The sequence below is a fragment of the Corapipo altera genome, unplaced genomic scaffold (genome assembly GCF_003945725.1).
Source record: "Corapipo altera isolate COAL_440 unplaced genomic scaffold, ASM394572v1 133, whole genome shotgun sequence".
Taxonomy (NCBI): domain Eukaryota; kingdom Metazoa; phylum Chordata; class Aves; order Passeriformes; family Pipridae; genus Corapipo; species Corapipo altera.
Window position 1 is genome coordinate 1,849,881 of NW_020884939.1, and position 66,876 is coordinate 1,916,756.

At 51.4% G+C, this 66,876-nt stretch overlaps 4 protein-coding genes across 16 annotated transcripts in view; 3 read left to right on the plus strand and 1 right to left on the minus strand.

The window, feature by feature from the left end:
- The first annotated feature begins 7,208 nt into the window (after positions 1-7,208).
- On the plus strand, positions 7,209-32,633 carry PSAP (prosaposin). Of its 11 annotated transcripts, none has more exons than XM_027660907.1 (16): positions 7,209-7,303; positions 19,203-19,336; positions 20,309-20,383; positions 21,057-21,182; positions 21,442-21,636; positions 22,210-22,353; positions 22,909-22,965; positions 24,103-24,111; positions 25,742-25,855; positions 26,667-26,780; positions 26,967-27,153; positions 27,306-27,457; positions 27,623-27,664; positions 29,098-29,178; positions 29,687-29,794; positions 30,354-32,633. In XM_027660907.1, exons 1-16 carry the CDS (start codon positions 7,258-7,260, stop codon positions 30,387-30,389), a joined length of 1,620 nt encoding a protein of 539 aa, XP_027516708.1. In that variant the 5' UTR covers positions 7,209-7,257; the 3' UTR covers positions 30,390-32,633. The 11 variants fall into 11 exon arrangements, with proteins under 11 accessions (XP_027516708.1, XP_027516712.1, XP_027516709.1 ...); XM_027660911.1 differs by having other exon boundaries at positions 26,685-26,780; XM_027660908.1 differs by having other exon boundaries at positions 24,106-24,111.
- Positions 32,634-33,311: 678 nt separating this feature from the next.
- On the plus strand, positions 33,312-41,530 carry LOC113955466 (prosaposin-like). Its single transcript, XM_027661023.1, has 15 exons — positions 33,312-33,410; positions 37,059-37,183; positions 37,481-37,555; positions 37,642-37,767; positions 37,972-38,166; positions 38,652-38,795; positions 39,059-39,115; positions 39,324-39,332; positions 39,449-39,556; positions 39,755-39,841; positions 39,942-40,125; positions 40,209-40,378; positions 40,457-40,537; positions 40,685-40,792; positions 40,873-41,530. Exons 1-15 carry the CDS (start codon positions 33,350-33,352, stop codon positions 40,906-40,908), a joined length of 1,566 nt encoding a protein of 521 aa, XP_027516824.1. The 5' UTR covers positions 33,312-33,349; the 3' UTR covers positions 40,909-41,530.
- Positions 41,531-42,309: 779 nt separating this feature from the next.
- The window catches only part of CDH23 (cadherin related 23), a 194,154-nt gene continuing 169,587 nt past the window's right edge, over positions 42,310-66,876 (minus strand). The window contains exons 38-69 of one of the 2 annotated variants that reach the window (XM_027661026.1): positions 59,473-59,694; positions 59,271-59,390; positions 57,219-57,399; positions 56,234-56,367; positions 55,780-55,989; positions 55,520-55,627; positions 54,906-55,008; positions 53,958-54,083; positions 53,668-53,871; positions 52,992-53,450; positions 52,031-52,147; positions 51,314-51,538; positions 51,061-51,230; positions 50,665-50,802; positions 50,390-50,509; positions 49,784-49,961; positions 48,851-49,062; positions 48,112-48,306; positions 47,748-47,858; positions 47,463-47,592; positions 47,031-47,294; positions 46,772-46,933; positions 46,400-46,656; positions 46,062-46,159; positions 45,854-45,974; positions 45,602-45,681; positions 45,284-45,324; positions 44,923-44,983; positions 44,395-44,524; positions 44,191-44,313; positions 43,898-44,011; positions 42,310-42,956 (exon numbers count right to left, since the gene is read on the minus strand). In XM_027661026.1, the coding sequence (XP_027516827.1) occupies positions 42,630-42,956; positions 43,898-44,011; positions 44,191-44,313; positions 44,395-44,524; positions 44,923-44,983; positions 45,284-45,324; positions 45,602-45,681; positions 45,854-45,974; positions 46,062-46,159; positions 46,400-46,656; positions 46,772-46,933; positions 47,031-47,294; positions 47,463-47,592; positions 47,748-47,858; positions 48,112-48,306; positions 48,851-49,062; positions 49,784-49,961; positions 50,390-50,509; positions 50,665-50,802; positions 51,061-51,230; positions 51,314-51,538; positions 52,031-52,147; positions 52,992-53,450; positions 53,668-53,871; positions 53,958-54,083; positions 54,906-55,008; positions 55,520-55,627; positions 55,780-55,989; positions 56,234-56,367; positions 57,219-57,399; positions 59,271-59,390; positions 59,473-59,694 (5,241 nt within the window). In that variant the 3' untranslated portion in view covers positions 42,310-42,629. Of the gene's footprint in view, positions 42,957-43,897; positions 44,012-44,190; positions 44,314-44,394; positions 44,525-44,922; positions 44,984-45,283; positions 45,325-45,601; positions 45,682-45,853; positions 45,975-46,061; positions 46,160-46,399; positions 46,657-46,771; positions 46,934-47,030; positions 47,295-47,462; positions 47,593-47,747; positions 47,859-48,111; positions 48,307-48,850; positions 49,063-49,783; positions 49,962-50,389; positions 50,510-50,664; positions 50,803-51,060; positions 51,231-51,313; positions 51,539-52,030; positions 52,148-52,991; positions 53,451-53,667; positions 53,872-53,957; positions 54,084-54,905; positions 55,009-55,519; positions 55,628-55,779; positions 55,990-56,233; positions 56,368-57,218; positions 57,400-59,270; positions 59,391-59,472; positions 59,695-66,876 lie in introns of those variants that run through there. The other variant, XM_027661025.1, reaches the window with a different exon arrangement.
- Positions 61,221-66,876, plus strand: part of VSIR (V-set immunoregulatory receptor) — a 10,533-nt gene continuing 4,877 nt past the window's right edge. Inside the window, exons 1-2 of one of the 2 annotated variants that reach the window (XM_027661028.1) lie at positions 61,221-61,400; positions 66,048-66,494. In XM_027661028.1, the coding sequence (XP_027516829.1) occupies positions 61,337-61,400; positions 66,048-66,494 (511 nt within the window). In that variant the 5' untranslated portion in view covers positions 61,221-61,336. The remainder of the gene's footprint in view (positions 61,401-66,047; positions 66,495-66,876) is intronic. The other variant, XM_027661027.1, reaches the window with a different exon arrangement.

Below are 66,876 nucleotides of genomic sequence, written 5' to 3' on the forward strand. Positions count from 1 at the left end.
CCACCAATGGGTTAGTAGTGAGTGCCCAAGATGTCCTAGGTCAGTTTTTCTCCCTGTCCTGCCACAAGTGGTGGATGTGACCCTGGGTATTAAGCCAGGAGTGACATTTGCCACTCTTTACAGAGTGGTTTCTTGATTTTTCTTTTTATCTCTTTTCCATGGGCTCAGCCAGGCTTTTGTTCTGCAGCTGGCTGGGCTGCAGTGCCCAAGGTTGGGAGCTACTCCTACGCCTCTCAGCCCTCCCCTGGGGAAGGATAAGAGAGGTTTTGTTTCTCCTCTGATGTCCACCATGGCAAACAAAGCTCAGCAGAATGGTGAGTTTTGCTGCAGCTCTTTCTGGCTGTAGCTGAGCTGGTGTGGGTACATGATGCTGCCTTTCTTGGGCTGAGATTTACAAATAGAGGGTTAAAATAACCTTTTATTGAACTAGTTTGTTTCTGGGAAAAGGTGAAGAGCAAGTGTCAAAGACACATGTTAGGTGGTAATCATGGAAACTGTGACTGCCACAGAAAACCAGGCTGTGAGCTGCCAATACTTCATTAGTCCCAGCACCTCTTTTGGCCTGTGTTTGCTGTTTTGAGGAGATGGTCCAATGTCTCCTCAGCTGCTGTTGGGTGAACTGCGGGAAGGACACAGAAGGGGGAGTTGCCAGCAGGGAAAGGTGCTGCTGAATCCTCTTGTGAAATCCAACGGTGTTGAGCTGCAGCTGTTTGCCCTCCTCCTGCTGTACTCCAGGTGTGGGGTTTTTGGTTATTTTTCCTGATATGAAACCTGCTGCTTCTCTATGAAACTGGAAGGTGAAGAAACACTAGAAGAGGCTCAGGAAGTTTGAGAAGGGATGCCTGTCAGATGTGGAATAAGCAAGGGATCGATACTATACTGGACAACTTGCTCTCAACCATTTAAATCCCAGACTTAGTTGGGACAATGGGAGAGGGAGACTGAGTCTCTGACTGTATTTTTAGCCTTTTGTAGAAGGGCACAGGGCAGCTATTCAGATGCCCATGACTCTGGGTGTGGGTTGTGTGCTACTGGTAAAATGATGAAAGACCTTGTGGTGGAAGTCACAATAGCTGAACTCGCCACTTCCCCCCTCTGTGTGGCCTTGTGACTTTGATAAATCCTGACCCGTGCCAATTTTGGCCACGGTTAGCTGCTATTGGAAGCTTCATTGAAATCCACAGCCTGACTTAAATGTCCTAGGCTGTGAGTGCACAGCTGAGGCGAGATCACATGTGAGGAGGTGCTGCCTGATGCCTCCAGAGTTTGTGACCTGAAAAAAGGATTGTAAAACTTTCAACAGTGCAGAATCCAGTGAGCAGGAAAGCAGTGATCCCTGCCTGACCTCTGGGCCTGTTTATTACAGTATTGGGCTGTATGAGCTCCCTGATCTATTCCCTCCCTCTTCCCTATGCACCAGCTATTTGCTCATCCAAATTTCTGAGGATAGCTTACTTGGGCTTTTATTTCCAGTCCAAACTCTTTTGTACCTTCTTCCCCAAATAATATTCCCTTCAATGCCTTCACTTTGGATAATGAAGGAAGAGAAAGAACATATTTCAACAGTCGAGGAAATTGTGTGAAGAAATTCTAGGAGATGGGTGTTTTCTCAGCCTGGCTCCTTACAGGAACCCTTGTAGCTGTTCCCTGCCAACTCTTATTTTTCTTGCTATGTCTGTAATGCTTTGTGCTTTTCCTTAAAGCTGTAGCTCCCAGAGTCCCGTAATTATCTAATCGCTTCTGTGTGAGCTGAAATGAGTCACAGCAGATGGAAAAGACTGGATGGCAATACCCTCCACTGCTGAAAAAGCCCTCAGAAGTTCTGAGTGTAATCCCTGAAAACCTGCAAAGTAGAGAGCAAATAAAAGGAACTGAGCTCTGTATTTTGTAAAGGCATTTTGGTTTTGGCAGGAAAGTTTTGCCGGTTTCTGGCTGGCAGTGATGAAAGGTGGTGTTTGGAGCTACCAGTCCTGTGCTGAGAGCTGAGATCAGAGGCAGTGGGCAGGCACAGGAGAAGGAAGGAGGCTATTTTCCACTCCACACCAAAAGCTACAGTGAAAGAGACCCTACACATATAGGGTCCCCCCCCATGCACTTGCCACCCCCATCGGGGTCCAGGGCAGGGTCTGGCTGTGCTGTTTGGTATTGGCTTTGGAAAATACCTGCACTGCTTGGCACCTTAGGTAGAGGTGAAGCCCTAAACACATCTTCTGGAAAGTGTCTCTTCTGGGGGATAGATGAGCTGCAAAGACCTGGCTGCTCTAGGAAATGGTGGTGAGCTTCAATGCAATGGCACAATGTGACTGAGAGAGGGAGAGCAGGAATAGCTCAGGGCACTCTTCTGTCTGCTCCATTATTTACTGCAGAAATTCCAAGAAGCATCAAGCCTGCTCCTCCTATTGGAGAGAATCTCAGCTCCCAGTAAGGAGCCCAAATCATCTGCTTTGGATGTTTATGTACAAGTCAGGAACCAAAAGAGGTACTGGCTCCTAGGGGCAGCTGGGGAGATGCTTCTCTGCTGCAGCATGAATGGGAACCAAAAGTGTCCTAAAATCCTCTTTTCTTGGTCCGAGTCTATTTTAATTTTTTTTTTTCTGAAGTATATTTTAAAATCTGTTATTAAATTTCCTTTATTTTCTTCCTGGATAACCTAGATGTATATTTCTAAATTATTTTTTTTGGGGGGTGGGGTTAGGATAAAGTAAGATTTACAGGAAAACATTACTCTCTATTGATAAATACAAAGCAGCTTCTTCTCCAAAGAGTGTTGCAGAGGTTTGTCTGACTGCTTTCTTATTGCTTACAACCCTGAAAAGATGACACAATGGGAGCAGGAATGGGATTGTGCATCTTTGTGCATATCCATTAAAGCACGGATGAGGTGGTGCTGCACTGTTGATTCCCCTCTACTTAGAGAAATCATCTGCTTTTCTGTTGTTTAAGTCTTGCAAGCACTGGTCAGAAATCTTGGTTCACAAGGGCAAAGCATTTATGGCTGCTGACTCTCCTTATGTTGATCTACTTGGTTTGAAGTAACAGTTGCCTTGGAATATGGTTTGCCTTGGCATAGGACTCTAATCCCAGTAAATGCTGAGGAAACCTTGAAACAAAATGCAGCTTGTAACTAAAATGTAAAACTTGTGACAGCTGACAAAGGAAATACTGAAATGAGAATTAGCTGCAGTGATTGGAGGCTTTATGTTATGCTTTGCTTGGAAAATCCAGTGCACTTGATGTGACCCCTTTGGATAATTGAGTTGTTGCTGAGCCTAACGTGGGAAGGAGGGTGGCCTGTGACCATGCCAGTGTTAATTGAGAGCTTGCTGTAGAGGGGCTGCCAAAAGGGGAAGGTCCTCAGTGCTTTCACCCCATGCTGCCATAAGCATTCAGACAGAGAGCTGGATCCAGGCGGAAAACTGCCCTGGGAGAGGAATGGATCATTCCTAAAGCCAGATCAGTCGCTGGGCTGGGCAGTGTGGGGCTGTTTGTGCTGATGTGAGGGGCTGAGAGGCTGGACAAGTGCAGGATCATAGAACCACAAGATGGTTTGAATTGGAAGGGACCTTTAGGATCATGTTGCTCCAGTCCCTGCTATGGGCTGGGACACCTTCCACTAGCCCAGGTTGCTCCAAGCCCTGTCCAACCTGGCCTTGGACACTTCCAGGGATGGGGCAGCCACAGTTTCTCTGGGCAACTTGTACCAGGGCCTCCCCACCCTCACAGGGAAGAATTTCTTCCCAATATCACATCTAAACCTGCTCTCTGTCAGTTTGAAGCTGCTGTGCTCTCACTCCCACAGCCTGACTGGCTCATCATGTGCTCTTTACACCCTGACCCTAATCCAGTCAAGAATCATCTGCTTCTATGGGTCAGGGTTCTCTTGCTGTGTGCCAGGAGGCGGGGGACATGTCCCACCTGCTCTGTCCACTATCAGTGTTACCAAGCTGCAGCTCTGCCCTTGGATGCAGTTTGTGCAGCATTGCCTTCCTGTCTGGAAAACGCTCTGCTGCTTTCTGCTTTGGGAAGTATGTCAGAGCAGGAGCTTTTTCCCTGCAGCCTGTTATGGTGAGGAAGGGGGTGTGTGGTGGGGTGTCTGTTTCTACTCCAGTGGGACCTGCAAGCAAAATCATTTGCTGAATCACAGGGAGGCTGCTGTTGCTTGGGCTGGAATAAACTTCAAACATGTGGCTCTTCACGAGGCTGCCAGGCTGTAATTTGCGGCTGGCTTTGCTGCAGTCTGAGTGGAAATGCAAAATAGCCTGAAAGCCAAGCTGCTGTGGAAAATGCCTCTTTTTATTTATTTCACTTGTTTTTTTGTTTTTGTTTTTTTTTCTTTTGCAATAAGAGCACTTCTCCTGCAGAGCTGGCTGTGGCTGCAAAACCAGAGCCTGCAGGGGCCTCTGGCTGGCCTCCAGGGATTGCCAAACAGAGATTCCTCACGTGCCCCACTTATGCAAAGCACAGAATTGAGTGCCAGGAGGACGAGGTGACGTGGAAGGAATTTGTGTGCTGTAGGCATGACAAAACTGAGCACCAAACCCGGCTTTCTGGAGCCAGCTGGGCTCTGGGGCCAGCCCGGTCCAACTGGTTGGTAGGGGAGGCAGCGGTCCTGGACGCCAGCCCCTGGAAAATGAGTCATGCATTTTGCTGCAGGAAAGTCCCTCGCTTGGCTGCAGCTTTCCAGGCTCTTCCTACTGAGTTTCTCTATGCAGAGCATGCTTCTCCCAGAAAATAGGGCTAAAAATCAAGTTTAGGCTATGAAGGCCCCCTTCTCTCCCAGCCACGGCCAAGTGATTCAGCTGTACATCACTACTGACAAGCCATGCCTGAGAATCCTCATCTGACACCTTATCTGGGAGGTTTATCTTCAGGAAAAACCCCAAGTCTGAGCAGAAACCCACCAAAAGCAAGAAGTGGTAGGCAGACAGCAGGCCACTGCAGTTCACACCCTCAATGCAAGGTCTCAGCTCATGTCTGTGAGCTGAACCTGATCTCAATAGGCTGAGGATACCCTTTGGAGTTTCGCACTCTTCCAAACAGTCCTGTTGTCCATGGCAGGCAGCCTGTGCTTGAACTCTTAATGCTGTTTTATTTTTTTTAATCCCATTTTTAAGTGGGAAAACTAGGAGGTGGTGTGGCTAAACCAGGGAAGCTATGTCATGGTGACAATTTGTCATTGTCAAATATTACATGCTGTGTACTTGAGAGGAAAAAGAAGGCCTCAAATCAATGGGAATTAGTGAAGGTCCAGGAAAACCTGGGCTAGCCTGAAATGATAACAGATTGGAGGTAGCACCGGCTAGCTCGAAGGTAGTCCTTCCTTACTCCTGTCCTTCAGTTCCCAGATGTAAAACACCCTGCCTGCTGAAAGAGCTGTCCTGTTCCAGACAGTCTTACTTAACCTCTCTTTTATATATTCTTCACAAAGCTCTTTTTTTGTGTGTGTGGCTGACTACTAGTTAGAAAGCCAGGGTGCTTCGTCAACACTTTATGTGCACTCCTGAGATAAGAGCAGCATGCTGAGCCCTGCCCAGGCAAAGTGCATTTACCACCAGAGTAAAGGTTGCTTGTTTAGTCTGGCCAAAGTTGCTGCTGGTGGAGGCTTTCTGCCTCGTTGATTCAGTGTGAGTGCACCTGGCTCCAGTTTGGGAATTACCTAAGAACCTGGCTCCAGATGGTGGTGATAGCCGAGGCTCTGGAGGCTCCAAATGAAGCTGTGCTGATCTGCAAAGGCCCTATGTAAGCATCAAGCTCTCCTGCTGTGGTTTGCGAAGAAGAGCATGATAACAGGGGCTTCTTAGTTTGAATTTTAAAAGTTCTTTATAAGAAAATGAGAAATGTGCATTACCCTATAGCCTGGCAAAGTGAAACAGAACAGATCCATTTCCTCATAACCTTTACACTGCAAATAAACCTTAAATGTTATCAAGAAGTTTAGTCCTTGGAAAATGAACACACAGGTAGGGACCTAACAAGGTAATACCATGTCTGCCCTTAAATGAAGGACAATACCTTGGAGATCCCCACGAAATGGGCAAGATAAGTCTGGCAGATGGCAAGCACTTTAGATGTGATGAGCCTGTGTGTGTTGTGGTGATGCTGCAGGGGATACCCAAGTGGAGCTCTCCAGGCTGTGAGAAGCATTATCAAGGACCCTTCCTCCAGCTACAGCAAGCCTTAAATGTGGGTTTAGAAGAGGAGAGCTGGTCTGGCAGCTCTGCACAGTCCTGGAGAACCCATGAGGGACCAGCTCAGGCCTTTAGCTGAGCTGGTTTGGTTTGTTGATCCAGTCAGGAAAACGCTGCATTATCTTTTTTTTCCTGGGTTAGTTTGTTGTTCCAGTTGCTGAATCAGTGCAAGGGAGATAGCAAGCCATTTCAGGCTGTCGTTCTTAATTGCTGTTCATTTGGACCACAGGGATACCTACCTGCCCTGTGACAATGGGGAGCTGGATTCTTCTCTGCACAGCAAGGAAAAATCAGCACCCCCCCCTTGCCTCCTAACTGCAAGTAGTGAGGTAGGAAGCTTGTGAGTGGAAAGCGCTGCTGGAGCATGTCAAACGATGTCAGGTGTGATGTTTGGTCGTGTAGAGAATTTGACTGGTACCTGAAGAGGGCCACCGGGAAGCCAGAGAGAGAGAGACTGCATTAGGAACTGTAGTGATAGGACACAGAGTAATTGCTACAAATTGAAAGAGGATAAATTTAGGGTGGGTATTGGGAAGAAATTCTTTGCTGTGAGCACAGTTAAGACACTGGCACAGGTTGCCCAGGGGGCTTGTGGATGCTCCAACCCCGACAGTGTTCAAAGCCAGGATGGATAATGCCTTGAGCCACCTGGTCTAGTGGGAGGCATCCCTGCCCATGGCAGGGGGGCTGGAGTGAGATGACCTTTCAGGTCCATTTCAACCCTTTAACACTCTCATTCCATGTTGGTGTGCGCCTCCATCAGACCCCGCGAGCCCCCTCTGGGGGCTCTACTGCCCGTGGAGGCAAAAGGCGTCTTTTTTTCGGCTGTGAGGGCTTTTTTATTTGCAGACAGCGCCGTTTCAGGCGGCGGGGACTCCGGGGAGGCGCGGCTCCAGCGCTCCCCTCAGCCCCTCCCGGCCGCCATTTCGCGCCCCTCACGCCCCCCCCCCCCCTCCGCCATTGCGCGGGGGGCGGGGCGCCGTGCGCGCGTGCGCCCCCCGGCTCTATATAAGGGCGGTGGCGGGCGGTGCCGGCGGCGCCGCATTGCAGACGGGCACGGAACGGGATCATGGCGCGGCTGCTGCTCCTCAGCCTCCTCGGGCTCCTCGCTGCCGGTGAGCCCTGCCTCCACCTCCCCGGCCCCTTCCCCGCCGCGCCCGGGGAGAGCTGCCCTCAGCTCCCGGCGTGCCCGGGATGGGGGAGTGGAGTGGTGGTGGTGGAGGGAGGGAGGCCGGTCCTAACGCTGTTTGTGTTCCCACGGCAGGACCGGATCCCAAAGAGAGGAGGCGGCGGCGGCGATGGGGTGGTTTCGAGGGTGCCTTCGGGGTGGTTGTGGTGGAAGGGCCGTGTTTGGGGCGGCGGCGGGGGAATCGCCCAAAAATAGCGCCAGGGAGAAGGGGGGTCGGGGGTGGTCCCGGTGAGGAACCGGCCTTTCCCGGTGCTGGTGTGGAAATGACTTCCTGATCCTGCGCGTCCACATCCGACACGGATCGGGCGTCTCAGGCACCGTGTCGGTGGGGACTGCTTTTTCTGCCAGCAGCGCTGTTTATCTTCGTCATTTCAGGGAGAGATGGCTGCTAATCCTCTTGCAGATGGCGAGAGGTAGCCTTTGCTGTAGTGTGTTTTCATTACTCCAGATGGAAAATTCCACTAATTTTGCTGCTCGCTGTCTCGTTACCTGTTGTTGCAGCAGTGGAAGTGCTGGGGGGTGATAGCTGATATTCTCCTTTTAGCACTAGGACTGGAGGTTAGAACAAGCAGTCCTTGTGTTTCGTGCATCGCAGAGGCTTGACAGAAGCGATGTGTAGTCTGACAGGAGTGGTGATACACCTTTGGGTTGTGGCATGGAATAGCTAGAACCCCCCAAATCGAGGGACTTGTACAGTGATGTGCACAATTACTCGGAGAATTTTCTTCTAATTGGGACTACTGTAATCCTAGAGCTTATTTACTTACAAGTTTAACCTGCAGCATTTCACAAGTCAACTAAAAAAAAAAAAAGCCTGACCGGCTGTTTAAAGGCCACAGGAATAACCAACTGGCAGAGGACAGCAGATTATGCCTATGAAATCTTTCATGATTATACATTAGTCTTGTGCTTTATTGTAGTTTTAATGTCATAGAACGGCCTGGGTTGGAAGGAACCTTAAAGGTCATCTATTTCCAACCCCCCTGCCATGTACAGGGACACCTTCCCCTAGATAGACTGATAATATTTAATATGCCGATATGACAGTGTAATGGAGAACCTCAGACTTTTCAGGCTGGAAGCAAGAAAGCAAATATCAGCTTTCACTCTGCATATTTATCTGCGTTAATAGTGTCTTTTGAGTCTGCTTTGCACTGAGTTAGCTGCCATCACTTACCACTCCTGCTGGGACCGTTTCCAAATCGCTAAAATCATTGCAGCTTCTTGTGCTTTAAAAGTGAAAAGGATTCACCTTGAAGTATCCACCAGCTTTCCCACTAGTGTATTTAGGGAAATTGTAATGAGAAACCAGTTCAGCAACAAGACTTCACTTGGCCTACCTGTTAAAGGCATGGTATGCAACTGAGTGTGGCAGGAGACTTGTCGGGCCTGTTTTTCTTTAGGAAGTCCCTGTTTTAACACAAATAAACACCTATCTTTTCTCCACCAAGGTTCTGTGACGAATACTAATTGACTCTCTTATCATGCAGATTTTTCTGAAGATTTTGCTGTGACAACCTGAAACACTGTTTTACCTAAGCTCGTTAATTATCTGTGTAAAAATTTAGCCACCCTTGGCGTATCTTAATGGAGTCACTTGGCTGGCTTACAGGCCATGAGGGTTTTTGGTTGACCTACTTACAGGGCTTCTGTGCATCTTCCCTTTAAGGGATGCACAAAGGAATTAAAGCAGGGTGGACAGGTCCTGGCATCTCTGGACCACTGATGCACACTCTGATTGTTGCTTGTCTTTGAGGCCAGGAAAGGAGGGAGGCTGGGCGTGCTGTTAAAACAGCAGTCAGTTTCTGATTCCCCCCCCCCTTCTTTCTAAAATGAAAGTTAAGCTGGGAGTGGAAAGTACAAACTTTGAGGATGTGATTATTTTATACCCCTTCCCAAAATAGTAGACTTAAACCTTGGAAGGAGGGAAGATTCAAGTTAGTATATAATTCCTCCAGCAAACGCTGGTCAGAACATCTGGTGACAGGAAATTTGAAGGCTAAGTTAGCCTGGCTTGAATTTTCTGGAGGATGTGGATAAAGCAGATAATGGGACTGTGTTCTGTGGTTTGCAGGCTCGTTCTGGTTATGAGTGTGGTTCCTAACAATAAATGCCAGGCTGGTGCAGCCCATTGCTGTAGGTTAAATTAAAAAAAGAGTGGAAGGTGTCTTGTCTCAGCCATGGTGTGGGTGCAGGCCCAGGGCAGTGCCCGTCCTTGTGCTGTCATCGCTGAGGGACCTCGAGGGCTGTGTCCAGTTCTGCATCCTCACCCCAGTGAGACATGGAGGGGCTGGAGCGTGTCCAGGGAAGGGAACGGAGCTGGGGAAGGGAACGGAGCACCAGGAGCAGCTGAGGGAGCTGGGGGGGCTCAGCCTGGAGAAGAGGAGGCTCAGGGGGGACCTTCTGGCTCTGCAACTCCCTGACAGGAGGGGGGAGCCGGGAGGGGGTTGGGCTCTGCTCCCAGGGAACAAGGGACAGGGCTAGGGGAAACAGCCTCAAGCTGTGCCAGGGAAGGGTCAGGTTGGATATCGGGAAGAATTTCTTGCTGGAAGGGGTGTTCAGGCCTTGGCAGGGGCTGCTCAGGGAGGTGGTGGAGTCCCCATTCCTGGAGGTGTCCCAAGGAATGACTGGATGTGTCACTCAGTGCTCTGGGCTGGGTGACAAGGTGGGGATCAGTCACAGTGGGGACTCAATCTTGGAGGGCTTTTCCAACCTAAACGATTCTGTGATTATATAAAAATGAAGGCCCTGTTTGTTGGAGGAATAACGGGGTCTGAGGCACCTCCCAGCCGTCACAACGCAGCGGCGCTTTGATAGCGCACCAGTCATGTGCCCTGTGTAAACCTGCCCTTGCACAATCCCTCCCGTGTGTGCCGAGGTTTATAAATAGAAAGAGTGGCTCTCGGTTGTGTCTGGAGGAGCTGAGCAGGCCGTTCTTCCTGCTCAGTCACGCCTGGTGAATGCACCATCACATCCCCAGAGCTGCCCGAGCCCAGTGCGGCCTTTTTGCACTCGGGTTGTGCTGTTCCACGCACCACAGAGGAGCTGTTCTGGGAGCCTCCGAGCCCCCAGAGGATGGAGAGGGTGGAGCAAGAGAGGGGGAGCTTGTCAACAAAACTCATTGTGTCACCTGACGCGGCTGAGGCTTTCCAGGAGGTTGGGCTGAGCTATTTCAGGAAAGGTTTTTCTGGTAGAAAATGCAGGAAGGTTTTTATTTTGTACCTGTGGGGGAACCAGGGCCAGTTGCTGCTGCCTGCCCCTGGATTTTTGTTTCAGTATCTCAGGTAGATATGATTCTTCAAAGTAGGTTGGGGCAACGCCTTAGAACTGTATGACATAAAAGAGGGATTGTTTGTTTTTTCTTTACTCTTTCACTTTCTGTTTTACTTTTTTTAATGTAGCAGCTTTTTTTTTCCCCCCAATTAATTTGCTGCTATTAAGATATCAGAGTTCTCGTTGCAATTTAAAAGGGCTGCCTCTGTGGTCTTTGAAGTGTGTGTATTTTAGGGCAGTGCTTCTCTGTATTTGGTCGTGGGGCAGTGTTTGGTTTCAGATGTCAGATAGCAGATATCCCCACTCTTTGTGGTGTGGATATGTTTGCCTGGTGAAAGGGGGATGTTAAGTACAGGAATCCTGCAGAGACTCACGCAAAATCTGTCCCATCCTCCTCCCCCAAAAAACCCTCTCAAAACAAAACCAGAAATAATGGACGTGGACAATAAGTATGTCCAACACGTTGTGGTGTATTTCTACAGGGATCTGCAGGGAAAAGTGCTTCTCGTAACTTTTTGGGAATACTTCACGTATTGTATGGAACCACTGTCTCCTGCTGACTGACTACCAGACGCCCTTGAGCATCCAGTTGTCTCTTGTAGATTCTGTCATAGAAGAATCTCAGGCAGAAGCCAGGGCCTGCTTGACAGTGACCTCTGGCCTGTCTGGAAATTATCCCCTTGCAACCTTTGCAGTAACTGGGACAATTTATTGGGACAGTAGAGGTGATTTTACTGTCTCAGCTCATCCAGTTCTCTGCTGTCTTTATTGTGATTTCTTGTACATACACGAACTGCTCCTCTTGCCCTACTTGTCTGCTATTGAGGGAAGCAAGGGAGCACCTGAGGCAGAGGCATGTGCCAAAATGAGAACCTGCTCCCCACTTTGAGGAAGAGCCTGGTTGTGGTCGTTAACTCATTTCTTCTGAATCACACTGGTTAGAAATGTTTCGTGCTTGGTTTTTCATCAGTAGATGTGGAACAGGAAGACTCTGAATTTTAACTGGAATGCTAATAACAGCCAGCCAGATTTCATCTAATTTTTCTGTAAATTGCCCATAATCTCTCAAATATTGTGGTCACTTTACTGCCTCATTAATCCAGAGGGTAGTAGCCCTCTGGCAAGAGTCACTGGTGTGTGATGTGGTTACAGCTTTTGAAGTTTTACTCATTAACTGACCAGAGAGGCTGTGGAGTATTGAACCCTTCAAATAACTTCAGATTGAGGTCACTCTTTGACTTGTAGACACTTTGTAAGACTTGGTGGTGAGAAGTTGATCCCTCTTGACTTCTTTAACTGAAAAACACTTGGCTTTTGCAGTTCTCAAAAGGAGTGGGGAAAAGTCACTAACAGAGCACAGAGTGGCAGAGACTGATAGATTCACTTGGTCTGTGGGTGTTTCTGGGAGATAAGGAATGGCCTTTTTTTGTTTTAACATTACTAAGCGAGAAACCTTGGAAAAAAAATCCCTTCCTGCTGAATATGTTAATGTACTTGGACAAGTTAGACTGTTAAGGCATAAGAGTTGACAGCACCCCAAATTGTCTTCCACATTTGACTTCAACCCCATGAGGTGAAGAGCAGCTCAGTGCTTTCCTATTTTGGGTCTCCCCCCCCAATTTACAGGTTAATTTTTCTGTAACCATGTTACAGCAGGGGTTTTCTAACAGTTTGGTCTGGAGGAGGCTGAAGCCTTCAAGTTGAATTCCTTTGTGTCCTGGGTGATAGTTTTCTGGTTCATCCTTCGGCTCTTCAGCGAATCTGGTCTGGCCCATTCAAATCCCTGTTCATAGAAACTTATTTAAGGTATTAACTTTCAAGCACAATCACAGAAGTCTCATTAGTAGCTTCAGTACAGCTTTGGATGGGATTTCTTAGGATCCTTTTTTGAGAATCTCGGGGAAAAAATTCAGGCTGGCTCTCCCTGGAAGATGAGTAATAAAAATGCCTGAGGGAATGGAAGGTTTTTCTCAAGACTCAAGATTTTCCTGTAGCTGTCCTTGCAGGATGGTAATCCAGACATTACAGCCATTGTAAGACATTTTAGGTTCCTGTTTCCTGGAGAGGAATGATGAACTGAGCTGTGCTTCCACATGCATGGCTCTGTAGGCTTTCCAAGGAGAAAAGGTGGTATTTTCTGAGGGGGCTCTCACCTCTGCTGCCCTCAGCCTGTCTGTATGTTCATGTTGCCAATCCAAGTGTGGAGGAAGGAGGTGAACATTAGCATTTGCTGATTTGGAGAAGTGAAACAATGCACAGTTGCTGAAGTAAATAGGTTAGAACCACTGTGGGAGTGAGTTGCAGGTTTCCCTTTATCTTCACGGCCTTTAAACTGGTTTTTATGTGGATTCCTGGCAACTGTCACTTGCAGGACTGTGTTCCTGGTGTTTGACAGTGTTGGGGTGCTGACCTGGGCCTCAAATCAAATGATTCTCCTTCCTTTTCTGCTGTTACCCTTCTACCCTTGGAGTATTTTGATCGTGTTGTTGGGCTTCAGGCTTTCTGGGGCAACGCTTGTTCTAGGAGAGGATTTCTCTTGTCTGTTAGACACGAGCATCACAGAGGTGAGGGTGGGTATAGATCTTTTTTCTCCTCCATTTTCTTGCACTGCATAATTTAGGAATATCTTGGTAGAGCAGAGGCCGTTTTTTGTTAAATTAAAGAAGCCATATCTCTGAAGCCGTTCAAGGAGGGAGGAACCAGTGAAGAGGATGACTAAAGAAAGACCTTGGCCTTCACAGATAAACTTGTTCAGTGCTCTAAAAACAGTGGCTTGCAAGAACTTCAAGGAAAGGGGAGGGCAGATCTGGGTGGGCATGAGGTGTGACTGTTGAGAGCTAACCTACAGAGAAAGGAGAATTCTGTTTAAAAACGGATGACCTTAGATAAAGAACAATATATAAAAGAGAAGGAGGCCAGAGGTAACTGTTATCCCTTTGGGTGAACCCAGCAAGCACTGAGAGCTGTCACTGTAAGTGAGAGTGCTTTGCTTTCTCTTGGGTTGCTGCTGGGGATGTGAAGTGCCATGTTTAGGTGTTGCACCTCTTGCAGCAAAGGCTGTTTGGAAGGAAGAAAACTGTTAAGGGTCAAAACTCTTTGTTCTGAGACAGCACAAGGTCTTAACACATTTCATTGGCATATTTGCCTTTGTTGTAATGTAAGTTAATATATGATTGAAAAATGCTGTTTCATAATTAAATAGAACAGGATAAAGGGGAAAAGTGGGAACAGTAAAGCATTTCAGGCTGTACTTTTCTGAATCTGCAAGATCAGAATTAATGCAGAGTTTTTTAATTTTTTTTTTTTACCCAGGATGTTCAGAAAGGAAGGGTGGTGGATATTGTTGCAATGAAGGTACATCCTTTCATATTAGACATCTAACAAAAGTATTCCCACGTGATAGAGAATAAACTAATACAAATTTAGCTCTGTTTGAAGTCACTGTAGAAGATGGAAGAAAAGAAGCCATGATCAGTGTGTTGTCTTTGTTCTGTAGCTGCTTTCTAAAACGTGCCAGCCATGTGAGGCCCGGACAAACAGATTTACCTGGTCACTGTTTGACCAGAATGATCTGTACTGAAAACATGGAATTTAGAGTTGTCTTCTCAGAAGGAAAGAACTTCCCCAGTGTCATTTGCAGGTGAAAGCGCACTGCTGTTCCACCGTTCTCTGTTTCTGTAGGTAAGTGTTCATCTCATGCTGTAATCAGGTTTCCTGAGCCTGTGGGCTTCTTTTGCTAGAAGTCTGTAGGTATAGTGGCATCTCCTCGTCCTCTGATGTTGTGCAGGAGTGAGGACTTTAAATAATACCAGTGAGAAAGTGTTTGGAGTGCTTGCTTCCATCCTAAAACTAGTTTTCACTGTTTAGTGGCTTATGAACAGTTTTCTTCTTATGCCTCACTGTCCCTTCTGCTTCCAAGTTCTTCTGAGATTGTCTTTGGCCCTCTGTAGGGAGTGGCAGGTAGCATTAATGCCCTTATTCTCAAATTCCAAGTGACTTTGTGCCCAGTGGCAATGCTTTGAGCAGAATCTGAACAAAATGTGGCTGTGAAACTCCTCATTTTTCTCCTTACAAGCTGGTGAGATGGGATGCAGGGAAGCAGAGAAGTCAGGCATCGGTTAGTTAATACACTGTCAAAGATCAATCTGATTTTAAGCCTTTTTTTCCCCCTCTCCTCGTGAACAAGTCAGAGCATTTGTGACTGTGTGAGCATGTTTGATACAGAAGCCATGCAGCACGGAGTTTGTTAAAGATACACAGCCAAAAAAGCTGATCAGTAAGAATAAATCTGAAGTGTAGTATTTTTGTTATGCACTTATTCATCATCATGGCCAGGCTTCGCAAACAAAGATTTGGGAAGGGCTCTACCCACGTTTGTTGGTGGCTAAAAAGGCCAATACGAGACAGGCATGTCCAGTTGCAAAAGGCACAGCAGAAAGACTCCTTAGGTGGTGTATTCTGCAGGGCACGATTCTTTCTGTGTTGTCTTTTCTCCTCAAGAGTGATCCTGTGTGCTTTCTCAAAAGCATCCGTAGTGTTATAGATGGTGTGTCTCCAGGCCTCCCGATTGGAGGCCAGAGTAGACCAGTTATGGTGATCAGTATGGCCAAGGCTTAGATGTTGTTTCAGGGAGTCCTTGTATCTTTTCTTCAGGGCTCCTCTCACGCAGCAGCCGGTGGCAAGTTCACCATAAAGCAGGATCTTAGGGAGGGGGTGGTTGGTCCTTCATCCTGGAGACGTGCCCTGCCCAGCGCAGCTGTGTTCTCAGCAACATGGCCTCAATACTTGTGACTGCTGCTTGTTCTAGAACAGATGGATTGGTCACATAATCTGACCAGTGGATGTTTAGGATTGTGCAGAGACAGCGTTGATGGAAGCGTTCTAGGAGTCACAGGTGGTGGCGGTAGATGACCCATGATTCAGGTCCATATAAGAGAGCAGACAGCACTATGGCTCTGTAAACACTGATCTTTGTACTTTTCTTCAGGTGTTTATTTCGCCAAACTCTTTTATGGAGTTTTCCAAAAGCTCTCTATGCCTTTGCTAACCTGTTAGTCTATCTCTCCATCAATCTTACCATCCGAGGAGATGAGGCTGCCCAGGTAATTAAACTGCTGGACTGATTTGAGCTCTGATTGGCCAATGGTGATGTGGGGATGAAGGAAGACTTCCTGAGGTGCAGGTTGATAGAGAACTTCTGTCTTCTTTAAGCTGACTTCCAGCCCAAAGAGCTCAGCAGTGTCTGCAAAGCAGGATGTTAAACGCTGCAGAGCTGCTTCTGTGTGGGCCACAAGGGCGGCGTCATCAGCATAAAGCAGCTCCCGGACAAGATGTTTTAAGGTCTTGGTGTGGGCCTTCAGTCACCTTAGGTTGAAAAGGCTTCATCAGTACAGTATTGAATGTAGATACCGTCCTGATCATCGAGGTCTGCCATGGCCCTTTGGAGCATGATGCTGAAAAAGATTGTGAATAGGGTTGGTGCGAGAACCCAGCCTTGTTTCACACCATTAGTTATTAGGAAGGGCTCAGAAAGTGCATCACCATATCTGACTTGGCCGTGCTGATCCTCGTGGAGTTAGATGACCATTTTAAGGAATTTAGGGGGACAACCTAAACATTCCAAAATCTGCCATAGACCTTTTCTGCTCACGGTATCGAAAGCCTTGGTGAAGTTGACAAAGGTTACACAGAGACCTTTGTTCTGTTCCCTACACTTCTCTTGCAGTTGTCTGAGAACAAACACCAGGTCTGTACTGCCCGGCTTCGGCACGTTCTGGATATATTTGCTTTGCTCTGTTACACCCTGACAGGGTGGTCAGGACAAAGGGGTGTTCCTGGGTATTTCCTGGAGATTGTATATAGATAGGTGATAGCAAAGTAGTAAATGTAAGATATGGCCAAATTGTTCTAATAGGAATGAAACCTGTGTACCCCTGTGTGGTTGTGAGCCATGCCTTCGGTAGGGTCACCCATGCCAGGCAGGTCAAAACCCTAGGACCAGATACACTACATTCTTGGGCAGGATGAGCTTGTTAGCCTTCTGGCAGTCATACTAGGAGAAGGACAACTCTAATCCCAAACCCGGGCAGATGGAGCTCGCTTAGCCCTGTAAGGCCATCCATCTAAGAGAAGGTCACTCTAATTAAACCTACGTCCTGAGGACCTCACTGCCACCATCCAAGCTTGCTCGGCCCTATGCACTTATTAATGACCTGTTATTAAGACTATGAGGAAGGAGCAGCAAGATTAGCTGTTGGACATTCTGCTGAAGCTGGTATGGATCTGAAAAGTCATACAGTGACAGGATCTTAAAGAAGCAAAAGGAACCTCAAAGGTCATTAAGAGGCAGATCAAACCAGTGCAAGTTACAGCACAAATGCTTCAGTTTGGCTTTTAGACATTCTCTTAGATCAAGATTTTGAGAAACTGCTTGGAATAACTGTAATTTCAGTTATATAGTTTAGATTTGGAGTTTTACAGTAAGTTTCAATGTAGGGGCAGTAATTTCCTTTGATTTACAGAAATAAAGGCGTAGGTTAAAAGCTTTACTTGTAAATAGTTGGGAGCCCTTAATTCCACTATTTAAAGTCCAGGTCTTGCTTTACTTTATTCAGAGCTTGACTCTGCCTTCCAGAGCCTTCTTACCACTGTTCAATGCCATTATCTAAAAGAGAAGAATAACTTTCCCTCAACCAAGTGTATACTTGGTTATTGTCACCCTGCCAGAGCTGACAGCTCTTTGGCTGGCCAGTCTGACTTTGAAAATCAACTGTTCTTATGTTCCCAGATCCATAATGCTGGAGTTTAGAATAGGCTGTAAATATTTTGCTGACCATACGTTATTAGGAGCTTTGAAGTCTTTTTTTCCCCCTACAGTTTCACAAGCAGTCCTGGTGTGCTGTCTTGCTCAGCAGTAATGTGCAATCAGGGCTTTTTGCTGGGAGAGAGGGTGGCAAGCTCCAAGCTCTTGTGTAAAAGATTAAGGGTTCAAAGCACGTCTTTCTTGAAATAAATGGGTCATTCCTCTGAAATCCAGTGTAAACAGGCTTTATTAAATCAACAGCTGAGAAGGCTGCAGAATGCCACCTATAAAGCAGCGTTTGTGTGGCTGTTTGATGCGTGGTGGCTGTGCACCTGGTACGTGCGCTTGTAATTCAGCTGTTACATCGATCCCCTGCTTGCTCAGAACAAGACATGAGAAATGGAAAAGTTCATCTTCTGTAACCTTACTAGAACTTTGTAGGGATGAAACAGCTTAACTCCTGCCTCTTGGCTGACAGTGTAATTTTACAGGATTTTGTCATGTGTAAACAGCATTGATGTAAAGATCCTCAACAACACCTGTACAGGTAATGGCTTAGAACAGGTTGGCTTTGTGTTTTTTGTTTTGATGTTTTTGTTATTGTGAACTTTGACAGCAGTGCCTTGTAGGCTTTGGACCATGGTAGATTTTGTTGGAACTTGTTTGCTGTAGGATTATAGGAGTTGTTTCTTCATAGGTTAGTGCAGCATAGGGCATTGCTGAAGAAACTGAGCCTGCTTGACAGATAGGATGGTTTTAGAACCTGGGAGCAGTTGGGCGTCCAGTCCAGACAGCACAATTAAAAAAAAAAAAGAAGCTTGGAAAGTCAGCAAAAAGGTGCAGCTGATTCACTTTTCCTATTGCTTACTCATAGTGCAGATGTTTTACATTTCCTTAGGAAAACTGTCCAGAAATGGCATTCTGTGTTTTACTTGAAAACTTTATAGGTTTGGAAGGCAATTCCATGTGGGATGGGAGGTCATGTCCAGATAAGGACTGATACTTCTTTTCACCCCCACAGATATTTCTGTACACAGTTGAATTGCTGACCAAGAGAAAAAAACCAAAACAAGTATAAATAGATTTAGTGGTTTAAAAACTATGATGGAACATTCCTTGGGTTGTTTATTAAAACCTTCTGTTTATCATCAGTGTTTTGGTGTGTACCTGCTCTTAAGTCTTCCATGTAATGTGTACATTGTTGTGGCTTCTAATCCAGTGAGTTTCCTCCCTCTCTCAGTAGCTGTGTGAGAACAGGGTGGTTCACGTGGGAGGAGGAATGCAGACAGCAATTCCAGGCTGGTTCAGAGTTGAAGTGACAGTGGAACAGGAGAACAGGGAGGTTGTAGCCTAGGGAATTAGCTGTTCGAAGTGTAGATTTCTGCAATGAGCAGTTTCCCTGTTTCAAGTCATTTGATAGTTCTTGTGTGCTAAGTAAAGTGGCAGTTTGTATTTTGTTGGAATTTTTTTTTTTTTTAACAAAAGGTGGCTGATGGTGGGAATATACCAAGGTGCTGAGACTCAGGGACTTCACGAAGGAGCTTCAGCTGTTGTGGTTTTTCTCGCTCTTTGTGTAAATCGGTGTTTGGGGGCTCGTGTTTCATCTCAAATTGCTGGATTGAAATGTGCTTAAAAAACATTAATAAACCGAAGTGATGTACTGGAGAGGAGGCGGTTACACTGCGCAGCGTTAACCTGCTTGCTTTGGAGCAGAAATCACTGAAGGATGGTTGTTTTTTCTCTCTGGCAGCTGTGGCCAGCCCTGTGCTGTGGCAGAAGGAGTGTGTGAAGGGGCCGGAGGTGTGGTGCCAGAGCATCCGCACGGCGTCGCAGTGCGGGGCGGTGAAGCACTGCCAGCAGAACGTCTGGAACAAGCCTGCTGTAGTGAGTACCCACTGCTCACACCTCTTCCCCCACCACCTGCAGCTGAGGTGGCTGGTTCCCACGTGCAGAGGAAGGTTTCCCAAGTCTCTGATTGGATTTAAGTGTTACATCTGGCTCTGCTTTGATTGCTGTGCCTTAATTTAGGTGCTAGATAAAGGTTGCTCTTCACTGCTCTGCCTTGCACAACTTGTCTGCTGACTTCTCCCGTGACCTGTTGCACAATCAGGGAGCAATGTATGGAACGGAGCTAGTGGATTTCACTCGTTCCTCTTTATTGCTGACCCCTAATTCATGGAGTCCACTTGAGCAACGAGTTATTACGAAAACAGCTGTGTGCTTCTTTAGGTCTTTCTCAAAAGTTCATGTTCCAGCATATGCTAAATTATGAAAGCCATGACAAATAGTGGTAGAAATGTTACATTTAGTGCAGCCTTTCGAGTTGCATTTGCACTAAAGGTGAGGGCTGCTTTACTAGGTGTAGCTGTAGTTTGGGGTATTGTTTCCAGGGAGGCCAAAGGCATTTTACTTACAGAGGCATTCAGTCCACACTGACTATGTCTCTACTGAGATATTTCAGTTTAGGGGAAATTAGGGGAAGGGAGGAATCTCAGAGCACAACTAAAATGAGGGAAGTTGCCTGGAATGTTCTTAGGTTCTAGCAAGTGTGAACTCTCTGAAGAGTAAGGTAAAAGGTTCAGGAGAAGGCTTGTTGGTACAGTATGCTTCAAGGGACTGGGACTAGTTGAAATGGATAGGTGGTAGCATGCCAGCTTCTTCATGCCTTGTTGATTTACTGAAGAAACTGGAGCTGGGCATGCTTGAGATAGCCTCACTCTTTGTTTGAAACACCTCTTCCCACCCCAGCCTCAGCCAGTATTTCTTCCTTAATTTCCATTCTAAACACAGTGCTTGCTGTTTGTGTTATTTGGCATTTAAGTCTTTCTCAGAGTAACTGTCTGCTTCTCTCTCCAGAGCAGTATCCCCTGTGACTTGTGTAAGGAGCTTGTGACGGTGGCTGGCAAGGTTTTGAAGGATAATGGCACTGAGGTAAGCAGAGCTCCCTTTCTCCTCACCCCAAAACACACTTTGATTTCGTGGATCTAACAAGATCTCGTGATGAGGGGGTGGAACAATTGGCTGTGTTGTTTTACTAACATAAGCAGCAGATGTTGAAAGGGAAAAGGCTTTTAAACAGCCTCTACTGGTTTAGAAATTAGCAAATTCTAGAGCCTCTCATGCTTTAACACATCTCTGATTGACTGTTGGTGCTTAATAAAATTGTTCTTGTGCCAATGGGCCATCAGCCTTAAAAGGTGGGATACTGCAGACTCTAGAAGTGGACGATTACACCAACTGGTCTTTGTTTGGTTTTGAGGGCACTTACTCCCTTTTTCTTTTACCAATCTGTGAGTACTTTGTATAAACAAGTAACTGTCCCCCTAGTCCATAATTTCACTTCCTCCTCTTTAAATGTAAATGTTCTACTCTGGCAAGGCCTTGCAAGCAGTATTGCATGTTTTCACTTTGACAGGGTCTCATCAAAGGTCAGGACTGGGGAAAATAGACTTACAGTGTAAAACCTCAGTCTAGTTGTGCTTCCCACTGCCTGGACCTATCTGAGTCCAAGGAGCTTGTTTTAGGCTTTGTATTGTGCATTTTGGCAATGGAAAGAGCATTTGAGAGAGGGATAATCTATCCATGCCTATCTCATCTTTCACAGGAGGAGATCCGCTCTTACTTGGAAAAGACGTGCGAGTTTCTTCCTGACCAAGGCCTGGTGTCTGAGTGCAAAGAAATTGTGGATTCCTACCTACCAGTTATCATGGATATGATCAAAGAAGAGCTAGTAAGTAGAAAATTTTCAACCACTGGATTTAAAAGTCACGCTCCTATGATGCCCAAATTTCTCTTCTGCATGGGATTGTGCATATGATCCTTCAATCCTGTGTGGATCACTGGTGTTGCAGTGAGTAGTGTGAGTTTGAAGCCTGCTTCCTTGCTGTGAAACATTTTCCCCGTCTGTCACATTTCAGCTGAGTGACTCTAAACTTCATACAAAAGCGATGTGAGTTTGGAGCTTTATGAGTGTATCTTGTCCCCCCTAGGATAAACCTGAGGTTGTGTGCAGTGCCCTCGCCCTGTGCCAGTCCCTTCAGAAGCACCTTGCAGCCATGAAGCTTCAGAAACAGCTCCAGACCAATAAGATTCCAGAGCTGGATTTCTCTGAACTGGCATCCCCGTTCATGGCTAACGTGCCTCTTCTCCTCTACCCTCAGGACAAACCCAAGCAGAAGCCTAAGGTAAGGGTGCAGGGCTGTTCCAGTGTGGACCCTGTGTATAATCTTGGATTAAGTTCTACAGCTGTGCCCTTTGGGGGAAGCATTTGTCTCTCTGAATGTAGAGGTTGATCGGAAAAGAACAAATAGTTGAACAAATAGTTGACAAAGGGGAGTAGATGAGCCGATGAGCTTGGGAGCAGAGGCTGAGTGTTGGTAGCAAGGCAGAGTGTGGGAGTTAAACAGTGTGTGGGTGCAGAACAAGCTGCTGTGGGTGAAGCTGGTAAGATCTATGCCAGATATGGAAACCTTCCCGCTGTGGTCTGTAAGAAAACCAAGAGATGCTGAAGATTGGGTATCTTAACTGTTATCTCGGTTTTGAAGCCAAGTATGTACCTAATCTCCATCTAGTGGCTGGTGCAGATACCAGCAGTAGCTTGTCTCTCTATTAGCTCAGGCTTTAAAGTATTCTACAGATTATTTGCTAAGGTTTGTAAATAGCTCAAAATAGCTTGTAGAACTCGGTAGTAACAGAAGCTTCTAAAACATGTTATGAGAAGTTACGTCAATTTCGGTTTCCTTTCCTTCCTTGTCCAGGCGAGTGGGGATGTGTGCCAGGATTGCATTCAGCTGGTCACTGATGTTCAGGAAGCTGTGAAGACAAACTCATCTTTTGTGAAGTCTTTGGTTGCTCATGCCAAGGAGGAGTGTGACCGTTTGGGACCCGGAATGTCCGATATGGTGAGCTGTCCTTTTTAGTTGGAAAAAAAAATTGTTCCTGAATGCAAACACAAAATAGTTTGTTCAGGGCCTTAATCCCCTCTATTGTATTCTCTATTTAATAACACAAAGGGGATTGTGTTCCGTGTAGGATACACGGTATAATAGTTACATAGTATGACAGTAACACTGAAATTATAAACTTGATGGTCAGGAAAGGTGAGGGGGGTGTATGGGACCGGGGAGGAGGAGAAGGATGCTCCAGATTGCTTCTAGCCCTTAAGGGCCTTTTTCACCAAAACAATCTGGCAGGGTAATGTGGTCATATCAGTAGGGGGAGGACTTTTTTGCCCTGAGTGGAAGAGAAAAGGACTCCTCAGATAAGCAATTATTTGTGAAGTGATTGTGTAACCTGAAATGCTGTCTTGTATTTGGGTCAAGCTCTGAAAGACAGCAGAATAGTTATTAAGTAGAGCAGGTAAATTAATGCCTTGAGATGTATTAGAAAGTTCTAGATGAACTCTACAGCACAAGTGGTTTGATAGTCACAAGACTTTCTTTTCCCCCTTCCTGCAGTGCAAGACCTATGTCTCTGAATATTCTGACTTGGCTATCCAGATGATGATGCACATGGTAAGATCAGCAGAATATAGTACTTGCTCTCAGTTAATTTTTCTGATTTGTGTAGCCAACTTCTTTGGAAACGGGGATCACGTACTGCAGTAAAGCTCTGGGGAGAGCCCTGTAAGTCTGGATGTTGATGCTTTGAACTTGGCATTTAATTGGATGCTGATTTCAGTTTCAGAATGCTTTCTTTAGCACTGCCTTTCGTTTCACAAGGAATTCACTTCTGTGGTCCAAAAGGCACTCGAATCCTTTGAAATGTGGAAGATACATTACTCGTGTTCCTTTATACTCTTTTTATCTCAGTCCTGTACTTACACCACTTCCCCCCTCCCCACCAGTCTTAGAGTATATTAGAGTTGTCTGTCACAGTGTTGCAAAATCAGTTCAAGTGTTGCTTCTTCCTGAAGCAAGACTAAACATCCTTCTCCTGGAGCTGCTATCTGGAGGCCCCTGCTCTCTGGGCTCCTGATAGGACCCATGGAAAGGGAGTAGTACTGCACCAGCTCTGATCTTCTGCAGCAACATACATTTCCCTCTGACCACCTACATAGCACCTCTTTGTATGTGCTGTGATCTCACAACCTTAAAAACAAACAAACAAAAAAGCCTTTCCTAGGGGATGCAGTCCCTAGATGCCACAAGTAACATAACAAACTATAGGTGAATTTCTGAGTAGAATATGTGGCCGACTTGAACCTGAATTTGGCAACACAGTGGCCTTTTTTTGTTTCCACTTGCTAAAGGCTACTTAGAAGCTCATCCTGTTTCTTAAGCATTTGTTGGGAGGGAAGTCAATCTTTGTTCTAGCAACACTTGGTTTCTCATTTTGAGCATTGTAATGCAGTGTGTTGTTAGTACCTGAAATTGGATTATGACCACACCTTGCATCCGAGTGTTGTCCAGACTCTTTGGAGGTAGTCTTTTGCCCAGGATGCCTTAATAACTGCAAATGAGTAATGCTGGTCAGCACTGTGCAATTAAATGTGAGTTATCAGTGCTAAGGATCTTTGGGGTGGGGACTGTGTCATGTGCCATTATCTTCATGGAAAGAATATGTGCAGTTCCAAGTGCTTGACGTGTTTTCTCAACTGTTATCTTTAATTTCTCCTTTCTTCCTCTGTCTCCAATCTCCCCTGTCAACAGAAGGATCAGGTATGTGAGCACCTTGCCTGTGATGATAGCCTGCTTGTAGTTCACCTTTTGCTGTTAAAGGGCTTGTAGTTCACTTTTTGCTCTATTAGCTGTGTACATGGTGTGACTGTACTCAGTGTTGACAGATACAAGGGATATTTATGTCATTAAAACAGAGAAAGACTCTAGGCCTCTTCCAGTGCATCAGTCCTACTTCCAGCTCCAGATACCAGCTTGTGCTACGAAGATTTCAGCTTGATTATGCTTTGGCCAGTAGAGCAGGAAATGTGATCCCTCTCCTAGAAGAAGGACAGATGTGGACAAAGCAATGCCAGTGGCTCCTGTCAGCTGCTGGCTTAAAGTCTGGGCTCAGAGGGGGTTGAGCAAAACTGTCCTGGGGTCTCTTCTTGGTTAACCTTTAAATCTAGGACAACAGTATAGATGTTTAAAGTACATGAACTGAAAAGATGTGGGAGGCCTTTAGGCTCCTGCTTCCTAGAGCCATTTGGGCTTTTAATTCACCCAGACCTGTGAGACCTTGTGTCTGTCATCTCTCAGTGAGAGAACATGTGTGTATGTGGGTGTTGCTGTAACATTAATATCTAGAATTGCTTCTTACAATGCATGAACCAAAGGGCTTGACTTAAAGGTGCTGCCTGGAGTAGTCTGAAGCAGCACAGTGTCTTTGAGATGCTGCTTTTGCCTGTGCATGAGGTTGTGGCATGTGATGTATTAACTCTGGCATAAGCCTCTTCTGTAGGAAGCTTGTGACAGGGTGGGATACGGTCTTCTAATTACCTGTAGGACCAAGGGTCTCTTTTTTTAGCTTAAGTAGACTTCAGGTGGGGAAATTCAAGTTTTGTGTCTTGCTCTGTACAGCCTTTGTCACTTTGGGTATCATGTGGCCTCCTTAGTGCAGTTTGCCTCATGTCCAGCATTTATTTTTGCATTTAGTAGTGTATGCTTCCAAAACCTTTGAGAAAGACTTGGAAAGCCTTTTTAAAGACTTTGTTTCTGTTTGCTGTTCTCTTACTGTGAAAAGAACACTGGAAATACAGTTATTGCACTAAAAATGGTTAGGCTAAGGTTTTAACAAGCTTAACTTTTGTTTCTTGTAGGCTGTGTTCAGTAATGGGAGAAACTGTTTCTGTTTGCAGAACATGATGTTACTGGCAGCTTTAAAGAAGGTAGTTTGTGGATGAGGAAAGAAGTCTTTTTTTTCTAGGCATTTCTTTCAGCTTTTGGGTGAACTCTGAAGTCAGGATAATTGGCCTCTTTGTGATTACTTAAAGCTGGGGAGCAGCTTTGTGGATGCAGGTCTTAAGTGACGCTGGTGGCCTGTTTTGGTGTTGGTAGCTCTTAAGTCAACTCCTTTTGAAGGGCTTGCATAGTGTGGCTGATGGTAAATGGGGTTTTTAAGTGAGGTTTTTAACCTCTTCCTCTTTAAAAGGAACTACTAAATTTCACCTGGTAGCTGTCCTGCCTGTAACCATATCAAATGCTTTGGCAATACTTGGAGTAGAAGTAGTCGTGAAACTTCTGGTTGTGTTGGAGCCTTTTAAAACTTTGTTCTCTGTTCCTGCTCACAGGCTCTGTAGAAAGGGCAGAGTCTTCTAGACTTTAAAAAAATCGCTTATGCATCTTTTTCCAGCAACCAAAGGACATTTGTGCCATGGTTGGGTTCTGTGCTTCTGTGAAGTCTGTCCCCCTTCAGCCTCTGGTGCCAGCTCAAGTGGTTCATGAGGTGAAAATGGAAACTGTGGAGGTAAAATTGACTTTTTGTACTTATCAGCTTTGCTTTCCTTTTTGCTTTAGTGTAACAAACTGACAGAAAAATATGAGCTTTTATGCACAGAATAATCCAAGTCTCCCTGCCTATAAATTCCTGGCCTCCTCTTGTTTCTGATGGTGGTTTGTGAAGTAGGAGAACTGTTTCATTTGTTAGAACAACAGAGCCTACACTGAACCAAAGCTACAAGGTAATGCTTCAGGATTGAAATGGGAACTCTTGTTCCAGCGGTTCTGAACGACACCTCAAATGTGAATTGCTCAATTTGAGTTTTGCTTTATGTTTGAAGTTATGCTTCGATCCCTTTTAATAATGGGGCAGCACTCTGCTTGTGCAGGTGACAGATCAGAGTCAGAATGCTGAAGTTCTGAGTTTGAAGAAGTGCCTTGGCTTCTCCAAAGGTTTCCTTTGCAATCAGGAGGGTGCTCTCAATTCTAGGAAATTTTGTCCTCAGTTAATGTGTTTTAAAAACCACTATATATTTCCCTTGACTTCTGTCTCTGTAGAATTGCTTTTTTCTTTGTGTCTGCTAAATTCAACTCCCCTCCTTTAATACAGCCTGGGGATTGTAGTCTTAATTAGTCATACAAAGTGCCTGTTCATTCAGAAGGGCTTTTTACTGAGACCTTTGATGTTGGGCTTGAGTTCTGTGTGACCTTTGGAGTACAGCTGTAGGTGAAGGAGTGTGCTGCACGTGAATGCTGTTAAACTGATCTTTCAGGAATTGTCCCTGTCAAGTGTGGTCCAGTGCTGATTTATTGTTTGTGTGTTTCTTCTGTGTACTCAGAAGGCCTCGGTTCAAGAGAAGGCCTCAGTTCAAGAGAAAACTTTTTCCTTGTGTGAAATATGCGAGACCATGGTGAAAGAAGTGACTGGCCTCTTGGAGAGCAACAAGACAGAGGTGTGTAAGTGGTGGGCATGGTACCTCTTCCTAGGCTTTGGCTGAAAGGGGGCTGTGTTGGAGGGGGAAGGGAAGTTTAATTTTATTGCCTGTCTTCATGACAGCAAAACTTCTGGGTGGGACAGAAAAGACACGCTTATGAAATTTCTGTCCCTCATTTGCCACTCGCCCTCCTTTGTGCCTCAGGAGGAGATTGTGCATGAAATGGAAGTGGTCTGCCGCCTGTTCCCAGGAAGTGTCAAAGACCAGTGCAAGGACTTCATAGAGGTCTATGGCCAGGCTGTCATTGACATGCTCTTGGAGGCAACTAATCCCGAAGCTGTGTGTGTTATGCTGAAATGCTGTGCAGCCAACAAGCTTCCACAGCAGCCAGGTGGGTAGTGAGGAGTCTGGTGTTCAAAAGGAGCCGGTTCTCCTGGGATGAGATCTCTTTTGAGGACACTTTGCTGATGGCTGCTGCCTCCTACTTGGTGGGGAACTACCTAAGTGCTGATGTTTGGTTTGTGTTTTTATTTTCCTTCTCAGTTGTAGTGAAACCTGCAGGTGGCTTCTGTGATATCTGCAAGATGGTGGTGGCTTATGCAGACAAAGAGCTAGAGAAGAATGCCACGACAGCTGAAATTGAAGCTTTACTGGAAAAAGTGTGTCACTTCCTGCCACAGTCTGTCAGTGATCAGGTAAGGAGTTTGGGCAGGAGGCTGACTAAAAAGCAGTGGTCTTGTTGAGGGTTGGGAACTGTCCTTGTTGATTTGTTGTGTTTACATGGGTCCTACAGTGACAGTTATGCTTAACCTCATTTTCTGTGTGTTTCACCTGATATTTTGTCTACATGCTAATTTTAGGTCCATCTCTCAAGTGTCCCTACTTCTGCTGTAAATGACCAGGTACTCATAACAGAGGTCTCTGTGTTTGGCCAAATGCCTTGTCCATGGCTGGAGACAAACTGTCCTCAGGTGCAGCTGGGACTGGCTTCTGTCCAGCAACCTGATCCTTCCCAGGTTTTTCCCCTTTGTTAGCACAACAGCTTCTAATGTGCAGCAGAACAAAAAAAGAGAGAACAGGCTTGATCGGAGCCAGTGGAATGACCTTACAGGCCTTGCTGTGTGGCAGCCTGCCTTCCAGTCAGGACAAGGCAGATGGAGGTGAACAGAAGGGTGAAATATGGAGTCTTGGAACACTTTGGGTTGGAAGGGACCTTAAAGACTGTCTAGTTGTAACCTCCTCCCATGGGCAGAGGCATCTTGCAGAGCATTTGGGAAAACTAGAGAGCAGTATCTCTTGTTGGTTTTTACAATAGTCTTCTCAGCTAGAAGCTGGGAGAAGTTTGGGGTGCAGAGGGTTTTCTCACTTCCCATCCTTGGGAGTTGGCAGTCCTTTGAATAGATGGAGGCTTTTAAAGACCTGAATTGATTGGCTGGATTGTTGTACTAATTTGCAGTCAGGAAAGGTTTGCCTGGTAATCCTCTGAGAACAGTGGGTGGGAACAGCTGAAGGTTTTATTTTTCCCTCAACACTGATCCTGTTCAGGGGATTAATGGAGTAATTGGAAGTAGGCTGGCTTAATTCCACTGAGACACCTGTGGGACCACCACTATCAAGATTTACCTGGAAATCTTATTAGGTGGCTGCTGAGTGCCAGCAAGTGGCAACTGCTTGTAAGTTTACCAGCAATAGAATATACAGACTTAAAGCAGCTGTGGAACAGCTCCTCCTACTGCGAGGCTGTTTAATAGCTGTGCTTGATTTATTAATGGTGCCCTTAGTCTCTGCTGAGAGCAGCATCTTCCTGAGCTCTGGAGACGGCCTCTCCACTAGAGGGAGAGAGACTGTTCCTGATGGGAAGTGCTCCTGCTGCTGCCTGATCTGAAAAGAATAGGAACTCCCTGGGTAAAAGTGCTTGGGAGTTGTTGCTGCTTTGCTGCTGTCCTGCTCAGGATGTTTGTCTCCAGCTGGTTCCCTGTGCTTTCCTCTTGGGACAGCAGTGATCTCCACGATCAGAGACTAAGCTTTGCAGTCAAAGCTTCTCCTGCTTGGTTCTTTTCCCAAAGTCTGTCCTGTTTGGTTCTCTTCCTTTTGACCTTTCCCTTCTCTCCTCATAACCTGTCTGCAGACAGCTGCGGGCAGGTATGAGCTGGTAAAAAACTGTGTGGTAAGTGCCATGCTGAGTCCTTTTCCATCTGCAGAGCTCAGGCCTCTGCTTTATCCCTTTGGAGTGTGCTGTTGAGGTGTTTGGGGTAGCCTGCCTGCTGCAGACCACATATTCCTCTTCTTTCAGAGGCTCTAACAGGAGAATCTCTCAACCTGTGCTTTGTTACAGTGCGTTCAGTTTGTGGAACAGTATGAACCTGTGGTTGTGCAACTCCTGGCAGAGGTGATGGATCCCACTTTTGTTTGCACTGTGAGTATTGCCTTTGATTTGGTTGAGTGCAGGCTTTAATACAGTCCTGTGTGCCTTCCAGTGCCCAGCACATGGAAACTCTGCTGGAATAAGAATCAGCACACTGAATGCTTGGAGCAAATGTGGTTGTGCAAGGCCTGGGGCTCAATGGACAGCTGAGTGCCAGCCCAGTGCAGGGAATGACAAAAGGAAAGATCTGCCACTGCTGAGCTTCAGTGACAGGGTGTGGTGTGCCCTGAATGTGGTGGGAGGTTAAGTGGCACTTCTTGAGAAAAGTCCCTCTCTGTTTTTCGAAACTTGATATGAAAAAGGAGTTGTGGTAACTTAATTCTTCCCCGTGTCAGATCCCAGCTTCATTGCTGGTCATTCAGCTGCTGCTGTGACCTCCGTGAGGGCTCCTGCAGCCACCCCAGTGGAGCTTCCACACTCACTCAGGTGTAAGGATGGCCTTGAGATCTCAGGGTGCAGTTAGAAAGGTGCTGACTCTCTCTTGCTGTTCTTTTCACAGAAACTCGGAGTCTGTGAATCAGCTAAACAGCCTCTCCTGGGGGACGATGCTTGTGTCTGGGGTCCAGGTTACTGGTGTAAGAACATGGACACTGCTGCTCAGTGCAATGTACGTAAAGCAGGGCTCTGCCTCGAGCTTCCTATTGATCTTTGATAGCTCCTTAATGGCCACTTTCAGGTTCTACCACACTTGGAAGTAGGTATATTCCAGTTTAAAAAAGCAGTAGGGTGCTGGCTTGATTAGAGGGTCTTTCATAGGCTTTAGCTTTCTCAAAGCTGACTTTCCTCTACATTTTGTTCCTATCCCCACCTGCCTGCTGGTATTTCAGAATTTATAGTAAAGTACAGTGTCAGCTTTATATGTAGTCAGTGGTCCTGCAGCAAACAGACCATGTCTCATGATCTCTCATCAAGCTCTAAATATTGGCTTCCAGCATTGCTTTCTCTGCCAGGCTTTAGTGGCTAAGGGTCATCAGCCTTCTTTCCTGAAGCTTCTGGGTGGGGACGAGGATATTATTTATTCTAGTCCATTTCAAAATCACTTATTTTAAGAAAAGCAGATTTGCTCCTGAGATCTTGGCTCAGAATCAGGTGTTGAATTGTGTAGATGCACGCTGGTTTGCAAACAGGCTCTTTTCCACTAACATCAACTCTTGCTTTCCCTTTAGGCTGTTGATCACTGCAAACGCCATGTGTGGAACTAGAAGAAGAATTTCCAGTTCTGAAAGTTTGCCATGGCTCTTAAAACATGTGGGCCGAGGTTGGCAGAGAGCTGTATCTCACCTGTCCCTCCTCTCTGCCTCGTTAACAATTTGACCTTCAAGTTCCTTTATTGTAACTCTTCTGTAGCAGTGCTGCTGTTGAAGGATCAGATCTTCATCATTGACTTAACAAAGATATTTCTGATTGTACAGTTTAACTCGTTATGCTCCTAAAAATAGTCAGTGTGTTGTAGATTTTTTTTTTTTTTTTAATTGGTAGGCTGAAGTGTTTTTTAGGTGCTGGGAAGAATGACAGAGAAGATGAAATGAGACAAGGCTCTTATCTTTTAATTTAAAAAAAGGACAGGGTAGCGACTAATCTTTCAAGTGTCTTTCTGTAGGGGAGCATTGGGAAGATTTTACATGCTTTGCATTTTTAACATCTGGCTGGAATGTTAATTTTCGGTGTATGGGAACTCTTAAGGGATAATGTTGAATCCGGGAATCCCTTCGGCTGGAATTTTCAAAGCTCTACAGATGCAGAGGAGGGGGCTTTGTGTGCCCAGCCACCTTTCAAAGTCACTGGTAACCTAAAGAGGTGCATTTGAGTGATCATGCTTTTGCATTGGAGCGACCACGCTTGTGGCTCATGGTGTTGTCATAGCTGAGGAAAACCCTCCCTCGACCTTTGATCACATCCTTTTGATTTCCTTGGGCTCCCGGGTCTAAGCATGGGTGTTCTGCTGCCAAGCCCTATTCAGTGGGATGTCAGTCCTTTGAAGCATGCAGATGTACTTAAGGAATGACTCCCTTTTTTTCCATATCCTAGTTGCTCAATTCTGCTTAGTCTTGCAGCTTCCCACATGCAGCTGGGCTGGGTGCCGAGGAGTTGAGAGATGGAGGAGGGACAAGTCAGCAGGAGCTGTGCACATGTCAAAGGGAGTTCAGCATCGAGGGTGGAATGTGTGGAAAAATGGGGCTTATTGTAAACTGCCCATTTGTTCCTTGATCTGCTTTTTCTCTCATAGCATATTTCAGTCATCTAAAACTTCAGAGGTGCTGTGAGGCTCGGGGGCAGTTTCCCCTGCTGCCACCTGTTCTCACTGACCCCCTCCTGAGGAAGTGCAGCAAGTAGAGATGGCAAATGGTAGGAACACTGCAGTAGGTATTGGAAGCTCTGCTGGCACACCTCACAGCCTGCCTTTCACACCTCTCTAAAATTCCATTGAAATGCCTGAAATCCCCCAAAAAAGCCCTTCAAGGCAGGCTGCTTCCCTGAGAACATGTCAGGCACTTGGGAGTGAGAATCTTGTATTGCTTGAGACAGACCTTGGATTTGGTGTGTAATTCTGATCAAGTTAATCCCCAAAACACTGGATCAAAACCCCCAAAATGGAGGCACCAAAGTAGCTCTGAGGAGACCTTTGGGAAGGAGCAGCTGGGCAGATGTGGAGCTTTGAAAATTCCAGTCCTGTTCAGAAAGATGCTGCTAACTCCTGCTGTTTCTGTGGTGTCTGGGATGAGCAGGAGCTCCAGTAACAAAACTGTAGCAGCAAGCAGACTGTTTTTCATTGGAAAACCACTGGAGTGCAGGTTTTTAGTTACTCTGTACATACTAAATGCCTGGGCAGTGCTGACAGATGGCAACAGAGGTTTGTCTCTTCTGTTTGCTGAATGCTTCAAAAGAAAAGAAAATGCTTCAAAAGAAAATAAAAAGGAAAATTTCCCCTAAAGATATAAAATACCTGCAGCTTTCTGTCTTGGCAGGCTTGTGCAGTGTTCTGGTGGTGTATCCCAGTTGGGGTAGATACAGCAGATAGGGAATGGGCTCTTCCTTTGGCATCGCTGCCCTGGAGGGATGGGGTTGTGTTACACCCCGGTGTGGTAGGATGGTATTTGGTGTTTTAAATGGGACAGTGTTCTCTTAACGTGGATCTAATGGGGGGGAGGTGGAGCTGCATTGGCAGCTGGACAGGCTGGGAAGGTTTTATTTTTCTGGGGTTTTTTAGCAGTGGGGGATCCATGCTGGCGAGCTGCGGGGTGAGGTGAGCTGGGGAAATCCTGTGCTGCCACTGGGAGTCCCTGTAGTTTTCTTCCTTCCTGTGGACTGTGGCACCTGACCCGCTTGAGTCGTGCTGGGGGAACGTGCAGTTGCTTTCTGAAAAAACAAAACACATTGTCTTGATATTTTTTTTTTTTGCACAAAAGCTTCCCTAATGAACAATAAAAACTTCTGTAAACTGGTAAGACTGTGTGCTTCAATTCCTCGCGTGTTGGTTGCCAAAGGATCTTGTTTAGCTTCCCCTTGGCTGCAGAGCCAAGAGAGAAGCCACATCGCAAGGTGTCACTGGGAATCTGGGACTGAATGGGTTCAGGTTCCCATTGAGATGCTGTTGCCTTGCAGGCTACGTGTCCTATCAAGCCTCTCTGTTCTGCTGAGCGTGGTGGGAGGTGGAAGAGGCTTGCCTGGGATTGCTGCTGCTCTTCCCTGGACAAACACAACGCCTGGTGTGAGGAAACAGCCCCGTGTTGCAATCCCTGCCTTGCGCAGGACGAGGCACTTGCTTGATACCGGCCTTCCCTGCTGACTTGCACTTAATGGGGCTTCCGTTTTGTCCTCCTCCCTTGCTTTGTTAGAAATAAAATAAATGCCTTTTAAATACAGGGAACGTGGTGCTGTCCCATGGCTCCAGGATGATTTTCCCTGTCCATGCCCACCCTCTGCAGCCCAGGCTAGTGTTGAGCAGCAGGTTCTGGGCTCTTGACCTCCCGGGAATACCTCTGGTCCCTCCCTCTCTTTACAGCCTGGTGATGATTTTATAATCAAGGTGTAAGGCAAGGGGTGTGGTAATTGCCCTGCGTAGGTGTGGATTCTCACTGCTTCTCCCAACCCCTCCAAGATTCCTCAGTCTGGGAGCAGCATAGGAGAGGAACCAGCCACTGAGGACTATCTTAGGAACGGCATGGAGAGCAAATGGAGTGGCTGGGTGCTGATTGTTTCTGTGTGCCTGGGCTCCTACCAAGGTAAGGCCAGGCCTGGGGGTAGGTCTCCCTACCCAGAAATCCCCTCTGAATTCCAAAACTATTCCCAGCTGTAGTGTCTAAGCTGCGTAATGTGCTTTCTTGTTCCTCTATGCTGTTGGAATTGGGCAGAGGAGAGCTGGGGAAGGTGACATCATGGGCTGCTCTACGCACCTGGATGTGAGTGTTGGAATGTTTGCCCTTAAAGCTGATCTCAGTGCAAAAAGGGGCTTGTTCCCTCCCTTCTCTGAGATTCAGGTGGAGCTGTTGTTTTGTCGGGAAGGAGGGAAGCCAAGTGCTGGGTTGTTTCAGCAGCCGAGGGGGTCAGGGGCTGTTCTCTCTGCTGCCCTTGGTCTTGGGGCCTGGCTGCCAATGTGTGAGCTGGGGAAACCACCTGGTTGTCACAAGAGTGACCACAGTACCACCTGAAGCTGCCCGTTTTCTGACAAGCCTTTTACAAGGAGTGGGAGGTAGGAACCTGCCTCTGCTCTGGCTTGCCCAGCTCTGGGAAGGGTGATGGGTGACATGCTGCAGCCTTACTCACCACTGGAGATCTCTCATTGCTGGGACTTGGGTATCTGTGAGTGAATCCTCCTGCAGGCAAACCTATGCTGCTGTCCCTTAGCCATCCCCCAGCCCGTCCCCAGGAAACGAGCTAGGGAAAACCTGTTTCTAACCTCAGGTCCTTTCCTGAGGGCAAATCACTTATTCCAGGGAAAATTTCTCAGAGGAAGCTGTGGAGCCCTGCTGTAGTAGGCAAAACCCCCACCTTTCAGAGGGAAGAACCCCTCCTGCACCCTGATTACTCACCAGACTCCTCCAACGTGACTTGCCCAGGCCTTGTGGTGGAGGAGCTGTGACTGCGCACGCGTGACCCGCAGGGTTGGGGGGGACGTGTCCAGGTGTTCAGCCAGCAACAGGCAGAGCAGGAAAGTTCGCCTGTGCTCGGCATGTCCATGCTTGGGGTGACACCTGCCCTGGAACCCGGTCGTGGCTTGGCTGCATGGCACAGTGGTGCTGTGGGACCAGGGGCCTCTGCAGGCCTTGGAGAAGGGTTTTGGAGCTGGGAAGAGTGTATTTATGGTTTTTGCAGTAACAAGGGTGTGCACCAGGCCAGGAACTGGGGCACCAGGGCCCACGCTGCCACCCCCGGGGTTTACGTCACAACCGGCTCACCAGGCTCTGCCGGCTCAGCCGGCACGTTCTGAGGCTCCACGTAATGCTGGCATAGCCTTGCTGGATCTGGAGCTTGGTGCTGGATCCCCCTGAGAAAAGCCCACCCCATCCCAGGGGCCTGGCAGCCAGGAATAGGGCAGTCGCGACTGGCCTGGGATCACCAGAGGGGCATGAGAGCATCCCTGCCTCACTCCTCTGCCAAAAATGGCATTGTCTACTGTCCTTCTTCCTGGCTGCTCATCAGTGTGAGGTGGGTCCAGCACGGCTTTGAAATGTAGAGGAGAGCTCACGAGGCACCAGCTGCCCTGGTTGCTTGCCCTGTGGCAGTCATTTCCACCTGGGGAAGTTCCCCCTGCTCTCAGCAGTTGGTAGCTGTGATTAGTCTTAATTATTTTTCTGGCTCAGTGCTTATTGCCTGAGCAGGGTGAGGAGTAAGTGCCAAGCTGAGGGTCACTGTGAGACAGAAAAGTGCAGGACCAAGCCACTGGTGTCTTTTAGACTGCTCAAATCCCCCCATGCCTCTGCTGGGGTTTGGACTCCAACACGGGGCTGCGAGAGATGCCTTGTGTTAGGTGGAGCCAGCTCAGAAAAAAAGCTGTGGGGTTGTTGCCTCCCCTCTCCTTGGTTTTGGTGCTGCCCCTTAATGCTTCCGCTGACTTGCCATTCCTGTTTGCCCTGATCAAGAGCAAGGGTTAAAAAAATAAATAGATCCTTCTCAGCTGATGGGGCGAGGGCAGCATCACACTGCTGGGGAGGTGTGTGGGCAGTGTGGGAATCCGGGGGGACTCACCCTGCCCCGGGGCCCACGCCTGCCCCAGTGCTGCCTCAGCCTGATGGGCCTGGACCACCCCCCGGCACCTGCCGAGCTGTGCCAGCGCTTTTGGGAGCAGGTGGGATGGAGGGGGCTCCCTGCCTCCTCCATCTCCAGCAACTTTCCACAGAATTACAGAATATGCTGAGCTGGAAGGGACCCACAAGGATCATTGAGTCCAACCCTCAGCCCTGCACAGGACCATTTCCATGAGTCACACCATGTCCCTGAGAACATTGTCCAAACACTCCTTGAGCTCTGCCAGCCTTGGTGCTGTGACTACTACCCTGGGGAGCCTGTTCAGTGCCCAACCACCCTCTGGGGGAAGAACCTTGTTCTAATATCCAACCTAAACCTCCCTCGACACATCTTCAGGCCATTCCCTGGGGTCCTGTCTCCACAGAGCAGAGATCAGTGTCTGCCCCTCCCCTTCCCCTCATGAGGAAGTTGTAACTGCAATGAGGTCTCCCCTGTCTCCTCCAGGCTGAACAGGCCAAGTGCCCTCATACGGCTTCCCCTGAAGGCCCTTCTCCATCCTTGTGGCCTCTTTTGGCTTAAATGGGGGGCCTCCTCTCTAATGGCTTAAATATCTTTCTTATACTGTGTTTCCCAAAACTGCACACAGTACTCAAGGTGAGGTTTCCAGGGTGGCCCAGGGCATCTCACGCTGCTCTCTCGTGAATGAGCTGAAGGCGTTGCCAGAATCCAGCACGCAGGAAAAGCAACTTTTGGAGGAGAAACCTGTTAAGGGCTGGGTGGGTTGGAGGAGCAGTTTCTGCCTTTGGCTTTATTCCTGCTGTGCAAAATCACATGGCCAGGGCTGGGGCAGAAAAGCTGGATGCAAATGCTCAGAGAGTGTGGAGTTGTGCTTTGTTTAGAGGGGTTGTTGAAAGAGAGTCTGCAGCAGGGTCTGTCTGTCCCTCTTGCTCATGTGCTGCTCCCCACACAACCCCAGCTTCCCGGCGCAGCCAGGCAGCGAAGGGCTTGGCTTCTGCCGGCTCCGCCCCAGCCACATCACGGGTGGGCATAGTTCCCGGTGGGAACAAGCACTCGCCCCATCAGAAATGAGTCCTGACACACCAAGGTGACAATTAAGCGGCCGGTGTTGCGCCATTGCCCCGCGCTGCCGGGGCGGCTCGGGAGGGCGATGCCGCCGCTGTCCTGCCGGGGATTTGCCGTCAGGAGAAAATGCTGTCGTCGGGAGGAAATAGAAACAACAAAACCCCACCAAAAGTGGGGTTGCACAATCACTGCTGGGAGCTGTGGCGTGGCTATCCAGCTGCCGTGCGGGGCTGAGCGCTGGCACCCCGGGTTTGCTCAATTTTCAAGGTTTTATTGCCGCTTTTATAAGCAGCCGCCTCTGCAACCTGTCAAAGGGTGCCATGAGGCTGAGGATGAGCCCCAAATTCCCTTTGCTTGTGACGCTGTGGCATCCCATTGGAAAAGCTAGCAGCAGACAGTGGCCTGGCAAAGCCGACGTTTGTTGGGCTTTAAAAAAATCATTTATAAACCAAACAACCGCACCACCGTTTTTGGAACTGAGGGGGAATCACAGCGGGAGGGTGAGGAGCATAATTCTTAGCTCACTGGGGTGCAGATGGGGAGGTTGGTTTGGTGTTTCGGGGTGCCTTGTGGGCTGACAGTCTCCTCTCCCCCACCCCCAGCCGGGGCCAGCCCCCTCCACGAGTGTGGCGAGCGGCCGGAGGACTGGTGCCGCGACGTGACCACCGCGGCCAAGTGTGGGGCCCTGGAGCTCTGCCAGCTCACCGCCTGGGACCAGGCCCTGGGGGTAACCGTGCTGGGAGCAGGGGAGCTGGGCGGGTGGGGGAGAAGTGCCACAAAACATGGAGCTGGGGGGAGAATCCCAGCTGCCCGTCCCAATGCTGGGCACCCAGAGAAGCATCTGATGCCCTCAGACAGCAACGCGTCCGCGGAATGAGTGGCAAAAAAATCAGTGGGCGTCCCAGGACGTTCCCAGGTGTCCCTTGGTGGGGTGTTTTTAGGGGTGGAGGCTTGGGATCCTGGGAGCAAGTGGTGGGTCTGGGTGCTGTTATAGCATCCTGACATGTCCCCTTTCTCTCAGCAGAAGGGGATTCCATGTCACCTGTGCCAGGTGGCTGTCTCCGTGATGGGCAAGATCCTGCAGGACAACCGCACTGAGGTGGGTCACGGCCGGGAAGGGGATGAGGGCTGTTGTTCTTCCCCACCACCACCACTGAGGCCCTGAGCTCTCCGTTTGTCATGCAGGAAAAGCTGAGGCTCTTCTTGGATAAAAGATGCCAGTACCTGCCCTTCCAGGACTGGTCTGTCAAGTGCAAGAGGATGGTGGACACCGGCATCCTCATCCTTGCCCAACTGGGCAAACAAGTGCTGGTAACTGGCAGGGGACACCCCTGGGTTTGTGTTTCTCAGTGGTTTGGGATGTCTTGGGGGCTTGCAGAGCAAAGGAGGCTCTTGGAGCCTGGGACAAACCCTCTGAAGGACATGATGGGGATGGAAATGACCCAGGGATGGAGCAGGGGGAGCAGGGTGATGGGGCAGATGCAACCTCAAACCCCCACCCCTCTGCTCCCCCAGTCGGACCCAAAGGTGGTGTGTGGGACCATCAGGCTGTGCCAGCCCCGGGAGAGACCCACGGGGACCCTGAAGTTTCAGAAGCCATCAACAGCTCCCACAGGGCCCACTCAGGATTTCGCTGACCTGGTCGCCCCCTTCATGGCCAACGTGCCCCTCCTGCTCTATCCCCAGGACCTGCCTCGTGGGGAGGCCCAGGTACCATGGCACAGGAAGAATGCTACTGATCATGGAATTAAGGAACAGTTTGGGTTGGAAGGGACCTTACAGATCATCTCATTCCAACCCCCTGGCATGGGCAGGGACGCCTTCCACTAGCCCAGGTTGCTCCAAGCCCCATCCAACCTGACCTTGAACATTTCCAGGGATGGGACAGCCACAGTTTCCCTGGACAACTTGTGCCATTGTCTTGATGCTGCTCAAGGGTGAGAATCCCTAAGCATCACCTAATTATTAACAATAAAAAAAAATAAAATTAAAACTATTGCACATCTGAAATGATTTCTGATTGGAGTCTCACCAATTTGGAGAATGTTGCAGGATGCAAGGGGAACCAGAGAGATGCTGGCCAAAGACCTGCCCCAAATTGCAACCAGCATTTAAATCCCAGCCCTGAAAATGCAGGCATTGGGGAGGGGTTGGTTTTATTTCAGAAGGTACTGATGTGTCCCTGTATCTTGCAGGACATGGAAGAGGTGTGTGGGGACTGCCTGCAGCTGGTGGCGGCCGTGCAGCTGGAGCTGGGGGCCAACATTGCCTTCACCCAGACACTGGTGGCCCGTGCTGAGTGGGTGTGTGAGGGCCTGAGCCCTGCTCTGGCACAGCAGGTAAGGGAATCCCACAACGGTTTGGGTTGGAAGTCACCTTAAAGGCCACCCAGTTCCACCGCCCTGCTGTGGGCAGGGACACCTGCCACTTAGACCAGTTTGCTCAGGGTCCCATCCAACCTGGCCTTGAACACTCCAGGGGTGGGCCCCCTTCTCCTCCTCCTCCTCCTCGATTTCACTGCAGGATGGGAGCATCTTTTGCAGATGCCTGCCCAGGTGGGGCGTCCTCTCTCAGGCACTGATGCCATGTCTCCCTCTCACAGTGCAAGCACTACCTGGCTGAGTACGTGGACACGACCGCGCAGCTCCTGCGGTACCTGGTAAGAGGGTGAGCGGCTCTCCAGGGGTGCCAGGGGTGAGTGGGTGCTGGTTGAGGGGTGGGGGGGCTCATCAGCAAATGCTCCCTTTTTTAAGTTAAACTCCCACAAAATTTAAAATATCTTACCCCCCTTCTCTCTGGCTTGCGACCACCATAATTCTTCTTTCTTTTCATTTTTTCTTGCCATTTTCTGGCCCCTCCACCGGCAGCAGGCTGAGGTAAGTGAGACCCATGCCCTAATGGGCTGAAATCTCCCTCCATGGGGAAGTGGAGGGTGCAGGCTCACCCTCCCGGGGGGCAATGCCCACCTGATTTGGGATGTCTCCCTCCCCAGGACCCGATGGAACTGTGTGGCCAGCTGGGACTCTGTGCCTCCACCTCGGCACTGCCCCTCCACACGCTGCTCACGGAGAAGGTGACACAGGTTCTGAGCATGCTGGGGGTAAGTGGGGTGCCCCATCTCTGCCACGCTCCTTAAAATCTAAACACTGTGAAGGGGGAACCTTATTTTGCATTTTATTTCCTCAAGCATCTCCATTTTTCCAAGGCGGGGAATGTCTTACATGGGGGTTGACGGCTGAATAAGATGAGGGTGGCTCTGAGGGGGCTTGGCATGCATCCCACCACCTTGTCCCGACAGGACAGGGTGGGGAACACTCCGCTGTGTGAGGTGTGCCAGTTCACTGTGAGGACAGCTGAGAGCCTCCTGGAGAACAACATGACGGAGGTGAGTCCCACTGCTGTGCTCTGAGGGCAGGAGGGCTGAGTTGAGGGGGGTAAAGGGCATTGAGGAGTGGGGGTTTCCCTCTTCTGCCTTGTCCCGGCAGGAGCAACTGGTGAATGACATTGAAAAGGTGTGCTACATGCTGCCCCACGGCGTCATCGGGCAGTGCAAGGACTTCGTCAACTCCTACGGCAAAGCCGTGGTGATCATGCTGCTGGAGGCCACCGATCCGGCCGCCGTGTGCACCATGCTGCACTGCTGCCCCCGCGGCGGGGACACCCTCCTGGGTGAGCTGGGGGACCCGCCTGGCACCCAGACCCCACTCCCACCCTGGGGAGCAAGGTGGGTGCTGATGCTCCGTGTCCTCCAGGGGCTGCCCCGCTGGAGCAGCTGGCGGTGAGCGCGGGTGCCTTCTGCAACGTCTGTCAGATTGTCATCACCTACTTTGACAATGAGCTGCTGAAGAACGAGACGCTGGAGGAGCTGGGCAACGTGCTGGAGAAGGGCTGTGAGATGCTGCCCATGCCCCTCACCAGCAAGGTGAGCTGAGGGGGGCACACCCTGCCTGGCAGGGACCGCCTGACACCCCCCTGGGCTCACCCCCTCTCTCCTCCCCAGTGTGAAGCGCTCATACTGCAGTACGAGCCCGCGGCCGTGCGGCTCTTCGTGCAGATGATGGACCCCACCTTTGTCTGCACTGTAAGTGTCCTCATCCCTGGGGTAGCACAGACCAAGATGGGCACCTTTTGTCCAAGCCTCGGGGTATGGGAGAGGGGCAGGGGGTGGTCAGAGGGTGCTCATGCAGGTTTTTTCTTCTCCCTCTCACCCTTTTCCTTCGCAACGCAGAAAATCCGAGCGTGCGACTCACGCAAGGAGGATCTCCTGGGCTCGGACCCCTGTGCCTGGGGCCCACGCTACTGGTGCAAGAACATGGCCACCGCAGTCGAGTGCAATGTAAGTGTCAGTCGTGCCCCCACTCTGCTGGCTGGGGGGTCCCTGCATCCCACTTCCCTCCCTCCCCATCTCTCCCACAGGCTGTCGCACACTGCCGGCGTCACATATGGAACTAGGAGCCATCTCCCCAGCCAGCTGGACTCCCTCTGCCGTTTGGTTCAGGATCCTGGCTCCCCTCCCCTGGGACGTGCCTGCACCCATGGAGGGCAATGGCAGGAAGGCTGTGGGGAACCCCAGCTGCCTCTGCCACTTCCTTTTCCACCCCGGGGCTTGGATTTCCAGATCAGGTTAAGGGACTCGTTAGTATTTTCAGGATTGGGGATTCACCCTTGACGTCTCTCAGGGTGTAAAAATCCCCATGTCCAATCCTATCTCCATCCCCACTTCTATCCCCAGCCCCATCCCACCCTGAACCAGATCCTGCAATGTGGAGCCGTTCGTGTGGGCTGCACTGGGTTCTGCTGCCCAAACGCAGGCCCCTTGCTCCAGGCCAGCAGCAGCCTCATGCCACAGATCTGGGGATACTTAATATATAAACATATTGTATATATCATATATACTAAGTATCTCCTGAACATGAAATGAGTGAGTTTGGGTGCAAAGATTTACTTCCAGGCATCCATTCCTGTGGAGGGTTCTGTGCTGGCCCAGCTGTGGTGGTGAGGGGCAGCGGGGTGCTGGCTCGTCCCTCCCCACCATAGTGGGGGCACGCCTGCAGTGCCTGGTCCTGAGCATGCACGGGAGCATCTCATCACAAATAAACTCTTCCCGTGACCCTGGCTGGTTGTCTCCTTCCTTTCTGTGCTGGGGGTGTGGGTAAACCCGGAGGACATTTAATGCTTACCCTAAAATCCAAGGCACAGAAACACCCAGCACAGCACCTCGTGAAGATGATGAACTGAAGGGGTGAATTAAGGGTAAGCGGGTTTTCTCTTTGAAAGGGGATTTGGGTGTGATGGATCTGGGGAGGAAGGACGACACACAGGTTACCCAAAGCCATAGACAGTGTATTTCTGAGTCCCGTAACAGACCGTGCCCGAAACTCTCCACAAGGTTACGACTGGAAACAAACCCCCGAACGAACAAACCCAAACGCAAGAGAGAGGGGGAAAGAAAAGGGCAACAAAAGACACGCACGAGCACTCCACATCCAGAAGCCCCAGTTATTGTCAGTCTCTCTCTTTTTTGACATTGCAACAAGTTTTGGTAAAGCCAGCAAAATGGAGAAATGTCTTCGGTTTGTTGTTTTTCTTTTTTTCTTTTTTTTAATAATTTTTTTTTTTATTTTTTGGGTCTTTCCTTCCCAGAAAGGTGACGTTAATGCCAAAAAGGACTCGGCCTCTCCCCACACTGCCCTGGCTCTCCCCACACTCGTGGTCGAGATGTAACAGCTGCTGGTCCCCAGCCTGGGCCCAGGGATGCTGCGGTAGCACACCATCCCCATCCTCACTGCACCTTCCCCCCCGGTCCGTTTGAACTCATTGGATTCGTTTAGCTTTTCTTTTCCTTTTTTTTTTTTTAAAAAAAAACCCCTTTTTTTTCCTTTGTTTTAATAAGAAAAATAAAAAAAAATTTAATGCTTTCATGGATAAATGACAGGCGAGTAAAAGCATTCCGGTCCTGAGAGCCCTTTCCCGGGGCCAAGCTCTCCGAGGCTGCTGGAGCGATCTGCACCGGTTAGCCTGGACTCCTTCTGCAGGGGAAGAGGGGGCCAAGCACCGGTCTCGGGGTGCCCCTGGCCCCCACCACGGCCCCCCTGGTCTGTGCTTCATCCCTGCCGGCCCCGGCTTGCCTAGAGGAGCACCACCACCACCCCCACTGCCACCACCGCCGCTCGTCATAACTCAGTGATCTCCAGAGGGCTCTCCATGATCACCTCCCGCATCTTGTGCAGGGGGGTGGACTTGGCCGACTCGGTGCGGGCATTGTGGTCGCTGTAGCCCCCGCAGTCAGCGGTCAGAGTCTCCAGCGAGCGGCCCAGCACCTTCTGGTCGTCCTCGGGCAGGCTGTTGAGGTCGGAGGCGAGCAGCGTGCCCGTGCTGCCGTGCACTACGTGGATGCCGTCGGGACCCTTCAGCTCCACCGGCTGCTTGTGTCGGAAGCGGAGGCTGCCCTGGCTGGGACTGCGCTCCTCCTCCTCCTCCTCCAGCTCCTTCTGGATCAGCTGCAAAAGAGCCATGGAGTGGGAGAATCACCGCCGTGGCCAGAGTAGCTCCTGGATCCCCTGGCTCCAAACCTCCTGCAATGCTGGAGTCCAGGAGGGATGGGCCCTCCTCTTCTGAAGCACCCTCAGAGCGTGGTGATGAGGATCACCAGGAGATGATCTCCAGCTGGGTCACTCAACCCTTGGCTGGATGTCCCAGCCCAGGCACTGGCCACCAGCTGGGTTGTGTCCTGCAGCAGCCCTCGCAGTGGCCAAGGAGGAGTTTGGACCCAGGCTGGGATTTTGGGTTGTATGAGGGTGGTGGGGCAGAAGGCAGACAGGAAAAGGAGTTGGAAGTGCTGGAGGGGGATAAAGACATGGATGGTGGAAGGCAGAGGGGTTGAAAGGCATCTCCCATCCCACTGCTCTCCTCTGCTCTCTTTGCCCCTTGTTTTGCCCTCCATGAAGGAGTGGAAGGCTGCAGAAGGACTTGCTTCTCCCCACACCAGTCTTCCTACACCACCACCTTCCATCCCAACCTTTTTTGCCTCAAAAACCTGCTGGGTTGACAGGCTCAGAGGAGCAGAAGGGAGGGAAGATGTTCCCCCCCAGTTTGGCCAGCCTTGGCAGAGGTGAAGAGCTGATGGACAGCTGATGGACACCTGATGGACACCCCACAAAGAGGAGGGATCCTCCTTCAGGAGGGACAGACCAGGGAAGAAGGTGCTGCTGATGCTCAGAGGAAACACAGAGGGTCAAGAGAGCTGGGGCGCTGTGGGGAACCAGCAGCCTCAGTGGAAAACCAACATCTGGCTCATTTTGGCCAAGCAGAGAATGGGGGGACCACTGGGTGATGGGGATCGAGGCCACGTGGAGTGACTGCAGCCTGTGGGACCGGGAAGACACACTGCATCCCAGAGGGCACGGCAAGCACCTCCCCATGCCCACGCACACCCCTCTACCTCCGAGACCGAGGAGCGGTCCCCCTGACTGGCGGTGGCCTTATGCACCATCCGCTGGGCAAAGAGCTTTTTCAAGCGCATGTAATCATCCAGGACCACCTTCAGGAGAGTGCCCTGGGTGGAGGGGGAGAGATGTGGGGTTACCCAGGGGACACAGTTTGATGGGAGGGAGGCTGGCCTCATGCCAGCAGTTTTTGGAGCGACATCACCCTCGGGCACCGCCGCTGCAAACCTGGGAGGTGTAGCAGTAGGAGAAGACCCCTCGGTGGGGGATGCCTGCACCCAACACTCACCTTGATGGGTCCCTCCCGCATGATCTGCCCCAGCTTGGCAATGTTGTCGTACTCCTGGATGGCTGCGCGCAGGTAGCGGTCGTCCTCGGGCTTGGCTGCCGAAGGCTCTCTCCCGAAGGTCCCCTGCAGGAGGAGAGAGCAGCTGAGGAGGTGGCACAGGTGACAGGCGTGGGGAGATGTGTCCTGGCGGGGGCCGTGTCTCACGTGGGTGCGGGCAGGGCTGTTCCAGAGGTCTGTGATCTCGCTCAGGTTCTCGGGTAGGTCGTCCTCGTGCTCCGCCTGTGCCGCCAGCTCCATGTTCCTGCAGAAGGGGTCCAGCCACACTGGGTTGGCCCTGCCCAGAGGAGAGGAACAGCCATCAGCGCAGGCAAAGAGCAGCAGTACCCCTAACCCCATCCAGAGCCCAGATACTGAGGTTGTGCTGCCTCCTTCTGCCCTGCACAGATAGGAATTCGGCTGCTCTGGATCCAGATGTGTGCCAACACCTGCTCATCGTCTCTGCTTGCCCCAAACCTGGCCAGGATTGGCAGAGATGGAGTCACAGGAGAAAGCACAAGCTTTTTTTGCTTTGAAAGCTCTCAAGACAAGCACGTGCCCCAGGGCCAGAGCTGCACTCCAGACAGAGCAGAGCAGCAGGACATCACGTCTCCACCTCCAAATGCCTCTGGCTGCTCTTGGGAGCGGTCAGCAACCCCAAGAGGTTGCCCATTAGAGAGGAAGGGAAGCACTCACCCATCAAAGGAGTACTTGTTAGTGTTTGGCATGTCCATGATGTCCATGAAACCTCTGTTTCCTGCAAAGGCAGGGACGGCGGTTACAGCACAGCCCGTCAGTGGGCTGAGCAGCAAATCACAGCGTGACACTTCTTTACCAGGGAGGAAAACTGTGCAACCAAAAAGGCACCAGTGGTGTGAGAAACACTCAGGGATGTGGCTGATAATGCAAAGCCTGGATGCTGGGAAAAGCTTCCCACCATCACGCCTCGCTGGGCAGGATCACTGCTGATGCATCCCCTGCTCTCCCTGTGTTCCCCCTCTGTGCTCTCCATGCACCCCCTCTCTCATGCAGCTGGGACACCCCAAACACTGCTCACCAGTGGAGCCAGCCACTATGGCTTTCAGTTTCCTTTTGTGCCTGCAAAAGAAACACAGGACGGAAAATAAGGAAGATGCTGAAAAGGAGAGTGACACACAGACTTGCAATAACCCTTCACACAGAGACACCATAAGGCTGGTAAGCATGAAGGGGAGAGGTGCTGTCAGCATTAACATGATATATTTTGGAAGAAGAGGTGTTGGGAAGCTGATGCCCTCCTTTGTTTGCTGGCATTTCCAGGGCTGAGAGCAGACACGCGGGTCCCTAGCCCGCAGGGACATTGCAGCTGGTGGGGCAGAGCTTGGGGGTTACTCACACTGTCCTGTAGTACCAGTTCATGAGGATGAAGAGCATGGCAGCCAGGAAGAGCAGGACGGCCAGCACGATGATTGCCATCTGGGAGAGACAGAGGGGTGGTGGAAACCTCCGGCATGGAGCCAGCACCCGGTGGTGGGCACGCACTCGAAATTATGAGGGTGAAACATCTCTCCAGTCCATGGCCAGTCCCCATCAGAAGGGACGTGGCCCCACCTGTGAGAAGCATCTCCAGCCCAAGCTGGGCCACTACCTGCAGAGCTGAGAGGTCATCTGGCGCCCGGGCAGTGATGGCAGGCTGCACGTCCAGCACGTTGTAGTTCCTGAAGAGATTCCTCAACTGCTCCTTGTTCTCGTCTATCATCTGAATAACCCTGGGAAGAGAAGGGTTGCTTGGGCATCTTGACATTAATGAGGGTCCCCGAGGCCCCACGGGGTGGGTGATGGGCCAGGGGACGTACCGCTCCACGTCCAGGATGCGGTTGGTCTCCCTATTCACCACGTGGATCAGCAGCTCCGTCTGTGCGAAGTTCACCCGACCTTTCTTGTCAACGTGGAACTGGGAAGACACAACAAGGTCTGCAAGTGTGGGAGAGGCCTCTCCTCCTGGGTGTGCCCCGAGGTTGCTCAAGGTAGTAGGAGACCCTCAAAAGCATCACTCTGGACCCCTTGGATCCAATCCATCACCTTTAGAGCTCAGGGGTGTCTATGGCTTACAGACAGGACTCTCACACAAGAGACCTCCCAAGCAGCATCTGGAAGGGAGTTACCAACCCCTCAAAGCAGCCTCCAAGGTTACCTGCACGTCATCCGTGTTGACGATGGCGCCCGTGATGTTGGAGAGCAGGCTGATGAACTCCTCCTCAAACTGCCTGACTTTGTCGGGGATCTCGTTGATGATGATTTTGACCCGCTGGTCATCCCGCAGGATGTAAATCCCCACAATGGCAGTGTCATTGTGGCCCACCAGGTCAGAGGCCATGATGTCCACCACAAAGTAGCCGGGGTTGTAGGCCGTGAAGAGGTCGAAAGTTCGCAGGATCCCATCAAGAGTTCCTGCGGGATGGATGGTCACAAGCCCGGGATTAGTGATCTGGCCATGGGGACATCTTTGGCCATAGAGATGTCTGTGGCCAAGGCCCTGTGCTCCAGGGACATGCAGGGTACTCACCGATGCTGAAGATGTTGGCCACCTCCTCGGAGTCATTGGAGTGCTGCTTGATGTAGCGGATACCCAGGATGTTGTACAGGACCAGGCTGTTATTGCCCACGTCGGCGTCCACGGCGACCACTCTGATCAGCTCTGACCCCACCTTGGCATCGGTGGCAACCCCTTTGAGAGAGAGATGGGAAAGGGACCTGGGGCCAAGCTGGCTCTCACTGCCCCACCATCCTGCTGGTGCCCCCCCCCAGCCCCTGGCACCCCTTACCCGCCGTGTACTCCGACTTGGTGAACTGGGGGGACTGGTCATTGATGTCGTCCAGGAAGATCCGCACCTCCTGAAGGGTCAGGTCCCCGCTGAGGTCCCAGAGCTGGGCTCTGCCTGCCCGCTGGCCCCGGGGAGGGGACCAGTTCCTCTGGCTGGATGCTTTGACAATGATGGAGTAGCATGGCTCCTTCTCTCGGTCCAGGTCTCTCAAGACTTTCAGCTTCCCCTCTCGGCTCAGCTGGAAGTTGCTCTCCTGATTCCCAGCTGAGTGTAGAAAGGGGTCCCCAGTAAGTCCCCTTTGGGCTTGGCATTTCCAAAATGCCACCTTGCCCATTGACTAGGGCAGAGAGGCAGCAAGGAGATGATGGGAGTAATGGAGACCCTTGGTGAAGGGTGTGCAGGGGGGCACAGAGCTGCCATCTCAGCACCCACCTGCTATGAAGTAGTAGACGATGGCATTGGAGCCCTCATCCGCATCCACTGCCCCGGTGACGTTCCCCACCACGGTGCCCGGCTGTGAGTGCTCTGGGATGGAGAGTGCCTGGTACTGGGGACTGTCCCTCTGCCAGAGCGCCCGAGAGAAAGGAATGTTGTGAGCACTGAGGTTGCTTTAAATAAAAGCAGACAGATCCCATCGCGCTCCCCACCATGGTGACACCCAGCTGTGCTTGCTCCCTGTATCCCCTGTGTCCCACCCCCTTCATCCTAGTGCCTTACGGGTGGCCTGAGGAATACGGGCTCGTTGTCATCGATGTCATCGAGCGCGACCTGGAGGGGCTGCATGGTCTCGTAGGGTGGCTGGCCCTGGTCACAGGCCACGATGATCAGCTGGGGAGAGAGGCAAAAGGGCCATCCTGGGCCTTTGGCCTGGGATATTGAGGGGATTCAACAGGGAACTGGGAGCTGGCCCACCAGGATGCAACTCCCTGATGGCACATGATGACCACCCAGTTCCTGCTAAGGTGTGATATCCTCACAACTGTGGCAGCTGACCCCACTCCCACCACATCACCCTCATCCCACCAGCCCCACACTGGACCCACAGTCTCAAGGACTGCCCCGACCACCCCGCTTGGCTCACGTTGTACACTGCCTGCTTCTCCCGGTCCAGCCGCATGGCCGTCTGGATCAGCCCGCTGGCCGAGTCGATGCTGAAATACTCCCAGTCTTTGTTCCCTGCCCCGGTTTTCAGCAGGTTGTAGAGCACCACTCCGTTGAGACCCTCATCTTTGTCCGTGGCATAGACCTCGTAGACGTTGGACCGCAGGGGGATCTCCTGCTTGCACACACACAGCCCTTCAGCATTGCATGTGAGCCCCCTGCTCCCCCCACCCCTCCAAATCCCCTTGGTCCAAAACCCCTTGGGTTTGGAGGTCAGTAAGCTCCCACTACCCAAAGCCCAGGTGGGGGCTGGAGACATGGAGCTGTGATTCCCTTCTGTGGGGTGGGTGCTCCGTGCACGCACTGGGGACTGGCTGAGTCAAGCTCGGCTTCCCAGAAAGGAGAAACATCTTAAATGTCAGCATTTTCAAACCATGTTTATAAACAGGCTCCGCACGCAGTGGCTGACTGTTCACTTATTTTGAGTGCTGCTGGGGTTTCTGTTCCCCAAAACTGGCCCAGCATCCCCATTCACACGTATGGAGAGAGGCTGTTTTCGAACGTCCAGCCCCATGACCCAAACCTTCTTGCCACATGTTAAATCAAGGTCTTGTTCCATCCCCAGTGGAGATGGGAGATTGGATTTTGCTGCTGATCAGCAGGAGTGCCCCTAGCCAGTCTCAACATGCCATGACCCTGCTCCCTCTCAAGGGATTTACCTCCTTGATGTGCAGGATGGTGCCGTTGGGTGGGCGGACGAAGACAGGGCGGTTGTCGTTGATGTCGATGACCTCGATGTGAAGCATCGTCGTCCCCCAGAGAGGGGGGTGCCCCTTGTCTGTGGCTACCACAGTCAGGTTGAACCGCTCATAGGACTGCAGGCGCCGCCGGGATGTGACAAGCCCGGAGTCTTTATTGATTTTGAAAGCCTCTAGGGGCAGAAAAACCCCACATCTCTGGCTCAGGACACTTGGCACCACATAAATTATTAGAAATGAGTGTAGCAGCTGAAGTACACCCCTCACTAGTGGGAAATCCCTGTCAAGGGGTGATGGAGAAGAGCGCAGCCAGGGGTGTCTCAGGGTTTTCAGAGCATCCCTGCCCACTGACACATCCTTGTCTCTCGGCCCTACTCCCTGGTCACCCCTGTCTGTGTTTCACTCCTGCCCAGGCTGGGACAGTGGAGCCAGAGTAGTCCATGGGTCTCAGGAAAATGGATGTTCTGCCATTCCCCTCTACCTTTATGCTGGCTTTTGCCTGATTTCTATAATTTCTCAGTGTGCAGATATAGGATTTCAGGCACTATCACTATCCACCCACACCTCCTAGCCCTTCCTAGCCCTCACCTAAAGCAGGCAGTGAGTTTGCTCCAAGACACACTTGTGTACACAGCAAGTCTTGCTGGGGTGGGGGAGACAAGGATAAGCTAAGGCCGAGCTGCAGGATAAGGCAAGCAAAGTCATAACATCCCACACCATGAGGAACTGTGGAGCAGGAGCGACAGCCTCACGCTTTCAGTATTGCTTCCAGAGTGCGTGTGGAATGTTGCTTCCAACCAGCTGCAGGAGACGGGGTATAGGCTTGATGCCTGTGTCTCCTCCCTCATCGCAACCCTCCTCCCTGGGGAAGAGCTCCCTGTCCCCAGCACCTACCTGCTCCAGGACCCTCGATGCTGTAGGTCACCACGCCGCTGTCTCCTTCGTCCAGGTCAGTGGCAGTCATGGTGATCACCGACGTCCCCGCCGGTTCGTTCTCGTAGACACTGGTGCTGAAGTGGCTCTTGCTGAACTGGGGCCTGACGTCGTTGATGTCCAGGACTGTGATCAGCACCTTTGACAAAGCACAGCCAGCAGGGTGAGGTGAGGCTGGAGAAGGCTGGGCAGCCCCCAGGGGCCATACCCCTGCTGTAATTCACAGCTCTGCTGCCGGAGCACGGTGCCCTTCCTGCCGTTTGTTTAACTCTGCTGGCTGAATTCCTGCCTCCAACAATGGGGGCTGCCATGGCTGGGGCCCCCATTCATGCTGGAGCACTTGTAGACAATAGTGTCACCCTCCCCTGCCCCTCCTGCTCCGTCCCCTCCTGCTGTCCCCTGTGGCACAAAGTGCCCTGCACCACCCATGCCACAGCCCCTGGAGTTATCTGCTCTTCCTTCTGCCTAATTCCTCCCCAGGTCAGCCACTGAGGAAAAAAGCTGCAGCTTTATCACCTTCTTGCTAGTACCACCACATGAAGGGTGGTGGGAGGAGGAGAGTCCTACCTGCACAGAGTTCTCCCGGCGGTTACTGGAGACATCCCCAGGGTTGTCCCTGGCCACAGCTGTCAGTGTGTAGTGATCCTTCTTCTCCCGGTCCAGGGCTGACAGGATGTAGATGTCACCCTGCAGCACACAGAGACCTTCAGGTGGACCTCGTCTGGCAGAGCTGGTACTCGAGAAGGGGTAGAAGGTGAGGTGTGGGAGCAAGGCACAAGTTGGGACCATTTCAGCCTCCCCTCCCTTTCCCCACTCTGCTCCAGCCTTGACTGGCTCCTTACCGTGTTGGGATTTATCCCAAACTTGCCCTCTCCATCCCTCAGGCTGTACTGGATGAGAGCAAACTGCCCAGAATCCGCATCAGTGGCCTTGATTGTCAGAATGACCGTCCCCAGTGGTACATCCTCAAAGACAGCTTTCTGCAAGCAAAGGAAGCAGGCAGGACTGATTGGTTCATCATGTGCTCTTTTAGTGGGCAGTAGCCAAGGGTGTAGGGTGGCATCCAAGGGTGGGCACAGCCAGACCCAGAGCAAGCTGTTCACACAGAGAGCATTGCTGGGCTGACCATCTTCTTCAAATGGTCCAAGCACAGAGGGAAGAGAAGGTGTCCCTAGAGAACCTCACCTGGTAATCACTGCCCAGCCCCACATGGAGTTTAACAGGGGAGCCCAGCTTACCTGGTAGGATAGTTGAGTGAAAATAGGGTTGTTGTCATTGATGTCCACAATCTGGAGGTACACAGGGATCTCAGCGGATCTGCGGGGAGAGCCGTTGTCGGAAGCTCGGACGGTGAAGTTCAGCCACTGCACCTCCTCATAGTCCACCGTCCTGTTGGCCACAACCTTCCCTGGAGGAGGGTAGACCTTGAAATGAGAAACCTGCCCAAAGTCACCACCCTGCCCCAGACTCCCACCTCTCCAGGCCACCGACCTGCTGACTGGTCTTCGAGACAGGCATAACCTTCCGGAGAGAGGTTCAGCAGCTCATAGGTGATCTGCCCATTGGCACCTTTGTCTGGGTCCACTGCTGAGATGGAGATGAGCGTGGTGCCCTGCGTGGCTCCCTCCAGGATCCTCTCGGTGAAATAGGTGACCCCAAAGGGGCGGAAGCGGGGTGTGTTGTCATTGACATCCAAGATGTTGATTGTCAGCTTGGCTGTGGCCATGTGGAGACCACAGAGGGAGAGAAAGAGAACGAGTCAGAAGGAGAAGGGAAGGAAGGATGGGAGGAAGGAGGGTGTAAAGCCAGAAGTGTAAAACTCCAGGAGAGCCAAGTGGTGCTCGTTCATCACAAAAAATTGCAATATTCCCCAAAGCCACTACACTTTGGTCTGTGTGTGTCTTCTCACACAGAATTTACCAGGAGCAGGGTGGCAAGACATGGTGGGGATGGTAATGAAGAAATGGGTGTCTCCCATATTACAGTTATGGGCAAACGGTCCCCTCCATTCCCAGTGCAGCCCTGGAATGTCTGGGACATTCTCTAAAGGAGCACTCAGGGTAGAACTGGAACCTTATGGGATTACTCCCTCTGGAATTGTCACTGATCAGGATGGAGAGGGAGGTGGGAGAGCTGCTGACTACACAGAAGCTGCACTGGTGCCTGGGAAGGGCCCCTGGCAACTGCCAGCCCTGTCCCCCCACTTACCGTTGGGCACACTGACTGAGTGGTCGATGACTTCGCTGGCATTGTCGTGGACAGAGATGGTGACCTCGTAGGAGGCCACTAGTTCACGGTTGAGGGGACTTTTGACCTTCACAGCTCCTGGGAACCCCAAAAAGACAGATGTCACAGGCTGTGCCTGTGCCCCCCTGCCCCAAGGACCCTCGGCAGGGCAGTGTGTACCAACCAACTGCTGCACCCTGGGCTGCACTTGTTCTCCTTCCTCTCCAAATGTTAAGTGGGAAAAACACTTGATAGCTACAGGAGACAACTTCTCTCCCCCTGCTCTCCACCTTCTGCCTTCCTGTCTCCTCTGCTCTGCCCAGCCAACAGGTTCTCACATGGCCTCAGCCAGGTAAGGGTTTGGGTTGTGCATCCAAGAGGGGTTTGGGAGCAACTGCTGCTGCTTCCCTGTACAACCCCATCCACCTCAGCTCAGCATCTTTAACAACCTGGTTCTGTATCCTTTCCAACAAGGGCATTTTTCTTTCCAGATGTGGGGTGCTCCTGGCTCTTATTCCCCAAAAGTAGAGCCCACCTCCTACCCCAGAGTGACCCTTCTTCTCCCCCAGTGAGGGTGTTCATGTCCAGTTTGCCAAGGCTGAGCAGTCCCTGGCCCGCACTGGGGCTGCCAGTGGAGATGGTTGAGATGGAGGGAGATGGATGGCACAGAGACACAAATGAGCACAGACACAGAGACAAACCTGCTAGGCTGAGAGCCGGAAAAGAAAGAAAAGGGTTAATTAAGTCAGTCAGTCAGGGAAGAGAAGACAGGGCAGGGTGAGACAGGACAGCTGGAGGAGGACAGCAGGGAGGCAGGAGAGGTGCATCATCTCCCCATGCCTTGGACACCTACCTCCAGGCAGAGAAGAAGAAGAAGAAGCAGCAGAAGCAGAAACAAGGAGAGGGGTCCACACTGCCTATGTCGCCCTTCCCGTTCTCCTACCTGTCCTAAAATCCACCGTGAACGCTCCTTGCTGTTCAGGCACCAGCGCGTCCGTGTCGTCGCGGGCCACAATCTCCAGCAGGTAATATTCCAGGCGAGGGTGCAAGTCCCGGTCGATGGCAGTCACCTGGGCCACCACGGTGCCAGGGGCAGCTGACTCGGGCACACTGACCGTTTGGACGGGGTTGATGAACTCAGGCCGGCAGTCGTTGATGTCGTCGATGACAATGCTGACGGTGGCGGTGCCCGAGAGCGCCGGCGTGCCCTGGTCCACGGCCACCACCACCAGCCGGTAGGAATCCCGCTCCTCCCGGTCGATGGTGGTGTGGGCCACGCGGATCACCCCCGTGGTGGCATCAATCAGGAACCTGTCCTGGCCACCACTCTCAATCCGGTAATCCAGCTGTTGGTTGAGGCCACTGTCAGCATCCGTGGCTGTTACCTGGAGGACGGAGAAGCCTAGAAAGGTGGGACACAGCCCTCTCAAGTGAGGGCTGGAGGGCAGCAGTAACAAGCCCTTGACCCCAAAATACCATCAAGCAACATGGGCAGCCCTAATTCCCAGATTTTCCCTTCAACCCCGTCCTGGTCAACCGTGACACTGGGAGTTGGATCTTCACAGTCCCAGGGGGACACCCAGGTCTCCCCATCACCCACCCTCACACCCAGCCCTGACCTGGGGGGCTGTTTTCCAACAGCCGCGCTCTGATGAATGCTGGCTGGAAGACAGGGCGGTTGTCATTGTCATCCAGGATGGTCACTGTCAGGCTGGCAGTGCTGTTCAGCCCCCCCACGTCACGAGCCACCAGTGTGAACTCCAGGTGAGGGTCCAGCAAAGCCTCTCGGTCTATCACAGCACCGGCCTTCACTGAAACAACACCTAGAGAAGGGGAAAAGCCTGGTGACAGACCCCACAGGTGCCTGGTGGCCCTGGGCTAGGGATAGGGACCAGCTGAGCCACCCCACCTGTCTTGCTGTCAATAATAAAGACATCCAGGGATGACTTCAGGAGCTGGTAGGTCACCACAGCGTTGCTGCCCTGGTCAGCATCCAGAGCTAGGATAGGTCCACTGAGCATCGTGACCAGAGTCCCTGGATGGGATGATAAGCATTAGGGTGGGTGGTAAACCCCTGCTGAGCCCTCCTCCCACCCTGGTGACACATGAGGGACAGCAATGAATGGATGGAGGAGGTGACAGAGCGGGGCCTTGTGGGGTACAAGGCAGTGGGGGGGGAGCTGCTGCAGCCTTGCAGACCGACTCGTGAGCCCAGGAGAGGCGGTGGGACATCCAACTAAAAACAAACAGACAGACACATCCATCAGATAGGGCAGCACCAGCACCCTGCTGCCGAGGGTGCCACCTGGAGGCACACCAACCATTCACCTGGGATGTCCCACAACGGTGGGACAGGATACCTGAGGCCTTGGAGCAGGGAGCAATTTAAATGGCAGGAAGGCAAAAGAGAAAAACCCCAGTATTACTAGCCCTTTGTCTGGGAAGTGGCTACCTGGACAGGCTGGACTCTTTTATCTCTAACCCCTGGAGCAAGGTGGCTCTAGGTGATGGAGACATGGCAGCCCATCCCCTGCATGGATGCTGGGGAGGTGGGTGCCCTCAAGGCTGCCCCCAGGGCTCGCTTCAGCCCCTGGGCACGTCTTGCCCTCTGCAGCTAAGCAATTCCCAAGTGGGGCCCATTTCTGACCTGTGCCAGGAAGAGTTTTCACAAGCAGCACAGCCCCTCCTCAAGGCTGATCTCCCTGGGCAGTCGGCAGGAGTCCCTGAAACTCAGCATCCCTGTCCCACCGACCTGCAGCCTTGCCCTGCTCAGATCTGTGCCTCCTCCACCACAGCCAGGAGACACCTCCCCTCACCCAGCCCCAGGTGCCACATAAGGGGGTGAAGGGAGACCTACCTGGGGGTGAGTTCTCCATCACCTCAGCCTGGTAGGAGCTCTGGGTGAAGAGGGGGCGGTTGTCGTTCTCATCTGCTATGGAAATGACTAGCAGGTCAAAATCCTAAAGGACAATTGAGACAAGAGGGTGATGACCGTCACGTCCTTTCCTTGAGTTCACCTTCCCCCTGCCCACCTCCAGTCAAAGCTGTGTGATCGTGATGCTGTGCTCCCTGGACCACCCTCAAGGGTGTGCAGGGACCCTCACTGGGCTGGGCATCCCATCCCAGCCTGCACCCCAAAGGGTGATGTCTGACACATCACAGCAGAGCCAAAGGATGCCCTGGTATCCTTGTGGTTGTCCAGCTCTCCAGCCCATCTTTGTCCTGCCTTCCATGACATCTACTGCAGTTGCATGGAGTCAACACGTGATCTTGGGTTTGCCCTAAATCCTACTAGTCCTGTTCTCTGCTGAGGGTGGCATTGAAGTCCCCTCCTTGTGACCCCCAGATGCTTTCTGGGGCTGGTTGCTATTGGAAACGCTGTGGGTAAAGGCACTGTCTGTTTTTAGCCATGGCAGGAACCCCTTTCCCCTCTCAGCCACCACTGGAGGTCCTGGCAGTGTCCATAATTACCCGCCTGGCATTGCGGATGTTCTCGGGGTTGTCCTTCACCGTGATGGTCAGCCTGTACTCTGCCACCCTCTCCCTGTCCAGCGGGCGGTTTACGTAGACAACGCCACTCTACCAGAAAAGAAAGGGAGAGAATTGGTGCAAGGCATGTGAGGAATGCTTCCCTTAGGGCACCTCCTGCCAGGACACGGATCCCACGGGTGCCCAGGGAAGGCGGGGCTCTGGGGCCAGGGCTGCCCACCATCCCACCCCCCGGGGCGTACGGTGCTGTTGATGTAGAAGGCGTTCTCGGTGTTGCCTGCGGTGATGTCGAAGGTCAGGAGGGCGTTCGGCCCCTTGTCCGCGTCCCGGGCGAGGACGCGGGTGACAAAGCTGGAGACGGGGGCGTTCTCGCTGAGGGTGATGTTCATCGGGAGGTTGAGGAGCACAGGGTCGTTGTCGTTTATGTCCAGCACACGGACGCCCACCACGATCTGCCAGGGGGAGAAGCAGGGAAGGCATTTGGCACTTATTTCTGTCCCCTCCCATCCTTTCCTTGCACCCCCCCAGGCAAGTACACCCCACTCAGCCCAGTACAGCCTGGGGGAGGGAAGCCTCAGGGACAAGAGGAAGGAGGAGGAGGAGGAGGAGAGAAGAACGAAAACAAAGACAAGAGGGAAGGATCTGGGAAGGGGGAACGACACCCCACAGCCCCTGGTGCCACCCCAGGGGACTCACCGTGGAGCTGAGGGGAGGCACCCCCCGGTCCCGGGCAGCGATGGTGAGGTTATAGAAGGGGATGTTCTCACGGTCCAGCTCCGCATCCTTCCGCACCCGCAACTCTCCTTCCACTGGGGAGATGACAAATTCCCCTGCCGGAGACAGTGGGACCTTACTTGTGCCATGTCCCTGCAAATGGCCTGGCTCCCCAAGGGAACGGTTTGTCTGGGAGCTGGGACACAGGAACCACGGCAGGTTCCATGCCCCACTATTGCACATATGGGAGGACTGTGGCAGCTTGGGGCTGTGCTACTGCACCCCTAGGTACCAGCAGGAGCAGGGGAGGGGGTGAATGCCCCCAAAAGGGGTGCCTGTGCCCCTTTTCTGGGCCTTTCTGAAGATGTCAACAGCCCCTCCATGTCCTGCGATGGCCAGAGTAAGATGGGCCACGCAGCACAGGCTCCCCACAGGCCAAGGGGCCATGTCGTCGTCATTCTGGAAAAGCTTTGCAGTGGGGTCAGCTGGGCTCTGCCTTCCAGATTCCCTGGACTGAAGTCATCACCCCCTTCACAGAGGAACAGCTCCATGCCCCCATGGTTTGGGATGCCCACTGCTCCACTGCCACCTGCCCCAGGGTGCTGGTGGAGCTACAGGATGCAGGGCAACTCCGTGCCCAAACGCCCTGCAAACTCCACAGGGGTGAGATTTCTCTTTCTGTGGTTTGTTTCTTTGCCCTTTCGATTTATTTTTTTTTTTGCCTTCATTGTTTAGCAGATTTCCCCCCTCCCTTGCACAAACCCCAGCCACCCCCCTGTCCGGCCACGAACAGGTTAAGTTTCCTGTTGCTCAGAACAGGATTTCCTGGTGTCGAAAGGCTGAATTCACAGAAGCAGCTGCTTGGAGGGAGGATGGCTTTTCTGAAACTTCCGCCCCGCACTCCCTGAGCCAGGCTCCTCCACGGGGCAGCCAGCAGGACAGGCTGTGCCCCCGTGACCCCACTCACCCAGGGGGTCCCCGGCGATGATGCTGTACTCCACTTGCCCGCTGGGTCCTGAGTCGCCATCGTGGGCCAGGAAGGTCCAGACCCGTGGGCCGGGCTGCCCTTCCGTGACGTCGAAGGGACCCTCGTAGGGTCGGGGAAAGGTGGGACAGTTGTCGTTGATGTCATTGAGGTTCACCAGTACCTGCGGTCAGGACAAGGAAGCTGAGGGCTGTGAGAGGAGAGGGTGGAAGGGGAGACCAGCCCGCTGGCCATGAGCATGGGAAGCCATGGATGGGCAGTTCTGCAAAATATCTCCTGTACTTCTGGCTTTTCTGGGTTCACCAAACATCCAGCTCACAGTTCAGAGGTTCAAACACAGTTATGCCTGATCATGCCCATCCTATAGTCACACTGTGAAACTCCAGCTGCACATGGTGGGGGACACTGTTAAACCTCTGGGCCACACACCATAATGGAGAAGTCAAGGCAAAAGCCCACATTCACATCCTAAAACCCAAGCTGGATAGACAAAACTCACAGACAAGGGTTTGACCACCAAAGCCACGAATTTGGAAGGACCTGACCTCTGCAGCCAGCTGCACACTTGCACTCTCCTTTTCCTCCAGAAAGGTTTAATTCCTAATGCTAAGCAAACTTAAAAAAAATTTGCAGGTTGCATCCTTATTCCAACAAAAACCACTCATGGTGGTTATGAGAAAGACACTGGAAATGGGGAGTTTTCTGACCTCCTGGGTTAAAGGACAGTAAAATCCATCAGATAGGCAATTGTTACTGGTTAAATCTAATCTTTACAGAGAGTATATCCAAGTCTCTGCTCTGTTTCCTAGCAATGGAGAAAACAAACACTGGCACGCCTTATCAGGGTGATGGACTTCCCATCACTCGGGATCTTAAACAATTCCTAAATCTCCTCCTAAAAGCTGTGTTTTTGTATGGTGCTGGCACAAACTCCCTGGGCCATGTAGGGAGGGTGTTTCCTATCCTTCTGGCTGCAGTGATTGTTGCTGAGGGGGTTTCCAAATCCATGTCTCTGCTTGAGCCAAGTGCAGAGGAAGCTCTGCCTTCACTTGCATCATGCCAGCAGCTGTTGCCTTCCCTGCCAGCAGTGAAACCCTATGTCTGTCCCTGCTGCAGCTTTCCTGGGCCAGGACAGTATCAGAGGCCCAAATTTGAGGGCTTCCCCTTTGCCCAAGCATGGACCAGAGCTTGTGGGGACAAATCTTATCCATGGAAATCTCCCACACTGGTATCTCCCCTTCAGTTTCTCTCTTTTTTTTAACTTTGCACCCAAGAATTTATCTCCTTTTGGGGGACTACAAAACACTTGGTTCGATATCCTGGTGAAGGATAATGGTCCAAGGGAGTGAAGACACAAGGTTTAACCCATCTCTGCCACCTGCAGACCCCCAAATCAATCTGGGCACAAAGAACATCTGCTGTACAACCTGTCAGATTTTGGTTTTGGCCACAGAAATAATCAGTGTATTCAATTCCCGCAAAATATTTGCTTTGGAGCTGCTCATCTGCTCTCCCCACTCTTTGAGCAGCGCACTAAGTTCAGGTCACCATGGTCCAGGAAACAAAGAAAGAGCTATAGAGCAAAGTAACAAAAAAACAAACTAGAGGATTTAAATACTCTCCTTAACAAGGAGTGAAAAGGGAGTTCTAAAAGCAGATAAGTAACCAGAGAAGATAAAGATGAAGCAGAAATTAATGCTATAGCAATGCTTTACTACCTGCTGTCCTTTCGTGAGGAAGGACCAAGAAGACATCTAAAGAAAACATAATGCAATTTAAAAGGAGTTCCGGGGATTTCTCTATGTCTTTGCAGGGCCAAATATTCAGGTAAATTAACCCACAAGTGTCTCTTGTCCACATCCCTGCTTTGAGACACCCATGAGGGAGCGGGGCGACAGCAACTGGGCAAACTGGCCACATCTGGGAAAAGCGACTGGTGGCCACTGGGAAAGAGATGTGAAACTGCTCACACGAGAGGGAACTCCTTGACCCCAGAGAGGCCACGGTGTCGCAGCCCCGCCGGCAGCTCCTTACCGTGGCGGTCGATGTGAGCCGGCGCGAGACGGTGGGACACTGGTCGGTGGCGGTGACGATCAAGGTGTAGCGCCCATGGCTGATCTCATAGTCCAGCTCCTTCACCGTGCGGATCTCTCCCTGTAAGGAGAAGGGAGAGTAGCTGGGAGTGAAGGCAGTGGGACAGGAATGTGCCTGGAATGGGGCTGGCATCCTGACTGACCGTGGTGTTGTCGATGTGGAAGGTACCCAAGATATTGCCCTCGGTGATGGCGTATGCCACCGTGCCGTTGGGTCCCTCATCCTGATCCAGGGCCTGCACGGTGACCAGGGTGGCGTTGAGCGTGGAGGGACCTTCATCGAGGGTCACCTCATACAGCTGCTGCCGGAAAACAGGAGCATTGTCGTTCTCATCCAGGACGGTGACATACACGGTGGTGGTGGCCTGTGGGACAGGGGACATCACGTTAAAAACTGTGGAGGGATTTGCTGTGCAATCTCTGGAGTTAGCTGGGAAAGGTTGGATCTGTCAAGGTCAATGACCAATGTGGGCTCAACCCTGCCAAGAGACACAAACACAGCGCAGGGCTCAAAATGAAATGAGCCGTGGCTGCAGACGCACTTCCAGGTAATCGTTTGGCACAGAGATAAATGTCCCGAGATTAAATCACACCCTTGTTCCCAAGCAAAGCACATCTCTGGAGGATCCTTCCCCTTTTCACACAGTTTACCATTGCTGGCAATAACAGGTGATAACATTGCTCATGGCAAAGGGAAAAACAGAGGCCAAACCCCTGCCTTTGGAGGAGACATATGAGTCCTTGCCTTGGTTGTTATTAACAAGTGTGACGACGTCGATGGAAAATACCTGGAGACGATGCTGCCACAGCTCAGGGGAGGAACAAAACCAAGCATCTCAGACAACCAGACTGACCTCCCATGGTCCCACCATCTACCTGATGACCACAACTTCAGGTGGACCCCACCCCCTTCCAGTTGTTCCTGGCCCTGCACAGGCACCTGGATGTCCTGACTGCAGGCTGTCTTCTGGGGGTGTCACCCCTCCTGGGGATGGGGAGGTGAAAAAGGCATGCACAGAGATGGGGTCTTGGGACAATAAACCATTCTCTTGGAGTCTTGACTTCATAGCTACAGCAAGATATTTCTTCCAGCCAGCCAAGAGTTACATTTTTGGCAAGGGCATCACAGTCACGTCTGTTGTAAAAACCATAAAGCCACATGGTAATTAGCTACTTTTCTATTTCCTTGCACACTTCAAATTCAAAAGGGGCTAGAAGCAAAGTTTCCTGTGGTTTGCAAACCTCCCCGTGTCTTCAGGCTCCGCTTTCCAGAGAATACTGTTTGGAAATGAGGCGGCTCTCAGCTGCAGCCAGAGATTTTGTTGATGCCTTTGGAATTTGAAGAGAAGCTCCAGGAGGAGTTATGTGTCAGATCACGGGGCTGCCTCACTATTCGAGGGCAGAAAGAAGGTCTCTCACTGTGTAAAAGGGCTGGGGTGGGGGGGAAGTTTTGCTCCCCTTCTTTTTTGGGAAAGCTCCTTCCCTTCTCTGAGCTGGCATTGCTCTGAGTTACCCTTCCCTGTACCTGCCTCTTGCCCATCCCAAGAGGACTTCTGCCTACTTAATCCTCACAAACATGAGAAAAGCAATAATTGCAAGTAAAGTAATTACAAGCCAGCCCCAAGGGATCAGCTTCTCCTGGAAAGGCGTGAGACCAACAGCCACAAGTCCCCCGGCACGGCCAGCATCCTCCTTAGCACCCCAAAAACATGCAAAGAGGGACTGGCTTGCTCTTAGCGATGCTGTAACGGGAAAAACCCAGCAAACGCCCACTCTACCCGAAGAGGTGGGGACAGCAGTGACACCCACCCGTGGGGCGCTCCCCCCGTCCTCCTGCCCGCCGCTCCCTGCAGCCTCTCACCTCCTGGGGGTGCTCGCCGTTCTCTCCATCCCTGCGCAATATCGCAATGAAATTTCCTGTGTGTGCAAGCCCGGCTGCCGCGGCGGGGCTGCTCAGAGCGTGCGGTGGCTCCGCAGAGGCCACCTCTGCCCGGCCACCCCGCTGCCATGGGGGTGACGTCCCCCCGAACTAGGCTGCTGCTGGCCGCGCTCTGCCTGCTCGCTTCCCACGGTAAGCTCCAGTTCGCTTGCCTCTCTCCTCCCTGCCCGGAGAAACTCTCCTCACTGGGGCACCGTGTTCGCCGGCCCGGGGTTGTGCCTCGGCACAAGGAATTTGGGGCGTTTAGGGGGTTATTTGCTTTCTTCCCCTGTGATTTTGGGGTGCGGGGTGGCTCAAGCCAGCGTTTCAGATGATGCTGGGGTTGTGTCGGGGTAAAGGGGCCACAGGGGAGCTGCCGTTCTAAAACTCTGAGACTGCTTTTTTCTTTCTTCCTCTGCTTTGATCTAACACGCGTGGAAGGAAAGCAGCCACCCCCTGTCCCCGTCAGCCCCCGCTGGGGACCCCGGGCTGGAAAAGCCACTCTGTTCCCCCACGTCACTTTTTCCTGGCACTGTGGGGGTCCCCGGCTGTGCCATGGTGAGAAGACCCTTCCGTCAGCCCTGGGGGAGCGGGGAGATGGGATTTGTGCGAGCAGGGCCGGGATGCCCTCTCCGAGGATGCTCCGCTCTGCCGTAATTGCTCGGACGTGCCGAGCAGCTTCTCTGAATGGGCACCCAGCCGTGGCCAGGATCACAGTGTGGCTGCCGAGTTCCCCTTCCCCGAGCGAGTGCTTCCCAGTGTTGGAAGCTCACTGGCTGCTTATCAGGGGGATGCTTTGGGAGGGATGGGGCTGCTCCATCCCTGACTCTGCAGCAGCCCTGGCAGGCAGCGTTTCTGTTCGGGGCTCCGGGGCCAGGCAGTGACACAAGGGGCGGTGACAATTAAACCCCCAGATCGTCTGTGGACGAAGAGTCAGAGAAGGAAGCTGGGAAGGACCGTGATCCCTCCCTGCCCTGCGCAGGCGGAGGACGAGAATCCTATCGGGCTTTGCTTCACCATCTTTCCCGGGACAGGAAAGTGACTGTCTCCAGGATTACTGCCAGCGCATCCCCAGGAAGAAGAGATGCCCAAAGATGCCCCACTGCTACGGGGCTGGGAGGTCCCTTCTCCTCTCTCCTCTGGGACACCAAGGCTGGTGTGGATTGAACAACGCTTTGCTTCTCATCCAAGTCTCAGCATCAGGGAGTGATTCCCAGCATCTCCACAGGGATTTGAATAATTTCATTTATGCATCTGGGGTGCTGGGACTGAACCTCAGGCCTTCTGCAATGCAACAAGCTTGGATGCTGATGATCAACGTAAGCCTGGTGCCAGAGGAACTGAGCTTTGTGCAGCCACGCGCCTGCCAAAACTTTCCGAACCCCCACCTAATTTTAGTGGGGCTTGATGGAGAAGCCCTTGGAAACATCCAGTTTGGAATGCTGGCAACAAGATAGATGGGGAAGTGGCTCCTCTCCACCTAAAGAATGGCAGCTGAGCTGGGCTTTCCAAAATTGCATTTCAGAGCTGTGCTGGCAGAGGAGCAAGGCAGGACCCTCTGGTGGGAGCAGCAGCTCCAGGCTGCTCTCCTGCCACTGCCTGGATGATGGGTGCCCCTGGAAAGCCATTTGGCTCCTCGGGGTGCAGGAGGTGAGGGCTTGTTAACAGGGGCATCTTGGGCATCTTCAGTACGTTTTTCCTTCCCTGCTGTAAGTACTTGTGTGGAGGTGTGGATGCCTCTGCACATCTCACCCAGCTGATAACTCTGAAGCACTATAACAGCACGGTGATGATGGGGTTTGGGGAACTTTGATGTGAGGTTGTTACAAAAGCTCCCAGAAGAGGGAATAAAGCCGTGTTCCTCGCTCCAGCGCTCCACTCTCTCTCCAGCAGCCCCTCCTCTGCAACAGGTGAGCCTCTCCAAAGGCTCCATCCCCTGCTCTGTACAGATCTTCTTGAAGTGGAAAGAGGCAGACTGAAGTGGAAATCACTCCTGTCAGGCACATGAGTGCAGATCAAACACCTGCTTGCCAGAGCAGAGGACCAAACTTAGGAGAAGCAGCCAGGAGAGGCTTTTGGTCACTGACCCAGAATTTGGTGTGAAATCCCAATTTATTTAAGATGCTGGCTGGCAAAGAAACACAGGGTCTGGCACTTTTTTGCATTTCCTTCTGTCTGAAAGGAGAGCTCCCAGGTTTCAAGCGAGGTGGTGATGGCAGCACCGGGGATGTACCAGCGCTGCACTGGGCTCTGCATGGCACCAATGCAACACCACTGCTTGGAGACAAAGATACTGAGGTGCCAAAGAGGAAGAGGGGCACTTCTGGCACCCACTTGAGACCTCCTGTCTTTACCAGATGGTGACAAGACAACAGCTCTAGCACAGCCCTCAGTGGGTCCAGTCTCTCTCAGCTGGAGATGTGCAGAGACTGGCACCTGGCTTTATTCTGGCATTTGCCAGCAGCTCTGACTTCAAAGGGAATTGTTCAATTGGGGTGTGGATGGAGCCAAATTTAATCTCCTGGGCTTCTACCATGCTCAGAGCCCAAGATCCATGGGCTTTAGTATAGCAACACCACCAGAAGCTGTTTCCTCTGGGCACCATCTGCTATCCAGCATGGCTTTAAAGCCTCATTTCATCTTGGGGAGGGAACACCAACTTCCCTGGTGCTCCTGTGGGCTGCCAGCTGCTTTCTCCTACACTTCCTGGCTTTTGAGAGCCTTCCCCTGCTTGGGAGAATGAAGGGACGTTGCTAACGCTGAAGGCTGAGCACACATAGTAACCTCTGCCCCTCCCCACTGCTGAAAGCATGGGCTGTGCTGACTTTCCATCCAGACGGTTCCCATCAAGCTCCAGAGGTGGAAGCTGGACGGTTCAGTAAGACAGAGCTTTGCAAACTGTGTGGGGATGAGCGGGACAGCTTTACTCGAGGGTTGAGTGTGGAAAACAAAAGACTCCTGCAGATACTTTTGGAAGGTGTTGGAAGTGTGGCTTCCTTCAATAGAGCCCTGGCTTCCCTTCCTCTGGCTCCCGGGAGACCCCCGATGTGAATGGGGCACTTCCCGTTGCTGCAGGTATCACAAAACACATCTGAGGTGCCTTTTGTGCTCAGTGGGCTGGCAAGGAGGTGGGAGACCTGCTCTGCTGCCTGCCAAAACCCATCCAGCCCAGCCGTGCTTCCTGGCCCCAGCAGCACCTGAGGGTGAGGAGAAGTCAGGGCTTGAAAATAAGTCTGAATGAGGCAGCGTTGAGCTCGGGCCACACAAACCTGTGCCCCAGAGCGGCTCCAGGGATGTGCTGCTGCACGTGCTGTGGGGAGCAGGAAGCAATTAGCCAGAGAGGTCTGGCAAAGGTCACGCCATCCCTGGCTCTGTGGGGCTCCTTGGCACCCTGTGCTGCCGACCAGGGGAGTGTAATGAGCCAGATCTCCTTCCCAAACCCTCCCTCTCCCTGCAGAGCACCCTTGGGCAGGAACTCGGGGCTTTCATGGCTGTTCTTACACCATCACCTAATAACCAGAAATAACCACGAGGGGTGGAAGGCAGCTTTTCGGTTTCACTCTCTCAGGCAGTGACACAGTGACCCTACCCAGAGGAAGAGGAGGATGCTTCTCTGGGTTGCCTAGTGATGGGGAGCCTCTGGCCCAGCTGGATGGCTGTGGGCAGGCCCAGCACACCGTGCCTGCGATCGACACCCACTCGATATAGCAAGCGAAAAACCTCAAAGCCAAACGGTGGCGGAGCTAATGGCACAACAGGATGTTACCAAAATGAAAAAAACATCTTGTCCTCATACCATCTTCTCTGCTGCAAAGCAGCCCCAGGAACCTCCTTTCCACAGTAATTTAAAGTAAATAAGCCCAGAATCTGCTTTTTCTCCAGCTTTTGAAGTGACATTTGCCCTTCTGTTACAAAGTGGTGGCAGGGCCAGAGCACCAAAACCTCTCCTGTCTCTGCTCTTTCCTCTCCCCTCACGCACTTTCCCCTTCCCACCAGTACCCTCCACCCACGTCCTGGGAAAGACCAGCAGTGTCGTGGTGTGCCCCTCGACCCTGCGCCTCTGCCAGGCCTCCCGCCCACATTCCAGAATATCTTTCTGAAAATTGTTTTCATTTTCAAGCAGCTCCTCACTGTCAGCATCAGCCAGTTCCCCCTTCTCCTCCCCTGGGGCTGAAAAACAAGGAGGGTGGGACCTGCTCCCCACCTCATCTCAGGGGGCAGCCCCTCCTAGCTCTTTTCTGTTTACTTTTTCTCCTTTTATTTTTTTGCAGCTGGCCCAGCAGCACTTGTGTTTCCTCCTTCATGAGTCATAACCCTCCTGCCTCACTTCTTTTCCACATGCTTTGCCTCCCTTGCCCCACACCCCTGCCAGCTCTGATGGCCCCAGACGAGCTTCTGTCTCCCTGCTGCTGCTGCATAACTGTATTTAAAGCATGTTTCTCCTCCAGAGTTTATTTCTACGGTGAAGCTGTGCTCCCAGCCCTGCTGAGATGTTGCTACAGAATCCTGGAATGATTTGGGTTGGAAGGGACCTTGATGACCATCTTGCTCCAACCCCCTGCCATGGGAGGGTACACCTTCCACTATCCCAGGTTGCTCCAAGCCCCGTCCAATCTGGCCTGGGACACTTCCAGGGCTGGGGCAGCCACAGCTTCTCTGGGCAACCTGTGCCAGGGCCTCACCACCCTCTGCCAGCAGTGGTGGTGGGGCTGCAGTGCTTGTTTGGGGAGGGATCCCCATTTTGCTACGAACTCAGGGTAAGGCTGGGGTCTGACTCCTTGCTGTGCCTTCTCCCCCCAGGAGGGCCAGCAGCTTTCCTGATCACCACCCCGTACTCGCTCTGCGTCTGCCCCGAGGGCCAGAACGTCACCCTGACCTGCCGGATCAGCGGCCCCCTCGCTGACCGCCATGACCTGCTCTACAAGACCTGGTACTTCAGCAGCAACGGCGACCAGAGCTGCTCCGACAAGAGGCACATCCGCAACGTCACCGAGAAGGAGCTGCACCACGACCTGGGCAGGCATCATGAGTCTGGGGGCAACAGCACCCAAAAATCCCCCCTCGAGCGGCACCACGGGGTGGAGTTTGTCCCTGACCACCATGGTGCCTTCCACATCGTGGTGATGAACCTGACGCTGCAGGACAGTGGGAATTACTGCTGCTACGCCGCGGAGCTGAGGCGGGAGCACGGCAAGCCCCACACCGTGCAGGTTGCTCACGGCTTTGTGGAGCTGCAGATCCAGAAAGGTGAGGGAGCAAGGGGGGCCCCTGCCAACTCTGCATCCGTGCCAGGGCGTATCAGGGCTTGGGGGGCCAAGAAGGGCTGGTGGGGGACACCAGGGTGCAGCATCAGGGCTGGGGAAGCAAGGAGTGAGAATGCTGGAAGCCCAAGCCATGTTGCAAGAGTCGAAGAGCAGCAGATGTTGAATGTTTGAATTAGGGCCAGAGAGCAATAGAACATTAAAACAAAATGAAAAAAATAATAACTCGAGAGGCTGGAATGCAGTAAAATCCATGGTACATAGTTTCACTGATCTTCTTCAACCTCTTTCTGGAAGAGAGGAAAACAAACCTCAACTTAAAAGGAGCTGGCTGGTGGTGCAAGCCCAAATGAGGGCTTGTAGATAAC

Excerpts from the sequence above, each read along its gene's own strand:
- PSAP (XM_027660907.1), top strand. The coding sequence starts at position 7,258 with ATGGCGCGGCTGCTGCTCCTCAGCCTCCTCGGGCTCCTCGCTGCCG. Across the intron at positions 22,354-22,908 it reads GACCCGGAATGTCCGATATG|TGCAAGACCTATGTCTCTGA; the intron begins GTGAGCTGTCCT and ends CCCTTCCTGCAG. Across the intron at positions 29,795-30,353 it reads ACACTGCTGCTCAGTGCAAT|GCTGTTGATCACTGCAAACG; the intron begins GTACGTAAAGCA and ends CTTTCCCTTTAG.
- LOC113955466 (XM_027661023.1), top strand. The coding sequence starts at position 33,350 with ATGGAGAGCAAATGGAGTGGCTGGGTGCTGATTGTTTCTGTGTGCCTG. Across the intron at positions 38,796-39,058 it reads GCCCTGCTCTGGCACAGCAG|TGCAAGCACTACCTGGCTGA; the intron begins GTAAGGGAATCC and ends TCCCTCTCACAG. Across the intron at positions 39,557-39,754 it reads AGGTTCTGAGCATGCTGGGG|GACAGGGTGGGGAACACTCC; the intron begins GTAAGTGGGGTG and ends TTGTCCCGACAG.